Genomic DNA, 72,089 nt, shown 5'->3' on the forward strand with positions numbered 1-72,089 from the left:
TGGCTTCTGCAAACACAAAGAATAACTCCCCAGCAACAGGGGCGCACATACCTAATGGGGTATTGTTTCTGTCACTAGGGTAATGGGGCTCTGTTTCTGTAACTGGGATGACTAGGCTACCCCAACCTGGGGGACTCTCCGATCTCTGGTTGGCCCCTGCCTTTGCCCCCCTTTTCTTCTTTCTTCCACTATATAAGTCCGCCCCCTCTGCAATAAAGTGCAGTTGCTGCGCTATCTCGGCTGACTCAACTCCTGATCGGTGTGATTTTTGCCAGGCTGGGTGGCGGGCCGGGTGGCGACACTTACCTTCTCGCTCAGCCCTGAGACACTAGCCGGTCTAGTGATTCTCCCCAACCCCTGTCGGAGGGCGGTTCCCACAGCTGGTGCCCTGTGTGAGGAAGGGAACTTCGCTGACGAGCAATCGCGCAATGGGTGCGTGTACCCCCACCAACATGGGGCAGGCTTCTTCAAAAGAGGATCCCTCCCTTCATTCCCTCCGGGTCCTCCTGAAAAGTAGAGGTCTTGAAATTTCTGACACTCAGGCATGCAAGACCTGGGAGACTCTAATTAAAGCCGCTCCCTGGTTACCCGAAAGTAATTTATTTGACTGGGAGACCTGGGACAGAGTTGAACAACTGATCCTAAAAGCCCAGGTTAATGGAGTGAAATTCCTCCTCTTAGAGTTTAACCCATTCTGTCTGCTCTCAAGGGCTGTTTCCCTCCACGGTCCATTAGACCACATCCCTAACTGGAGGCAAAGAGCCCAAAACTAGGGCAGGCACCCAGAACAACATCTCCTCCCCTTGAGGAGATGTGCATACCTTCAGCTGAAGCCAGTCTGGAAAGGAAAATAAGGAGCCCAAAGGGAGCCAAAACACAGGGGCCCTGGACCCCTTTGATGCCGATCCATGGCTCCCTAGACAGAAAAATCCTCTTTATCCTCCATTGCCTAGTTCTGAGTTTTCTCAGAATCCCTTCAAGTCATCCACCCATACCCCTGACTCGGGGAGGGCAGAAGGAATGCACCACTTGGCCTAGAGCCATGTCAGTTATTTTCTGTTAACTTTAACCGGGGAGGCAATTGCCCTGTGGCCTGGTACCCATGGGAACCAGGGGATCTTAAGGAGTTAAAAAGGCTTTCCTTGAGGATGGCCCCAATGCCCCATGGACAGAGACTATATTACAAGGCCTTGCACATCACCCTTGCACTGCACTGCCGCTGACTGGAGGGCCTTGGCCCAAGCAGTTCTTCCAGGAACTCTTTACATTAAATGATGTGCTTATTATAAAGAGGAATGTCAACAACAGGCTGAAAGAAACCAACATGCCAATCCTGCTATGCCCATTACTATGTGGATGCTTGCTGGGACAGCAGAACAAAACCATCTGGGCTCCAACAAGCTGCCATCCCCCCTCCTTACCAGGATCAGATCCGAGCCCTTGGCTTGGCAGCCTGGAGAAAGCTTGAAGATGGTCCCTCTGAATCCACTCTCGCTGGGGTTAATCAAAAACCTGGCAAGGACCTCTCATCCTTCATTAGTAGGGTAGAGGGAAATATTAAAAGAAAACTCCCACCAGGGCAAATTAGAGATCACTTTATAAAAATGATGGTATGGGAAGGAATGAACCAGGAACATAAACTAGCTTGTGCAGGGTTGAAGGACCGATCTATGGAAAGGTGAGTCATAGCCACCCGGGATATAGGGACCCACTCTCACCAAACCAAAACTATGGCAGCTATGTTACAGGCCTCCTGTAAGGAGGACACAGAGGTTCTAGTCTGCGCCCTTCAGCAAGCTTTTCCTGGAAAAGGCCGCACCTGTTTTGGGTGTGGCCAAGAGGAACATTTTAAGCAAGAATGCCCAAATAAGACCAGGAGACCTACACAATCCACCAGGCCTCCGCCCTCCTCTACCCCCACCACTCCTTGCCCCAGATGCTGAAAGGGCCTTCACTGGTCTAAAGATTGTAAATCTAAAACAGACATTCAAGGTAGACCTTTAAACTCCAAATGGGGTGCCCCTCAGCCCCATTAAACAAGGGGAAACGCCCCACACAAGCTCATTGGACTGTCCCTCTTGTCCCTGGGGTACGACCAAAAATGATACTTACTATTGGAGGAAAAACCTTTAAATGCCTTATTGACACTGGGGCAGATAGAATGGTCCTTAGGAAAGAGGAAGTTCCCCACAATGGAAACTTGTTGCTGGCCCGCCTTTACTGGGCTTGGCGGAACTTCCCACTCCCAGCAAACTGCTGGCTGGGTCCCATGGGTGGACTTGGAAGGAAATACTGGTGAAGTCCGCCCCCTTGTTGCTCCAGGATTAACTGTCAATCTTTTGGGCCAAGACGTCCTAGGAGAAGCAGAAGCCTATATTACTACTGATCATAAGGCTTTTTATGATGATGTGTTGCAGGAAGAGGAATATCAGCAGCAGTTCCAGCAAGGTCAAAATTGCCATCCTAATTATAGGGATTGTTGAGAAAACATATAACAGTAGCAGCACCCCAGAGAAAAACCCCAGCATGGCGTCTAACAACCCTCTTTCTCCTCTTTGTTTCTTTCACTAGCGCAAAACGTTCCCACTGGCGCCAATGTTCAAACCCTGCTGGTGGGAAGCCTTAGCCCCAATTAGAATTAACTTCTTGGGCTCCAGAACTGACATATGGAAGAGCTTGCCAACAAATGGGCGACCTGTTATCTACCTCAGCCCTGCTACCTCTCCTTAGACCTATATAAACACACAGCCTTTTGTAATAAAGTGGAAAACCCTTTGGTGATCTGTGTCTTACAGGGATGACCCAACTTTTGAGAGGATTAGACAGGGTCTACCAAATGTTTGACCCTACCCCCAATCCTAAAGGCCACTGCTCATCCTTGGGCCCTTAAGATAAATTGGATTCAGGGGCACCCTGTATGGGTTGAGCAGTGGCCACTTCCCTCTCTAAAACTCCAACAGTTACATCATCTAGTTGAACAGCAACTTCAATTAGGATAACTCCAGTGGTCGGTGAGCCCATGGAACTCTCCTGTATTTGTGATAAAAAAGGCTAATGGTAAATGGAGGTTTCTTCACGATTTCAGGAAAATCAATGAGAGGATGCTACCCTTTGGGACCCCTCAACGGGGAATGCCCTGGGTCCCTGCTATCCCGAATAACTACCATTTGATAATCATAGATATTAAAGATTGTTTCTTTTCTATACCCTTACATCCTGGGGACACTGAAAAATTCGCCTTCTCCATTCCCTCCCTTAACTATAAGGGACCTGACTTACACTATGAGTGGACTGTATTGCCTCAAGGTTTGACCAACAGCCCCCCCATTTGTCAAGACTACATTTCCAGAGTTCTATCCCCCCTTACAAAAGAAGTTGATTCCCTTCTATACATATATATGGATGACATTATACTTGGAAATACTAATACCCAACAACTGGAGCACCTTTATCAAAAGTGCATACACCTCTTAAAGGATCACAACTTTCAAATTGCCCCTGATAAGGTACAAAAGGTAGCCCCTTTAAAAATTTTAGGCACATGCCTGACCCTTGATGTTGCATCTCTTACAAAACCACAACTATGTATCCAAGATACCTATTCCCTTCCCCAACTACAAAAATTACTTGGAGAAATCAACTGGATGAGACCTTGGATCCCTATTACTACCACTACACTTTCACCCCTCTTTGACCTGTTAAAAGGCCTTGATATGTCCACAGTGGTGACCTTGACCTCTAAACATAAGGAAGTTCTTGCCAAAATCCAACTAGCTATTGATGAGGCTGTTTTAAAAAGGTATGACCCCTCCATACCCCTGGTCCTCTATATTCTTGGAGGAGAAACACCTCTCACTGCTCTTTTAGCCCAGAAGGGAGATCCTATTCATTGGATCCATCTTTGGGTGGGAGGGGCACTCCAAGTATATTCTATGATAGATCAAATGGCCGGTTGTGTAATCAAGGAGTGAGATCTCTCTGTCTGGCTCTTTGGATGTGAACCCCATTCTCTCATTGTTCCCTTTAGAATCAATGATTTCTTTTGGCTACAAAAACAACACTAGGTTAGCGTTAGCCATGGAAGGTTTCCCTGGGATGGTAGACTGTCACTATGGCCCCAACAAATGGATGAGTTCCTTTTGCCAAATAGCATGGCAACCACCAAAGATTTTCCTTTCTGAGGCCGATCCTACCATCTGTTCCCCGCTATAATTGCTACGCTACTCTGAAGACATGTTCAAATGGAAAAACAGCAGTTACCCTCATACAGGGAAAACAGGCAGGATGTCCCCTACAGGTCTTATTCAATGTTTGCTGGCAGGCCCCAAAGGTTACCTCTGTTACTCCAGCTGTTACTCCCCCAAATTGCCCACAGGATTGCTCACCCTCAGGGGTCTTCAAGGCCTATACCTATGTCTCTGCCTCTTGCTATGATCAGGCAAGCTTATGCCAATGAAACTCAACCAGATACTGGTCAGGCTGGTCAAACTCCAACACAAGAGCCATTCCATGTCCCTGGCTAATGGATTCCCCTTCCAAAACCTATTGTTGGACTTTCCAAATGCACATAGGAATGTCAGATGGCAGTGGGGTACAAGACCTAGCCCGAGATTACCTGGTGAAGAAAATTATGGAAAAAATAATTGAACTCCAGGGTCCCCTCGTTTACCACCCTCTAGTTCTCCCAGCAATTCAGGGAGAGTTACTTCTTGACCCTGAAACACAATCTATCCTACAAGCCACCCTCTTTCTGCTTAACACAACAAATCCCAATTAAGCAGAGGATTGCCGTCTTTGCTTAAAACCAGGTCCATTACAGGTCAATGCTATTCTTATTAACTCCTCACAGACTGAGACCTATTACCTACTCCTGCCCCCGAGGTCTGGAGTCTATTTGTCTCCTTTTTCTCCTCCGGTCTCATGTTTTAGATCTGATCCTTTTCCTGATAATTCCAGTAACATAGATGTTGGCCAGATACATTACTCCTTCTGCCAACACAATAATACCATCAATGATACCCAACTCTGCCCTCCTAATGGTACCGTTTTCATGTGTGGTGGAGAAGCTCTAAGCTTTCTCCCACAAAATTGGACTGGACTCTGCACTTCCGCCATCGTGTTGCCTGACGTTACAATTGTTCCTGATAATCAGAGTCTTCCTGTCCCTACATTAGAACACATTGGGGGAAAAACTAAGAGAGCTATCCAAGCTTTTCCGCTAATCTTGAGCCCCGGAGTAGCTGCTGGGGCTATAACCCGCATAGCAGAGTTAGGGACCTCTTTCCACTTTTATAAGATTTTATCCCAACAACTGATTGATGACTTACAAGCTGTAGCAAGTACTATCTTGGACCTCCAAGCACAATTAGACTCCCTAGCTGCAGTGGTTTTACAAAATCGTAGGGGACTGAACCTCTTAACTGCTGAAAAGGGAGGATTATGTCTTTTCTTACAGGAAGAATGCTGCTTTTATGCCAACCGATTGGGAATAGTCCAAGATAAAGTAAAACGGCTAAAAGAAGACCTCGAGAAGCGGAGAAAAGAATTACAAGCCAACTTCCTCTGGACGGGGCTACATGGGTGGTTGCCCTACCTCTTACCTTTCCTTGGGCCCATTCTCTTGCTGCTTCTACTCTTTACCTTTGGGCCCTGCATTGCTAATAAGGCCATTCAATTTATTCAAAGTAGGATAGAATCAATTCAGCTTATGACTGTTCAGATACAATAGCAGAGACTCACAGAGACAGAAGACCCATACAGTGAGTCCTCTGTGGTTCTAACCCCCCCCCCCCTCAACCTTAGAGGCCACCAAAGTCCAGATGAGCTATAAGGTACCCAATGACAGGTAAGATCCTCCTAAGGGAGGACAACCTAAGACAGAGGCCGTACCCACTGGCATGTTAAAACAAATAAAAAGGGGGAATTGTTCCGACACCTACTGTTTGATCTTTTCCCTGCCCCTCCTATTTTTTCCATGACAGGGTCTTTTACTGAAGACACTTTTCTACACATTAAATTTCTTCTTTTTAAATTATTATTTTTTATTTATATATGACAGCAGAATGCATTACAATTCTTATTACTCATACAGAGCACAATTTTTCATATCTCTGTATACAAAGTATATTCATACCAATTCGTGTCTTCATACATGTACTTTATTTTTTATTTTTTTAATATTTTTTTTAGTTCTAGGTGGACATAATATCTTTATTTTGTTTTTATGTGGTGCTGAGGTTTGAACCCAGTGCCCCGCACATACTAGGTGAGCACACTACCACTTGAGCCACATCCCCAGCCCATACATATACTTTAGATAAAAATATCCATCACATCCCACCATCATTTCTAACCCTATGTCCCTCCCTCCCCTTCCTACCCCTCTGCCCTATCTAGATATTAAATTTCCAACTACATAAACATGTTAAATAGTCTAGCAATAAAAGAACATGGAAGCTCAGTGGATATGCATAAATTACAAGTATACAGGCATTTAGGAAATATACAATTTTAAAATATTTGAAGCTAAAATTTTTGTAATACAACAGATTTTACTCTATTGTAACTTTTTCTTCTTTGGTACCATCTCTTTCACCCATTTCGCTCTGAAGACTATAATAACTATTTGATTCCTTTCCTCTTATAGTATGTCCTGTGAATGTAATATGCATAATATCAAAACATAATATAAGGATCTTGCCTTGAAATAGAATGCAAATTACACTAGAATTATTTCAAATTTTCTAAAAAATTAAAGGGAAAACATGCAATCAATTTAAGCCTTTTCATTACAATCATGCATCATAATGACAAGGATACATTCTGAGCAATATGTCATTAGGTGATTGTGTTATTGTGCAAACACCATAGAGTGTACTCACACAAACCTAGAAGGCACAGCCTATATACACTAGGAGCACACTGTGTGCTCTACTTTAATATAATGGTTAGTGCAGTATGTTTGTTTACACCATAACCACAAAGGCATAATGCTTTCTGCTGTGACCTTATGACAACTTTGATGTTACTAAATGACAGGAATATTCCAGATCATTAAAAACTTAAGGGGTCACTGTCATGACTGCATCTGATATTCATTCATTATTCAACAAATGTTTAATAAGAACAGCAATTTGGAGAACATAAAATAGAAGAAACCCATTTTATCTGTTATCCAGAAACTTACCACACAAACATTTAGCAAAATGTGAGGGTTGAAAAACACTAAAACCAGATATGAAACAGAAATGCCTAAATAAGGAAGTGGGTGCTGAGAAGTAAGGTTGATTGGAGAAGGCTTGAAGAGATTTTTAAAAAATAGAGCACAAATACTATTTGGAGAATTATAAAATAAATAGTAACAACAGCAAAAAATTAAAACAACACTCTACCAAACCCAAATAATCCCTCAGAATTTAAATATTAAAAGTCATAATAATGACTCACCCCTTCATTTTCTAATTCCCGATCAGCTCCTTTCAAACCCTGGAGAAAAAAGAGCCTTCTGCTTTTCTTTCTTCCCTGCATTGGAAGCAACTCATTTTCATTTTGTAGTGTATCTATTTTTTACTAAAATGTAAAAATTTTCATTGAAAATGTGTCATTTTTATATCTTGGGTAATGATTTCAATGATGTCAACAGCATTTTCATGACACTTATCTAATATCTTCATCAGCATATTAAAATGTAATCATATCTACCCAAAAAGAGAAGATTCCATATTTTTTGGTAGGTTCCAGACATAACTTTTCTATGTTCATATATGACTACACAACCAGTGAAACTCCACATCATGTATAACCACAATGATGAGATCCTAATTAGAATAAGGTAAACTTCTTGTATGTATAATATGTCAAAAAAAAAAACTCTACTGTCAAGAAGAAAGAGCATTTAAAGAATCATTTCATAAAGACTCAGTTGGATGTTTAGGGAATTTCAATAATTTGAAATCTTAGGAGATTTTTCAGTGAAAAATTTATACCATGAATGAACCAAACCTATCCTAGAACTTTCTTAGGAAATACCTGTAATATGATCTGTATGTTTAAGTTATTAAAAAAAACATCATAGCAAGATACATATTCCATGTCAGGTACATTGTCATATTTCATTTATGAAATTTAAATCGCTTGGTTATATATTCTTCACTTTTGCCTTACCTTCTTTTCCATTCCCTCTTCCACTTTCTCTCACCAAATCCAATTTGATTTCTAAATCACGTTGATTCTGTCTTTAAGATATGTTCCTTTCCTTTCTATATCATTATTTAAGCCAATTATCTGCTCCAGTGAGTTAAGAACTACAAAGAATGCATTTCATATTGCGATCTCCAGCCACACATGACCAAAGACAAGTCATCAAATATTACTCCTCTTTATGAAATGTGACATCCCTAACACTGCTTTTGGGCTGGGATTGTGGTTCATTGGTAGTGTGCTTGCCTGCCATGTGTAAAGCACTAGGTTCATTCTCAGCACCATATGTAAATAAATAAGATAAAGGTCCACTGACAATTAAAAATATATTTTAAAAAAACACTGCTTTTTCTTTCACAACTGAATTAATGATACTTCCTCTACCTTCTCAATAATTAGTTGCATTTTATACATAAATACTAGTGTATGTTTTTTCAAATCCCAGAATTGTAATGTGGATTTACTTTTATTTTTTTTTTATTTTTTTTTAATTTTTATTTATTTTTTTACATGAGCTCTATTATTATTATTATTATTAACATTATAATTCTTATAAACCTTTATACCACAATTTATCATATCTCTGTATACAAGATATGTTGACACCAAATTCACATCTTTATACATGTATTTTGTATAACGATGAGGGTCTCCTTCCACCATCCATGCAATTCTCCTTCTCCCTCCCTTTCCCTCCCACCCCTCTTCCCTATCTAGAGATAATCTCTTCCCATGCTCTTCCTCCCTACCCCATTTTGAGTCATCCCCCTTATATCAGAGAAGACATTCAGCATTTTTTTTTGAATTGGCTAACTTCACTTAGCATAATCTGTTCTAATGCCATCCATTTCCCTGCAAATGCCATGATCTTATTATTTTTTAGTGCTGAGTAATATTCCATTGTGTATAAATGCCACATTTTTTTTTATCCATTCATCCATTGAAGGGCTCCACAGTTTAGCTATTGTGAATTGTGCTGCTATAAACATTGATGTGGCTGTGTCCCTATAGTATGCTTTTTTAGGTCCTTTAGGTTTAGTCCGAGAAGAGGAATAGCTGGGACAAATGGTCCTTGGGATGCAAGGTTGGTTCAACATATGGAAATCAAGAAATGTAATTCATCACGTCAATAGACTTAAAGATAAGAACCATATGATCATCTCCATAGTTGCAGAAGAAGCATTTGACAAAATACAGCTCCCCTTTATGTTCAAAACATTAGAAAAACTAGGGATAACAAGAACTTACCTCAACATTGTAAAGGCTATCTACACTAAGCCTCAGGCCAGCATCATTCTAAACAGAGAAAAACTGAAGGCATTCCCTCTAAAATCTGGAACAAGACAGGGATACCCTCTCTCACCACTTCTATTCAACATAGTTCTTGAAATACTGGCCAGGGCAATTAGATAGACAAAAGAAATTAAAGAAATAACTATTTGAAAAGAGCAACTTAAACTAGCACTATTTGCTGATGATATGATTCTATAAAGACCCAAAAAACTCTACCAAGAAACTTCTAGAACTAGTAAATGAATTCAGCAAAGTGGCAGGATACAAAATCAACACCCATGAATCAAAGGCACTCCTGTATATCAGTGACAAATTCTCTGAAAAGGAAATGAGGAAGACTACCCCATTCACAATATCCTCAAAAAAAAAAAAATAAAATAAAATAAAATACTTGGGAATCAACAAAAGAGATGAAAGATCTATACGATGAAAACTATAGAACCCTAAAGAGAGAAATAGAAGAAGACCTTAGAAGATGGAAAGATCTACCTTGCTCATGTACAGGCAGAATTAATATTATTAAAATGACCATATAACCAAAAGCACTATACAGGTTCAATGCAATTCCGATCAAAATCCCAATGGCATTCCCCATAGAAATAGAAAAAGCAATTATGAAATTCATCTGGAAAAATAAGAGACCCAGAATAGCTAAAGCAATTCTAAGCAGGAAGAGTAAAACAGGTGGTATCATACCAGACCTTAAACAGAGCAATAGTAACAACAACACATGGTACTGGCACCAAAACAGGCTGGTAGACCAATGGTACAGAATAGAGGACACAGAAACTAACCCACAAAATTGCAACTACCTTATATTAGACAAAGGTGCCAAAAGCATACAGTGGAGAATGGATAGCATCAACAAATGGTGCTGGGAAAACTAGAAATCCATATGCAACAAAATGAAATTGAATCCCTATCTCTCACCACGCACAAAAGTTAACTCAAAATGGATCAAGGATCTAGGAATCACACCAGAGACTCTGTCTAATAGAAGAAAAAGTAGGCCCTAATCTCCATCACGTGGGGCTAGGCCCCAACTTCCTTAATAAGACTCCTATAGTGTAAGAATTAAAACCAAGAATCAACAAATGGGATGGAGTCAAAATAAAAAGCTTTTTCTCAGCAAGAGAAATAATACTTGAGGTGAATAGGGAGCCTACATCCTGGGAACAAATTTTTACCCCTCACACATCAGATAGAGCTCTAATCTCTAGGGTATATAAAGAGCTCAACACAAATACTATTCTTAAGTATGTACATTATACTTGATGTCTCAGAAAACAAAATAAATGATCCTTATAAAAGGAAAAAAAATGGATAAAACTATAAATGCTCTATAATTTCTTTTTATATGAACGGTACAGCTTAATACAAATTGTTTATGCTACGCCCTTATTTTGTAGAGCTGAGGAGCAAACCTTGTGCATGCTAAACACTCTATTGAGCTATAACCCCACATCCACATCTCTATTTGTTTTAAAGAGAGAAAACTTTGTCTTAAAGGGAAAGCAAATCTTACTTAGAGATGGGAAAAAAAGCAAAATCTTAATAGGCTGATTCTCAACAACAACAAAAAGGGCTACTTTGGGGTATAACAAAATGAAAACACATAAAGAAAAATCAAAATTACCTCTCAAACCATGTTTTTATACTGTGTGCAAATGACTCCCCAGGATATAGCTGATTAGTTCTTAAATACAAAAGAATGTCAAGTAGTTTGCTGGAATAGTGATCATCCTTTATACCTTTTCCAAAATCAAAGAAGGCTTTTAAAGTTTCCAACATAGGAATAAGATCATGACCTAGCAATTCCTGATACAAATTCCAGGCTGTGTTCACATCTTGATGAAGGAGAGCCCCTTGGATACAGTCATTATAGTTCTTTATTGAAGGGGTCATGACTTTTTTAATATCTTCTAATAGCATCAAGGCCTCTCTCCATCTGTCTGAATGCATCAATCCCCGAATGAGAAGACTGTAACCCCCAGATTCTAACCTCTTGTATCTGGCTCTCATGATTTCATAGACATCAATAACTTCTGAAGTCTGTTTATGAAAGACACAGAGATACAAATACCTGACCAGTAAATTATAGCCTACAATACCATTGTTTTTTGCTGCTACCCATGCCAGCAGAGATTTAGCCACATCTATAGGGCTATGGCAGTGAGCCATCTGTGAACTTATCCAATTTTCAAAATTGACCTTTCCTTTAAAGTCTTCCTTAAGTTTATCCCACTCCTTGGAATTCAAAGGTTTTGTTGGGAGTTGAATAGAAATATTCTTCACAGGTGACAAGTCTTGATGGTTACTCCGAGGATTCATCTGTGATCTCTTTTTAGCTGCTCCGGCTGCAAAAAGATGAGGAGAATCAGAAGAAACTTGCTTATTACTGCCCTCATCTCCTTTCCTGAGATATCTGGCCTTGGCAATTGATGCGTTCCCAGCTTTGGTACTTTGTAGAGACATGCTTTTGAGAGAAAACCATCTCTGTTGGTTCCTGATGCCACAGTAGTCTGAGAGGAAGAAGCAGCAAGAGTGCCCTGGGCTTAGCCCAAAGTGTGGGCTGCACTTCCAAAGCTTAGAAAAGCTTTGAATACCTGACAACAAAAAAGTCATTATGCAGTGAGATCAGCACCTGTGATCAAGATGTTCCCGAAAAACGCCTACTTCCACAACAAAATTAAGGAATTGGGGTTTAGAGTAGTGGGTCAAAGCGCCACTTTTTAAAAAAGGAGACTCCGTTTCTATTACAGTCAAACCAAGGTTCTGCTTTGGAGGCTACCAACAGCAAAAAAGCAATGATCAGGCGATATCCAACATCAGTCCTAAGTCCTATGCCAGGAGACAAAGAAGGGATTTTCTGGTGTCTGTTACATTCCTGTCCGAGAACCACAGTACTCAGGCTTAACCCAACTTTAGACGCGGCGGAAACTACGGTGTCCACAAGGCACCGCGCTACCGAGGGCACGCAGGGGAGTGGCACGCGTTGGCCAAGGCCTGGCGGCGAGAAAAAAGGCAATTTTGAAACGTGTAGTGCTGGAGGCGGGGTGGGATGGAAATAGCCCTACTGAAGCGTCTGCACATTCTAGAGACCGTTAGCGCCTCCAGAAGAATGAAAAAAAAAAAATTGTGTAGAAGGCGCGTCTCTCAAGCCGGAAGCACCCGGGAACTCCTGAATCACGTGGTGCACACGCTCCAAAGGCTCACCCTTAAGAAATACGCGGTCTTCCTTATTCTAGCCTTCAAAATCGGTTTTGCATTTTGCATCTCTGCTTCTCCCCAGATAGCATAATTGCTGTATCCTCCGTTACACCTACAGTAGCCGTTTTTTCCTTTAGCCAAGACTTCCGCCCACATCAAAGATGGCGGTTGGGCGGCCTTCCTAATCTCTACGGAGTTTGGCAGGGTCTGACGTTCGGGCTGGTGGGGTGGAGCGGTTAATAAACAGCAAATGCCGGAGCTACTGCGCGGAATTCTGCCATGGACTGGAAAGAAGTGCTTCGCAGGCGGTTAGCGACGCCCAACACCGATCCAAACAGTGAGTTTGGGAGCCGCCTGCTGGGATAGCCCTGCCCTAAACTCTGGATTTACTTTTAAGAAAACAAAAGTCTCTGTCAAAATACTTTCACATTGAAAAGAAACTCTTCTGTTCAGTGTGGATACAGGCATGAATTACTTTTCTGGTGAATATGCTTTATTATTTCTCAAACTTTGTTTCTAATTATTTGTTCAATTAGACCTTCTGTCTCAGTGAAGTAAATTTAATAAAAATCATTTTCATACATATGGTAAGCACCAGCTAATAGCCTTTATAAGTTCCCAGTATGTCTTTTCTCTCAAAAAATATTTTAAAATCACCTTTATGCTCAAGGACTTACCGCTTTATGTCATTCCCAAACAATTCTTCCTTGGTTTAGAGTGGCTCTTTCTGAGAACACTGAATTGCTGCTATAAAATTTTGTAAATTATATATTTCCTATTCAGAAACTGCATTAGGTTCTTCCATGGCCAAGATTAGAATTGTATTTTTTATTTATTTCCTCCTTTGCTAGAAAGAAACAAAATAAATATAGGCTCAATAATTGTCTATTTACTATTAACTGACCTGAGATATTATTTCTGAGTTTCTTCTTTAATGTGTATGTTTATCTTTGACCTTAAGAATGTCATAAGACATTCTGAATTTAGTTGTACAATGTTTCTGATTTCATACACCAAAGGCATGTCCTAATCTTTGTAGATATATATTAAAAATTTTATGATGTTCTGAAAAGAATCAATATAAATTATTATAGCTTTTATTTAATTATTTTATTCTCCAATTATTATTCTCCAATTTCTCTTCATAGGAATTATTTGATAATAGCTAATTCTTGCATCAAATATAGTATAGGTAGTGTATTGTTCACATTGGTTATATTCTCATCATTTTTGATATTTAAGGGTCTTCTAAAAATAATTCTTCCACAGTTCCATTTCATTTGAAAGTTTCATATCAAGAGTATGAAACATATAAAATTACATGATTTCTATCACAGAAAATAAAAGAATTGCCTCTGATAGTGTTCACAAACAAACATTTATAGGAAGAGATGTTGGCAAGGAGTAAGGATAGCCATAAATTTTGAATATGTTGAACATTTTTAATATGTTGAGCAAACCAAAGCAAGTAAAGTTCATGTCACAGAAAGAGAGAGAGAGAGACAGAGAGAGAGAGAGAGAGAGAGAGAGAATATGTCACAAGAAAATATGCAGATGCTATTGGCAACCAATGTGAAAGGCAGTTCACAAATATTATGTTTGAAGTATATGTTGTTCTGTTGCCCAAACATCACTGTTCTTGTTCTTCAACAGGATTCTTTTGACTAGGAGTTTCTTTAAAAGTTTATCAACTTTGCCTAATTTTTATTCAGTGTTGAAACTCATGGAGAAGCCTCTAGATAGAAAAGATGGTTGTTTGGGGACAATAGCAGGGTTATTTATTTATTTATTTATTTTTATGTGGTGCTGAGGATCGAACCCAGGGCCTTACACATGTGAGGTGAGCGCTCTACCACTGAGCCATAACCCCAGCCCCAATAGCAGGGTTTTTAACTACAGTGTTTGATTTGCTCCAGTTAGGAGCTAGGAAAATCAGACTCCAAGCCCAAAGTCTTATTTTATTTTTCAATATAATATTAAGTTTCAATATAATGTCCATATGTGCTTTATTCATAGTTCTTCATTTATAAAACTCCCTGGATTTTTTCCTTTCCTTTGTGGGACACTTTTGGAAGCCTGAGCTTAAAGATGATGCACTAGTTTATCTGGTGAAGGAAATTTCAAGACAACACAGCATTTAGATCATAGCATTGGTGTTATTGACTGATTTTAATGCATGCGATTGAAAAGCAAAAAGGAAGAGAGCACAGGGATTTGGAAAATTTTTAGCTTGACCAAAAAAGAAAGAGTACAGAAAGTTTCAGCTGAAAAGGTTATGGCAATGCTTCACACTTGGACAATAAGAAGGATTTCTCAAGAGCAGCCATCACAGGCTCTGAGATATAAAAATGCAAATTTGTTTCAAAAGTATTGCAGAGAAGAATCATTTGAGAAAAGAACCCTAGGCCACCATGAATGCCCAGGACTACTTAGAGAATCATTTCTCTATGTATAGCCAACTTGGTACTCAGAGGCTGCCACATCTGTAGATCAAGCAAGCCAAGGCACAGCTCATAGCAGATGCAGACTTTGGCATTACACACATGATCTCATTGGGCAAGCAGGCAGAATGCAAGATGTATCATCATTGTAGCTTCCATTGAAATGTCAGAGGAAATCTTCAGGTGATGTCGGGCAATATCCAGGGTCAAAGTTTTGCAAGGAACTCAGTCTTGTGACAGCTAGTCTCTTGGGACATGCCTGTGATTTCCGTGAAGTGTCTTGACACAGTAGGACTATGGCTTCCGTGTATGTGCCTGCCTGAAGGCAGATATGGCTTCTGCATATGCAAACCTAATTCTGCTAAAGCCCTTAGCAACAAGGGTGTGCCTTATCTCTATTGGCTCCTGCTATCTCCTCCATTCTAACCTCTCCTCCTTTCTCTATAAAAAGCCTATGTACACAATAAGAGTTGCTGACTCAACTTTTTGGCCCGGTGGGATGGCAGAGGCTGGGTTGTGACACTCATCTCATTAAGCCCTGGGGATACTAGCTGGTCTAGTGCTCTCTGCTAATCTCTGCCGGAGGGCAGTTCTGACAGCTCTGACAGCTGGTGCCCGTGTGAGGAGGGAACTTCGCTGATGAGCAATCAGTCTACGGGTGAGTGTACCCACGAAAGTTATGGGGCAGTCTTCTTCAAGAAATGATCTCTCCCTTTAATCCCTCGGAGTCCTCCTTAAGAGTAGAGGTCTCGAGATTTCTGACACTCAGGCGTTTAAGACCTGGGAGACTATGGTTAAGGTTGCTTCCTGGCTACCAGAGAGTAATTTATTTGATTGGGAGACCTGGGATAGGATTGAATAGCTGGTCCGAAAAGCCCAGGTTAATCCGGGTGAAATTCCTCCTCTTGGAGTTTATCCCATCCTGTCAGCCCTTAAGAGTTGTTTCCCTCCTAGTAGGTCGTGTTTCACACCAGAGGTCAAGGGCCCGGAGCTAAGGGAGGCACTCGGGACAAGATCTATTCCCCTAGGAGACCCTGACCACACACCTTCAACTGAAGCCAGTCCTAAAAGGGAAAGGGGCAATGAGGAGTCCGGGGAGAGCCAAAATGCAGGACCCTTGGACCCCTTTGATGTTGCTCCATGGCCTCCTAGACAGGAAAATTCTCTCTACCCTCCATTACCTAGGTCTGAATCCTCTCAGAACCCTTTTCTTTTCTTTTTTTTTTTATTATTAGTTGTTCAAAACATTACAAACCTCTTGACATATCATATTTCATACATTTGATTCAAGCAGATTATGAACTCCCATTTTTACCTCGTATACATATTGCAGATTCACATCGGTTCCGCATCCACTTTTTTACATACTGCCATAACTAGTGTCTGTTGTATTCTGCTGCCCTACCTATCCTCTGCTATCCCCACTCCCCTCCCCTCCCTTCTCCTCCCATCTTCTCTCTCTCTACCCCATCTACTGTAATTCATTTCTCTCTCTTGTTTTTTTCCCTTTCCCTTCACTTCCTCTTATATGTAATTTTGTATAACAATGAGGGTCTCCTTCCTTTACCATGCAATTTCCCTTCTCTCTCTCTTTCTCTCCCCCCTCTCGACCCTGTTTAATGGTGATCTTCTTCTCATGCTCTTCCTACCTATTCTGTTCTTAGTTGCTCTCCTTATATCAAAGATGACATTTGGCATTTGTTTTTTAGGGACTGGCTAGCTTCACTTAGCATAATCTGCTCTAGTGCCATCCATTTCCCTGAAAATTCCATGATTTTGTCATTTTTTAGTGTAGGGTAATACTCCATTGTGTATAAATGCCACATTTTTTTTATCCATTCATCTATTGAAGGGCATCTAGGTTGGTTCCACAGTCTAGCTATTGTGAATTATGCTGCTATGAACATCGATGTAGCAGTATCCCTATAGTATGCTCTTTTGAGGTCTTCAGGGAATAGTCCAAGAAGGGCAATAGCAGGGTCAAATGGTGGTTCCATTCCCAGCTTTCCCAGGAATCTCCATACTGCTTTCCAAATTGGCCGCACCAATTTGCAGTCCCTTTAAATCATCCACCAGCAGCCCTGGCAGGTCACCCTCTGCCCTTCCTCCACTGTATCTGAACTCTGGATGAGGCTGTACTCCCTTCTAAGGGCTCAAAGTCTCCTACCGGTTGCTGGCTCCACAGGGAGTCAGAACCCCACCCATAGTTTAGTTCGGGGCCATATCAATTATTTCCTGTTAATGTTAAACCAGGTGGTAATCGCCCTGCAGCCTGGTATCCCTGGGATCCAGGTGATCTCAAGGAGTTACTTCAGGGCTTTGCCCATCAACCATGCACCATGGCAGATTAGAGGGCTTTGGTCCTGGCGGTTCTTCCTGACAATGGGCAGCCAACTCTTTGTTGTTTGCGTCACCATGGTAACCATGCTGGTGCCTGGCAGAAAGAGCAAGTTTCCTGATCCCACCTCCCACACTTTTGTGAGCTTCCAATTGATTCTTCCAGTCACTCAGACAGAACTTCTAGTCCTGCCTTCCAACCGCTAACCTGTATTTTCTGTTTCAGATTACTTCCAGAGCTGCCCAGAGCCCATATTTTTAAGAATGCCTATCTGTAAATGCTAATGAAAGATATTTTTTTTTTCAGACAAAATTTAATTCCACAGGTTTCTATGTTGCAGCCCTAAATTTAAGTTAGTTCTGAGTTAAATAACCTGACTTTTGGGGCTGGGGATGTGGCTCAAGCGGTAGTGCGCTCCCTGGCATGCCTGCGGCCCGGGTTCGATCCTCAGCACCACATACAAACAAAGATGTTGTGTGGGCCAAAAACTAAAAATTAAAACAATAAATATTAAAATTCTCTCTCTCTCTAAAAAAAAAAATTTTAAAAAGATAACCTGGCTTTTCTTATAGTTGTGTTACTAAATAATCTATTAATAAGAGATATCTAACATGCTTGTTTGTATTTAACTTTAATTTTGGAGGTTATGGGGATGCATTTGCTCGCCACAGGAACAAAGCCAGCAATGTTCCTGTAATGACCAAAAAAAAAAAAAAAAAAATCCTTATTCTAATTCCTGACTATAAAAAATAAATATGTATACACAAGGATCTTATTTCAGTTACATCAAGTGACATCACATAAAAGAGTGCACTCCTAAGTAAAAATAAATTGAAATGGATCCAAGTATTTTAAAAACCACGTGGTTACATAAAGTTAATACAATTATAAGTTATGTCCTTATTCTTAATATAATCTGTAAAATAATTAGCACATGTCTAATTGTTTAGTTAATATATATTTGCCTAATTGTTTTTTAACAGAAAACTCGTAATTTATGTTTTATATGTACATTCATCATATACTCTGCCTTTTCAGTTACAGATATTTGAGATAAATGTATTTACTATAAATTTGCTTTTAAGTGAAAATGCAATCTTCAAGTAGTTTCTAATTCTCAAGTTATTGTTCAAACTCATAAGATGATAAACAAATATAATTCTTTTTTATTTATTTATTTTTTATAATTAGTTGTTCAAAACATTACATAGCTCTTGACATATCATATTTCATACATTTGATTCAAGGGGTTATGAACTCCTATTTTTACCCCGTATACAGATTGCAGAATCACATCGGTTGTACATCCACGTTTTAACATACTGCCATACTAGTGTCTGTTGTATTCTGCTACCTTTCCTATCCTCAGCTATCCCTCCTCTCCTCCCCTCCCCTCCCATCTTCTCTCTCTACCCTAACAAATATAATTCTGTCTACAAAATATCTAAGGATTTTAACTACATTTTTATTGATATTTCTTATCAAAGTACAATAATTTGTTTATAGATTCTAAGGTTTCCAGAAATTATTCCAAAGTATAACCAGAAAAAAAAAATTCTAAAAGAAAAAGATGCTTCAACAAAGAGAAAGCACACATTAGATCCCAACAGGCAGAAAGAAATCAACATGCTACTCCTGTAGTTCCCATTACCATGGGGATGCTTGCAGGGACTACAGAACAATATCCTCAGGGATACAACAAGCTGCCATTCCCCCCCACTCACTCCTCTCTTCTCCTGTCAGTGCCCACACTCAGACCCACCAGGTCCTCTTACCAGCTAACTCAAAACTCAAACAAGCTGAGTAGAGCCCTCAGACCCCTATCAGAGACCTGATGAAAATGGCCTTTAAAGTTGCTTTGTCATCACTGAAAACAGGTTACTAAGAATTAAAGTCCCTTACAGGCTTTTTGGGATATTCACTCTGGTCTTCCCCTCTGCTCTACCTGTTCAACTGCTCAAGTTTTCCTTGCTAGGAAAATCCCAAACCCCTTTCCCATTATTCTTTTACATCTCCTTCCTCATTCTCAGATCCACCAGAGCTGCTCTCAGCCCCGCCTTCCTACCCAGGCCCACAGAAAAGTCTTAACTGACCTTCTCCAGAAATCTTCACCAAGGCTGATTTTAGGACTTTCAGCAAAAGAATCCCTATAAAATAGTTCAGTGTAGATAAACTTCCTTTTTTCGTGTTGCCCTGTTTTACTTGGCCACTGGCTGGAAAAATCAGCGCTCCAAAAACTAGACACCCCCTTACTAGTTTTTCACAAAATATGTAAATAAGGCCTCTGGCCTTGAGCTGGGCTTCACAGTGGTGGCTACATTTCTAAGATAAGGGAGTTATCAACTAGGCTCCATGGTAACAGCTGGCAGGAAAGGAAAGGAAAGAAAAAGCTCTCCCCCTCCCAGGTGTCCTTGAAAAGTTAACTTGCCCAGAACAGAAATAAAACAAAAAACAATAAACAAAAACTGCTTTTTGTGAACAGAGTAATATTATTTTGTCTTGATCCATCATGGCCACAGAGTGGCCTTGTCTAATCCTAATGTTATGTAAGATTGATTATGTTTAATAGGAGAACAACCAGACTTTGTCATGAGTAGCAGAAGAGTTTGTCTGATAAAACTGGCCTCATACTCACAACAGGGCCTGGCTGACAGGCCCCAAAGACTAGACAGGATACTGGAAGATAATCCACTTTCTTTAATATGAAGAGAAAAACTGGGCACAACCCCAAGGACCGCACATAGGGCAGGTATTTCCCCAGAAGTAAGTACTACAGTCTTAGCTGATGTTGCTGATGATTCTCAAACTACATCAAGGACACCCAGCACCATGAGTGATAAGGAGAAGTGAAAAATCTCCTTACATAAGAAGATCCAATTGAAAAACTTGAAATGTGAAGGATGAACAGCTTAAAAAGAAACCATGAAACCATGATATGGCATTCCTGCTCCGTTAGATGGCTTTTTGCCACTGTGATAAAATGCTTGACAAGAACAGCTTAGAGGAGAAAAAATTTATTTTAGGCTCATGTCTTCAGAAGTTCAGTCCATAGTCTCTTATTTAGTATGAGAAAACTGGTACAAACTCAAAAAACTGTTGCAAAGGGCAGAGGTTATTTCATAAAATGGGATAGTCCAGTGAATAGGTTATAACTCTCATAATCTAATCATTTCACCTCTGAGCATTCCTGTATTGACTACTGCAATGAGCTTATTGGGAGACACCTTATATCCAAACCGTAATACCGGCCTAGGAATTTTGCTTCAGTTTAAGTAGGATGGAGTGAGGGAGAAAGGAAGTTCCAAGTGTCGTCTATAACATAAAAAGATTGCAAGCTAATCATCATCTTTGTCATAGTTGATGAACCAATATTGATACAGCATTTTTAACTAACGTCCACTGTTTACACATTAGGGCTCATTGTTCATGTTGAATTTGTTTTATAGTCTGGACAAATGCATCATGAGTCCAGCATTCAAAGTTCATACAGAATAGTTTCAGTAACATGTGCTCCACATGTTAACCCCTCTTCCTTAACCCAAAACTTGGAAACCACTAATCTATTCACTATTTCTATTGTTGCCCTTTCCAGAATATGCTATAGTTGGTATTACACAGTATTTAATCTTTTTGGACTGATCTTTTTGCACCTTTTGCATTTAAATCTCCTCCCTGTCTTTTCATGATTTGATAGCACATTACCTTTTTTACTAAATAATATTCACATTATTTATGAACAGAACCAGTTTTATTTCTTTCTTGTCAACAAGTATACATTTCATTTCCTTTACTTGTGTAATTGTATTATCTAGACCATATAGCACAATGTTACATAGGAGTGATAAAGGCACATTCTTACTTTTCTGTTAGGACGAACTAATTTATTTTTTCTACCATTAAGTACAATGCTAGATGTAGGCATTATTTTTTAAAGATATTTATTATAAAATAAAGTCCCACTCCAATATTAAGTTGCTGGAGTTTCTTTTCAAAATGAGGGAGCACGAGATTTTGTGAGATACTTTTTCTATATTTACAGATAAAAGCAAATAATTTGTCTTCATAAAAATAAAATAAAGGTATTACGTCTACCTACAACTAAAAACTAAAAGGTTAAAAAAATTTTGAGACTAAAATCATGTCCTTTTATTTCTATTTACTTATATGGGTATTTCCTTAGAATAATGACATTATCTAAAATAAACATAATACAATTATCAAAAGCAGGAAATGCAACATTGTTGCAGTCCTATTATATAAACCACAAATATATATTTTAAAATGTTCAGTTGTAACAGCAATATCCTATAGATTTTTTTTTCTGTGATAGGATCAAATGCAACATCATGCATATTTATTAATTTATTTATATTGTGGTCTTGGGTATAGAACCCAGGGGCACTGTAACACAGAAGTACACCAGCAGGCTCTTCTATTTTTTATTTTGAGACAGTGTCTGACTATCCTTCCTGACTGCCCTCAATCTTACAATCCTCCTGCCTCTGCCTCCCAAGTCACTGAAATTACAGGTGTACACCATTGTGCCAGACTATGCTTTGTATCTAATTGTCGTGTCTAGCTAGTTTCCTTTAATCTCAAATCATTTCTGTCCTGCTTGCTTACTCCTTTTGGCATTGTTAAAAATAGTATATGGCATAATGGGGGTTAATTTGAGTTTTTCTGATGTTTACTCATGATAGAATAAGGTTGAACTTTTTGACAGGAGTGCCCTGAATTCAATGTGCTCTCAGTGGTCAATAGGAGGAATGTAGGTTGGCTTAATGTCAGTATTAGGGATGCTACTTTTATTGGTTAAAGTGGTGTCTACCTGGGTTTTACCTAGTAAAATGACTCTTCTGCACTTTATTACATAAAAATTAATTATTTGACAGTACATGCTTTGAACACATGTAGATAACCTCTTCCTCATTCAAGCATTCCCTCCCATTATTTCTTCTATATTTACTTCTTGATATTTCAGTCCAAAGAGATATTTTTCCTTCTCACATATTTAATCATGCCTTCATTTTTACCAGTATCCATCAGAGATATTTTATCTACAGATGTGAGGCAATTCCATCCCATCATCTGTTTCTATATAGTCTGTGAAGGAAGAATGATTTTGCATCATGAATGGAAAAGAATTAAAATAATTTTTTTCACATAAACATTATATGAACTCTAAATTTCAGTGTCATTTCATGAAGTTTCATTTCCAAAATGTTATGGTCATTCATTTAATATGACTCTGATCACTTTTGTATTAAATAGTCAGTTTGAGCAATTGTTGCAGAAACTACACCTGGCTGTCTACATGAACATTGCTTTGCACTCTTGCCTATTGCACTAGGAGTCACAGTGATGTCATTGTAACACAACAGTGCTTCATGTGGCAGGTGTTTTGTCATACCCTGGTAGTTAGTTAATGTTTTAAAGTCACCAGTGCATACTCAGTGTGTAAAAGCTAGAAGAGAAAGGTGTATTATGAATATTTTTAAGAAAACACGGAGTGCGGATTACCTCTTATTAAGGAATTTGGCAAAGCATCCATTTGGCTATCAAATGCTGAAGAACATAGTGTATATCAACATTATAAGATTAAGCAGTCATCACAATATTCCCAAGTCACAAGAGAGAAATGTTTAGAAACATTTAGAAGCTTAAAATCCATCAAATTTCAAATTCTTAGTTTTGCAAATATTTCAACCCAGGCCACTAAAGTTATTGAAAGTGTTATATTTTTTGCTCCATTTAAGCTTTTATAGGTGTTCCACATCTGATAGGATGGGACAAAATATTAACCATAGTTTCATAGATTCAACATCAGGAAATAGTCTGCCCTGCTTGACTATCAAATGAATCACTGAGATGTTGACTTTGATTACAGATTCATTTTCATTTTTTTTTTTTAGTAAAAAAAAATTTGATGAGATTTAATGAGTGAGGCCTACTAAAGAGTCTAGTCTTTGGAAAGAGGATATAGTAATACTTTTTAAATGCATTTTTTTTTACAAAAAAAGAAAAGGAAAAATGAAAATGATGCAGTAAACAAACTTCTCAGTATTCATTTGTGAGTCAAGCAAGGCAGGCTGTTTCCTGTTGTTGAATCAAGTAAATGATCTTTGATTAAAGCAGCTGAAGACATGTGCCCAGAGAAAATAAAGTTGCCTAACATCACACTCCCCTTCCAAAATGAGTGCACTCTAATTTCACTACACATGTATTGACAAGAACTGTTATAAATTAGTGTTATCTTTGCATCTGTTAAAAAAATTAGGGACTTTTTTCCTTTTTTGTTGACAACATCTGAATACTATTTTGTTCTTGCCACTTGTCCTGAAAGGCCTAAAACTTTTAATGTCTGTCTCAGCCAGTAAGGTTTGTCTTACCTTTATATAAACTCACATTTCCTTATTGTACTGAAAAGGTTGTGATCTATTCTATGATTATGTATCACAAAATTCGAATTGTTCTTGAAGTGGTTAGATATGATACCTGCAAGCTGGCTCTGGTGTCCTTTTGACTTTGTCATTATTCTTTGTGTAAATCTTTACACTGTGGTACAAGATGTCCCACATCTATCCTTTCCTGCCCCACCTCTGCACTCAGCCATTGCTCTAGATTTCTCTCAGGCCGTCTTACTTGCTAGATGCACATAACATTGTGTGGTTGGGAAGAAGGGAATCAAGATGCTGCCTCTGCTCATGGAAGCAGCTGTCTTATTCACTTGGCTGTTATTACTGACTGGTCTAGATGTCTCACAGCTGATAATTATTGGGAGTCAGGGAGAAAAAGAGGGAAGAGAGGAAGGCAAAAGATTCCAAGAACCTCAAAATACCCCATTATGCATTTGGTTCATTAAAATTTGTATAATAAAAGCAATTCTTATTGAGCCTGTCATAATAATAAATAGAATACTCCTATGGATTTCTACTTTTCATGCTGTATTTATTTTCACAAAATAGACTATTTTAGAAACACTAAGTAGACAAATATCATGAGGAATAAGAGACAAGTTTAATATTTATAAACTGAAATTAGCCTCAGATTACACACTACTTTCTAACCAGAAGGAATTTTATTTTGAAAAGATTCAAGATCTCCCCTAGGTTCAAATTCTGTATTTACTGGGAACTTGAGAATTAATCATTAGATAATCATTATCTAAGAGCAGCTTTTATGAGCCACAAAAGACTGAAGAATGACTCAATTTTCCATGAGAGATGTTAGAAAGACCTGAGATGAATCATAGTTATTTGTGGAAAACAAAAAGCCTACATCTATTATTAAAATGAATAATGGGGCATTGATTAGAAAAGGCAAACTCTATGTGCACTGGAAAACAAATTTATGTTCTTTTTGAGTTTATATAACCTACTTGTAAGTATATATAACCCCTAGAGCCTTCTGTAGCCACTGCCAGTCAAACAACAGAAGAAATTAACTGGGTGAGAATTATGCAAGGAAGGACCTAAAGAATGATCACCAGCCCCTGAGATGAGCTGGAAAGACAGACTTAACCATCATTCAGGTACAAGGAAGCTGTCCTTGAAGTTTTCGAATGCGTCTTTGTGTTTGTTTCATAATTGCTGTAATTCAGTAAATATGCCCTCTCTTCTAAAATTTTTAAAGTATCTCCAAAGGTTTGATCCCTTTAAAAAACCTGGGATAACCTGATATGCTTTCACCAGTGTCAACAAAATCTTACCCAATTTATAAGAGCTGAGTTACTCAGTCAGATTCTAGAACACTACTCTCTGGCCAAAACAAACTCCAAAGGGACTATTTATTCCTTAGTGACAGAGCAGTTCCTGTCAGCCTAAAATTTTTGTGAGAACTGGTTTTCCTTCAGCAGCTGATCTCAACAGTGAGTAATAACAGAATAGATTCAGAGCCACTGTCAATTCTCATCCTGTTTTGCATGAGAGACAAATATCTGTGTTGACCTCCTTTTCTCCCTAATTATCTATGAACACCCCACCCCTTTTCTTTGGGACTTCCATTAAAGAATAAGAAGGAGACACAGAAAGGCTTGCTACTTACACAATTGCCTTCTCCTACATGCATCAAAGACATGCAAACTATACTGAGGAGCCAGTGGGCACCCACCTGAATCCTCCTCACATGCAGCTTTCTCCTTTGCTTCTGTGATACCAGAGCTCTCAAAATTTTCTCTCCCCTCAGACTGACAGTTGAGTGACTAAATAGAAGAATTCGGAATGTTTGTAGACACTGCCTGATGCTCTTTCTCATCACCCAGAGTTTCTGGAACCCTTTATGAATTTTCAAAGGGTGTGTGGATGGTATTACTAGTTGTTAGGAAGGATGTGGTAGGGATCACACTTCACTTTTGGCTTTCTCCTCAACTTATATCTCCTACCATGTTCTTCTCCATTTATCCATGTGATGCAGTATAAATTCTCCCTCACCACAATCTGAAGGCTGAATTCTCCAAGGTTTTTCCTAGGAAATGCAGGATGTCAATATCAAAATAGCTCTCCATCTGCCTGTATTGAAAACAATCTTTTTGATGCATTAGCCCAGCTCTTCTGTCCCCAGGACTCAATATTTCATGTTTCCTAGATGTCAACTTAATGAGGGGAAACCTCTAGCAGCTTAGTAGGGCCTTAATTTTATCTTTCATTTGGTATCCAAGAAACCAATCACAAAGGCATCACCCAGGTGAGTCTAACATTAATCATTTTCTGTTCTTATTCTGGAAAAGACTAAACTCTGAATTCCTCCTATTGATCAGGTAACTTGGATTGTTTGTAAAGAGCTCAATGTTATTTCTTGACATACAATTTAAACAAAGCCATATTTACAGCTTTTTAGCAAATTCAGTTTCTTGGCATGCACAGAATTTAAAAAAAAACCTGAAATCTATATTGATTCTAAATCTACTATGGTTAGAACTTATGGGATTGTCTCAATCATGTAACCTTCAAGGAAAGATTTCTCAGGAAGAGCAAATAGAAATGCTTGGCTGGTCTGAATTTTGTAGGGATTCTGACCATGGAAATATACATGGAAGCATTCCACTTGTGAGCACACTCAGAGAGGGTAACTGACACTCTATTTCCCACCCTTAGAATGCCCTGAAATTTCTCCTAGGAACTAGTAAGATAATGAATACATGTGCAATGTGTAGCTGCTGTGGCAATGCCCCTAGAGTCTTATCAGCCTAGACCTTGATCTCAGGCACACAGCTCCTGGGACAAACACAATGTTTCACTGAACCTAAACCTCTCCACATAACATTAACTTTATACAATAGACTTTCTTGAGAGCTACATAAAACACCTAACATTGCACATTGCAATTTAGTATGTAGCTGAGGGATAAGCTGCATAATGTTGCTAAGTCTGTAATACAATGAACAATATGTACTAATGATGCCAATGACCTGAAGTAACCTATGGATATAAATAAAGCTGGCAGCTTGGCCATTCTGCCATCTTTCCTCCCTTTGCATCTTGCCTGTATGTCTCCCTTTTTGTTCTCATTACAAAATTTTAATAATATTTGTCTTTACATTGTTTGCTTTCCATTTTTGTTTTAGTTTATTATTGAGATTCATATGATTTCTGATTTTAAAATCTCCTACTGTAAACTATGATAAGTTTCATGAAGTAACTTGTAACTACTAGGGCAGCATTTCTGAATTAACAGCAATTTTAAAGAGCAAAGAATTTTCATTTTTCACTTTCAACAGCATCTCAGATTCCTAATTCAGAAGTTTCTTTCAGACACAATGAGTTATGCATACTCTAGAAAAACATTAGAAATAAAAGAATATCCATTGAAGAATATCTTATTTCTACAACAATCAAAAAATATAAGCAATTAAAATGTAAAACACTAAGAATTTCTGGATAAAAAGTATGAATTCTCTGCCCAATTATCCCTTCTCCAATCTTTTCAGTTTAGCTAGCTGGACAAGTTTAAATAATTTGGTTGACTTTTCTGAGTTGATTCCTCTTCTCTATTTTGAGGATCATGATATCTGTTCCTCATGGACCTTTAAGAAGAGTTGTCTCACTTTTCAGCATTTCTGCTGCCTCATCTTTAAAACACTGATGCTAGCAATACAGCAATGTTGGCATTTTGTGAAGTTTTAAATCATTCATATATGTGCTGTGGTTAGTGTCATTAATATGTTCATACACATCAGACATTGCAATAGTGCTAGGCATATATTGACCACTCAATGACTATTATTCACTTCTAAAATAACTTGATATTATATGTTTGCACTTGTAGGTGAAAAAATTATGGAAAAAACAGAGGAATACTTATTTGAATTTAAAGGCTACAATTTTGAAAGGTCTTTAGTTAAAATGCATATAGTAGGAAGTGCAGATGATTTTGAAATTAGAGATGATGATGTCTTCATAGTCACCTATCCAAAATCTGGTAAGTGTAAAGAGTGGCCTCATGATAGTAGATTTTTCCTAAGTTTGGTATATATGTGTGTGTATGTGTGTGTGTGTGTGTGTGTGTGTGTGTGTGTGTGTGTGATTGTGTCTCTGTGTATGTAAATGTGCTCTTTTTCAGACATCACAGCAGCCTGACCTACATTTATATATCCATTAGGAATCAGAAAAAAAGTTAGCTAAATCTCAAATCTATACTACCAAAGCTCATTTGCAATGAATATATTGTCAATTCTGTTAAATATATATATATATATAAAGAAACCAAATACTGATCCATGAGCAGGTACTGGGTAAAGGCTGACCTGTTGGCTTGGTCTGCTGGACAGACCTGAGATAGTCCAAACTCATCTTTTCTCTAATTTGTAAATGCTTCCTGAGTTGGAAGATTTATCTTCCATAATTATTCATGTTCCAAGATGTTTCATTTTCTTGAGAAGTATTCCATGTCAGCTGAGTTCCACTGAAGATTCTCAAAAATGTTTTCAACCAGTAAGTTCTACTAGAAAATGAATTAAGAATGATTTTGAGATTTGTGAAGATAATTATTACAAAGAAGTGGTAAAACACAATCCTGTTGGGCTAAACAAGTACTAATAATAGTAATAGTGACTTCTACTTCAGCAGTGCAGGATACTTGGCTTGGTTTGAGTTTTTATACTTGCCCAGCAGACTAAGGAGTAAAGCTGTAGTTATTAAGATTCTACATACAATGTTTTGCTTATTTATAGTGTGGTTTCCCCAGAACACCACAAAGAAGTTGGTCATACATGGTTAGGCCATTCAAGTAAAAAAAAATGTTTTATATATATATATATATATATATATATATATATATATATCTTTGCTCATGTCAAGTTCTGCTATTTCCTGACATCCTTGGTAGCTTAAATAGTTTACAAAACCACCTTACATGGTAAAGAGAAAAGGAGGGGAAAGTGAACTCGCTATAATTTTGTTAATTTGTCTATAATTCTAAAGGGTAAAGTTCTGAAAAAGGAATTTCATGAAAGAAAAACAGGTACCAAAATATAGTCAAAAGGGACTCAGTAACCAATAACATATTGTAAGAAAATACAGAAGGAATAAGCTCGAAGACTCCAATCAGAAAGAAATGACACAAAGAGGGAAATGATGTGATCAGTACAGGGTGTATGCATGTGTGGAAATACCACACTCTACCCCGTCAATATGTAAAATTATTATAAGTTAAGGAAAAAGTTAAAAACACGAAAAAGGACCTAACATGGAGCAGGAAACCGAGAAGGAGAGGCAGAATTAATCTAAATCATTACTATCATGGAATCAGAACAAACACAACTCTTCAAGTGACAAAGGAATTTAGAGTATTTGATTTTATATTTATTAACTTTAAAGTTTCATAGAGACAAAAATGAAAGTTGGACAAAGTTGTTAGCATACTTAGAGTGTTTAAGAGAAAAGAAAGCTCAAATGATTATGGTGAATGACAATATTGTTGAGTTAATTTTTAATGACTAATTGAGTTTGAAAACAAGATGATTTATTTTTTCAGGTACTGTCTGGACTCAGCAGATACTAAGCTTGGTTTATTTTGAGGGGCATCGTAATGGAACCGAAGACATCAAAACAATAGATAGAGCTCCCTTCTTTGAATACAATAATCATAATTTGGACTTTACCAAAATACCATCCCCTCGCCTCTTCAGTTCTCATCTTCCGTATTATTTAGTTCCAAAAGGTCTGAGGAACAAAAAAGCTAAAGTATGTCATAGAGCTTAGTCTCTCTCTCTCTCTCTCTCTCTCTCTTTTTTTGCAAAAGCAAAATAACCTGCTTTAAGTAGATTCCCCAAAAGTTATGTTTAAAATATTGCCTTCCACAGTAAAAATATATGAATGTCCTAAAAGCTATGCCTGAAATAAGCAATTGTGGATATAATTTGCAATGTACTTCTATAGCATATAACAAAAATTCTTTCACATTGGCCATAAATGCCATTCTTTTTTATGATTTCATAGAATTTTGTTGTGTGGCTTTGCAATAATTAATGTGTATTTGATGGACAGGTAAGTTGCAGCCAATGGATGTCTTGTGTTGTCTTAAACATTCCTATACAGACTTACACTTTAATTCTCATGCCATGTTTCAATTAATGTGAAGTTTTCAAATTAAAATGTCTAATATTTTAAGTGTTGACAGGGATTACCTACCTGCTTTTTATAATATATGAATCATACTTCATCAAATACCATGTAGGAATGCCTCTGTCCTCACATGCTTACTAATAATGGGAATTATCAAATTTGCCTAATATGCTAAGTAAGAAAGTAATCTCATTTTTTAGCGAATTTAACTTTCAATTTTAATAAGATTATCTTCTTATATATTTTATAGGCCTTTAAATATCCTTTTTATTTTTTGCCCCTGTGTCTTTAGGTTGTCTTATTTACTGTTTTGTGGAATATTTACTTGGGGCAGTCTTCCCCCTTAAAAAGAAAAGACTTTTCTGAAAAACGGTTTAAAACTTTTAACCTTATGTAACCCAACTCTTAATACTTCTTTCATGACTTCTGGTTCTGATGCTTTACTAAGAAAACACAACACCAACAACAAAGATTATGTAAATACCCTCCAGCTTTTTCCTAGCTAACATTATTTTTAACCTTTTTTGGGGAGTACATGGGCTTGAACTCAGGATCACTCAACCACTGAGCCACATCCCCAGCCCTATTTTGTATTTTATTGAGAGACAGGGTTTCATTCTTTCATTTCATTTCTGTGGTTATATATTTTCAGCACCTCTCTTTTTGAGGCTGGCTCTGAACTTGTGATCCTCCTGTCTCAGCCTCCCAAGTAGCTGGGACTACAGACTTGAGTCACCAAGCCTGGCTATATTAAAACCTTCTTAGGATTATAAATTAAATCTTATACTACTTATTATATGAGGCACGAATATTGCATTATACTTGTCCCAAGAGATACTAATTGACACAGAATATTTTCTTAAAACTTTGACTTGAGTATCTCCACTATTTTGAAGTCTATATATTGATATGCTAAATTTTCATTGTCTCTCTCTTCAGTGTGCATTCTTTATTCCAAAAATAGGCACTTCTGCTGATTATGTAGCAGTTCTTCCCTGTTTTTTACATTTTAACTGATAAGGCAAAGTTTTCTAAAAACTTTTTACAATATAGTGTAGTTCCGCAATGTTTATCAAATGTGGATTTTAATTTAAGAGAGATTTTTTTCTGGGAAAACAAACATTGCAATATACCAACATTCTTGGAGCTTCATTCTATGTCTCTATTTTATCAGGTCTACTTTAATACCATCAATATGTACCACTTATTATTCTTTTTACCCACTTGTAGATATTTAACATTGAAAAAAGTATAACTTTTTAATAATCTCGTCAATTTACTCCAATTTTGTGGTTATATATTTGCATTCATGCTGCAAAGATAAAAATTTCATATTCTCTTATTTTTAGAGTTTTCAGGATATAATTAGTTTTCTATTTTACTGGGTTTTCACCCTCTGAGGAACTAGCTTTTTTTCTGGATGTATACTTTCATTTTATTTATTGTCTCATTTTAGTATATATCTTTCTATCTTCTTTAATTAAATGTTCAGTTTACCTATTTCCAGTGTTTATATTTGTCAATATTAACATTTTAAAATGAATATCACTTTTAGTATAACTATGGATATGATTTTGTTAATGTTTAAAACTCTGTTATTTCAGTTTTACTTTTATAATTGGTTTCAGCTCTCTTGAGACTTTTTTAGTTTAAAAGTGTTTGTATAGTTTTCTATCATGGGCAATGGTATTTACGTATTCTAATTTTTGGAATTTATTTAAAAGCTAATTGTCAATTGCATGATCAGTTTTCAAACATGTAATATGTTTCATACATGAGAAAAGGAGATAAACTTCCTGTGTTGGGTACTTATACAAATTTTAAAAACTAAATAAAATAAAATTTTAATAATCAATTTTATAAATTTATTTTTGCTTTTATTGTTATGTTAAAGACAGTTCTCTGTAAGTGTTCTACTATGATTGTGGCTAAATCAAAATACTTACATATTTACTGGAACTTTTCCATTGAAGTTTTTCTATTATGATCATCAGTGTACAAATGTTCCTTTTCTGTTGGTCTTTTGAAAACAAATTATGGGCCATCATGTTAAATCATTTGGCCTACAATTTTACTTAATTTCATTTTGTTCCTTATTCTCTAATTCTCTGGGATTTTGCCACATGCTCTTGTGTGTTATTGATTTGAAATGCCATTTTCACTGCTGCATAATATAACTTTTGAAAGTAGCTCTATCAGATCTGTACTTTCTCTTCATAGAAAAATTAGAATATTCCAGCATTTGCATATCACTACATGCTGCTATGAATGCTCTTGAGAATGGCCTTTGGGCACATATGCAGGAATTTTCCTATAATATACATCCAAGAAGGGAACTGCAAAGTCAAAAGTACAAGGATTTTCAGTTTTATGGGATGGGGACTATATTTTCTTAAGAAAGCAGGTGTATCAGTGCCTGCTAAATTGGTAATGGACATGTTTTGACTTCCTCCTGGTAATGATACATATCAGACTTTTAAATTTTTTCAATGTGTTATTTATGAAGAGGTATGTTAAAGTAATCTTAACCTACATGTCCATACTCAGTAATGAGATTAAGCCTGTTTTGATAGGTTATTGACAATAATTATTGTGTATTCTGTGAAAGGACTTTTTTTGGTTCAACTTTTCATTAGTGGTATTTTCATATTAATTTTCTTTGTACAGTTTCTGTCCTATAAGTAAAAGAATTTATTTCAACACTTTTTGTAATAGAGAAAAATTGGGGGAACACCTAATTTTCCATGACTAGAAGAATGGATTAAAATAATTTTGATTCATTCAGCTAATAAATGTGATGCAATTGTTAAAAACTTGAAATAATATGTTGGAATTGTTAATACTATTTCTAATTCTTCCTGCAGATTCTTTATATCTACAGAAATCCTAAAGATGTTTTGGTCTCCTTTTTTCATTATTCAAATTGGGTGGCTATATTAAAGAATTCCGATACTTTTGAGAATTATATGAAAATGTTTCTAGATGGACAAGGTAACTATGAGTTTATTTATCAAGAAACTTAGGGAAGATATGTAGAGAGATGGAAAAGGGCAATTGTACAATGGATGCTCTTGAGTAGTTACTATGACACATCAACTTAGTCTGCCACCCAGTGGCCTTTCCTTCCTTGCCAGGACCATGTGGGTCTTGTCAAGTTTTCAAAGGCATGTTGTTTAGGAAACATTTTGACCAGTCCATAAGAGGCTTACACGTATTCTATCAATTTAAACTATCTACAAATATAATTAAAACAATACATTCCAGAATCACTAATGATCAGGGTGTTTGTGTACTCTCTCAAGGACCTGTGGTAAGCCTTCTAGGGCCATGGTGGAGTTTATCACTCCACTATTGACAAGGATTGACTGTTGCAAGGGACTTGTAGTGAGAAGTATCAGGATCTCACTCACTTAAAGATTACATTCAGGTTCTGTCTCATTGTAAACAGGTAGCTTTGCTATCCAGAGATCTTAGAGAATGAGAAGAAGAATGGACATGTGTGTATACTGGTGGATATAGGAAAGTGGAGGAAATTGCTTTAAAGAAATCTGATTTAAACTGAGACCCAGGGGCTTTCTCATTTCTTCATTGCTGCCTTCCTGCATCCATAAGGTCGCTTTTCATGGTCACTTCTCTATGAAAACCATGATTGTTCCCCTAAGCAGTAATCATTTCAAAACTGTAATATAGATGTTCAGTGGTTGGGGCCTTTATTTTTGTTTTTGTGACTATAAGGAGGAAAAGACAGAATACTTTGCTATTCAAAAGTGCAACATCTTCACCTTCTTACTAATTATTTTTTGCACAGTGGTGGGAAGTCGTTGGTTTGATCACATAAAAGGCTGGTATGAACACAGACATGACTTCAATATTCTGTTCATGAGCTATGAAGATATGAAAAAGGTAAAATAAGAAGTATTTTTAAAAATTCTATTTTTAAACCTTTTTTCTCCTGGTTTCAGGAAAACTCATTCTCTTAGTCATTTTCATACATATTTCATAGGTTTTTGGGGGGTAAGGGGGGGTTCTAATTTCCTGCTTATCCATTAATTGTTACTGGTTTTCCTCAAGGGTTTGTTCTCACTACACATAGTCCCATGGTTATCATTTAAAAACTGTAGCAATAAAGGCAACCTCAAATATCTAGGATACCAATATTGTAAATCATTTTTATTAATATTAATTACATATTAATGGGTTTTAGTATCTGATTTCTATAGGACCATGCAACATGGACTGATCATATCCAATCTCCCTTCTTCCACTCTTACCTCCTCTTCCCCCTGGACCCTTCACAGGCCCTAGTATTCATGATTCTACTTTCAGTCCATATTTGTTGTTGTTCTCACGTGTGCCTCTTGCACTACTTGTCTTTGTATGTCTGGCTTATTTTATTTAATATGATCTCCTCCAGTTCATAAATTTTGCTGGAAGATTTCATTTTTTATATCTGAATAATAGTCCAGTGTGTGTGTGTGTGTGTGTGTGTGTGTGTGCACCATATTTTTTTATGTGTTCATCTTTGATAGACATCTATGCTGAATCCTTATCTATTGTGAATAGTGATATAATAAACATGAACATGTGAGTTGTCTCTTCTATGGTGACTCTATTTCTTTTTGATATATACGCAGGAGTGTAACAGTTGGATTATATAGTAGTTCTGTTTTTAGTTTAGTGTTGTTTTTTTTTTTTTTTTTTTTTGAGGATACACCATAGAACAAACTTTTTTCCATGGTAGTTGTACTTAAGAAAGTTCATCAAGGAACACCATGACACTGGGGGAAGAAGCCACTTCAAAGACAGGATAATTGTTGCTATAGATGAGGGTGAGCCCTGTGAGGCATGTTCTTCCTGTTTTTTAAAGAGAATCTTCATGTGAAGTCATAGGATGCTTATATGGTGGTGAAAGTTTCAAAACTGTCTGAAAACTTTGTGTAATTCAAACACAAGATAGTTGAAGTTTATTGTTCTGTGAACTCTGGTTGGTACGTGGATTTATTAATACATCATATATTCAGTTACTTAAACAATCACTGAATGATTGCTCTGTGACTGGCACTGAATTGTGAGTAATAGATGACTGAATCTTTTATAGACAGAATTCATAATCTATCAGGGAAAACAGGTACTTACCAAGCTAGTATATGTAGTTCAAAAGTAATAAGTGAAATTATTAAGGAAAAGTCTAACTACAATGTCAATGTGCATATGTACTGAGAGTATCTAGTATAGTTGAAAGTGATGGCCTTTTTTTTCCTGAAATAAATAAATAAGAGCTAACAGAAAGAAAAAAAATGGGAGAGACTTATAAGAAAAAAAGGAGACCTTTGAAGACCTAAGGGAAGAACTTGAACAATGTGGGAGAGATGAAATATTAATATAGAGGGGTTTTGTAGGAGCCAGATTTTATAAGATCTGTAGGCTATGTTAATGAGAGTGATTTCTTTAAAGTTAAAAGTAGTCAAGAGCCTCTTAAAGAATTATTAAGAGGGGTAGCCATAGAATACAATTTATATTTTTGAATGTTATTTCCATTCATGAATTAAAAAGAAAAAATAGTGAGTATAAGGAATCCAGTCCAGACACAGACCAGTGTGCTAATCCACTGAACATCAGTGCTTCCTTGGATTGGAGTAATGTCATTATGAATGAAGAGAATACAGAGTTTTGAGGCACAGTTAAGATGTAAAAAGAAATGGGATTGGACAAAGGACAAATGACAAAGAGAGAGGTATCAAGGATGCTTCCTTTATTTCCAGTTGGTACATCTTTGTAGATAGTGGTCTCATTCGTGAAGGTGTTTAGGGCATTCTGAGGCAGGGTCGGGTTAGAGGGGGATCAGAGGAGCTTGAACATAATGTTGTTTTTGACCTATGAAGATTAAAGTGATTTAGAAGAAATCAAATGAATAGACTGAGAAACAAATGAAAAATACAAATCAAAAGCTCAAAAAAGATTTCTGCCTTTAGATATTAATGCCATTAATTTGAACATCATCACTATAAAGAATATAATGGCAGTAGCTTGGGAGGCTGAAGCAGGAGGGTTGAGAGTTCAAAAGTAGCTTCAGCAATTTAGTGAGGCTCTAAGCAACTCAATGAGACCCTATCTCAAAACAGAATATAAAAAGTAATAGGGATGTGGTTCAGTGGTTAAGTGGCCCTGGTTTCAATTCCCAATACCAAAAAGAAAAAAGAATGTATGAGAAGAATGAATGTGGATAAAATTGATTGGGGGTAGGATGGAGTAAGGAAGTAAAGGAGAGAAGGAATATAGACCTTGGTCAACTCAAATTTTCAGCTTTAGAGCTCTTTCTAGAGAAACCTCACAATGTTGTCAAAAATTAGATATTCAGGGCTGGGGTTGTGGCTCAGTGGTAGAGTGCTTGCCTAGCATGTGTCAGGCAGTGGGTTCTATTCTCAGCACTGTATTTAAATAAATGAATAAAATAAGGGTCCATCAACATGCAAACAATATTTTTTTAAAAAAATTAGGTATTCATCAAAGTTGGAATACATTTTGGAGTCTTCCTTTTTCTGCTGCTTCCCTTGGAAATGTCTTGGTAGTTTTATGAAACACTGCCCATGCCTGCTTCTCCAGTGATAAACCCAGCAAGACGTATAAACTCAGGGCAGTTTCTCTCAGAGGATTTTTCACATTTCTCACTTAATTAGTAGTGGTAGCCCTAGAACCTTAATGACTATGCAGGATTATTTTCTACTTTCCTGTCACAAGTAGAGTCGAGTGGTATATAATTGAACTAGAAGCAATTATAACTATAATGTTTAAAGATTCATATTTAGGTGGCAAAAGTCAAGTTAAAAGACCAATAATTCATTATCATATAATGAGGATGGAGTTACCATTGGGAGAAGGACAAGGTTTAAAATGAGGAAAGGGTGCTTATTGTGGGGTTCTGGAATGCGTGTCATTTTCATATGTGTATTTTATTTTAAAATGTAAAAGTTCTGGAAATACTTTAATTTATCTTAAGAGAAATGATACTCCTCTTTGTGGGAGTCTGATATAAGAGATTTAATCTTTCCCATCCTGTTATCTTTTCCTTCAATATATTGGAACTGGCTGATGCCTCTAGGAAAGAAACGCATACATACCTGAAGGGTGTTGTGCCGTTGTCTTTGGAGACCCCACAAATACAGTGGTAAAGAAGAGAGCTGCCCATTGTGTTACATGAAAAACCACTTTGTGAAATATGGCTAGAATTTTGAACAGTATTTGGTAGTAGAATTAGGGAACAGCTCTTGTGCTGAAGAACTGGCGAAAGTACAAGACTCTAGCAAGACCTAGAAAATAATCTCTGAATCTATGTTATAGTTTAGATATGATCTGTCCCCCAAAAGATCATATGTGAGACTATGAAAGAAAAGTTTAGGGATGATATATGATAGGATGATAAAAGGCCTGACCTAATCAGGGCATTAATCTCCTGATAGGGGGATTAACTGAGTGGTAATTGTAGGAGGTAGGTAGGGTATAGCTGGAGGAGGTACGTCATCAGGGATATTCCTTTGAGGATAATGTCATGAGTTGATTGGAGCTCTCTCTGCTTCCTGGTGTGATGTCTTGAATCACTTTTCTCCACCACATTCTTCCACCATGATGTTGTCACTCATTTCAGGCCCTGTGGAATGGTGCTGGCTGTCTATGGGCTGAGACCTCTGAAACTGTGAGCCCCCAAACAAACTTTGCCTCCTCTAAGTATATTCTTGTCAGGTCTTTTGGTCACAGCAATGAAAAATCTGACTAAAACAATCTGTGTTTTATCTTCCATTAAAATTATTCACCAAAGTCTACATTTCAATTAACAAGCTGGGGGTGTATCTGATATTTTGGTTAATAAAAGGTAGCTTTCATTATACAGAATACATGTATGATGTTGTGAGGAGAAAAAGAAAAAAAATGTGTCACATTAGATTGGATAGAGAGAAATGATGGGATGGGAGGGAAGGGGAAGAGGGGATAGGAATGGCAGCAGAACAGAATAGACATTATGATTGCTGTATGTATATAGGTGACTCTATGACCAGTGTGATTCTTCAATCTGTACAATCAGAAAAATGAGAATTTATACCCCAGTTGATTCAAATGTATGAATTGCCAAGATCATTGTAATGTCATGTGTAGCTAATAAAAAAATAATAGGTAGCTTTGGGGGAAAGATTTTAATTTTGTCTCCAATTTTCTTGTATGTGACAAGTATAGATGTTTTGAAATTCTTTCAGATAATTTCTACATTTGCAACATCTATAGTTCTATTTTTATTGTCTTTTTTATGCTAGAGCTTGTTCATATTTTCTTATCCCTTTGTATTCATTCATATCCTGATTTTTCTGCTCCCAAGTTTGGTGTAGAAATAAGTTAATAACTGTGGTGTGGGAAACCAACCTTGCACATGACTGGGTCACACTCCCCAGCTGGGTGCTGAGGCGCTCAGTCACAGAAATGTGGCAGAGCTTTCCCCACCCTTCTTGGGCTCAAGGGTTGGTGTCTCCTGCATGGGTGTGTCTTGCTACAGCCCCATGGGTGGAGCTGTGCTCACCAGTTCTTTTGTAATATAACCCCTTGCCCTGTTTAGGATAGAATCTTCCATGGAAGTGCCTTGTGTGTCCCCTTTTCTTACTGTGCTTTTGGGTGTGGCGTACCCAGATGTCAGTCAACCTGCTGACAGTGGACATCATGAAGATAGATCAGCCCCCTGAAACCTGACCCCTTGCCTCATTTGAATAGCTTCTCCTCAGTAAAAGGGGTCAGGGCATGTGTGCTCTCTCTCCTCCTGCAGACCCTTAAGGTCAGAGGAGCCATCACAGTGACCCCAAAGAAAAAGGTATTTGTGTCCCTTGTGTGGTTATTTTGCACAGCCCGATTAGCCCAGTTCAACTGGAGTAACCCCTGAGCCTTTTCTATGGACCTGTTATTTTTATTCATCCTCTCACACTAAATTTTTTCCCCTACAAGAATACAACTAACATATTCAGGAAGTTAGCAAGGCCCTGTATCCTCTGTCCCCAACCTGCCAACCCATCTCCATTTCTTGTGAGCACATAGTGTATCAAGCACTTTGAAGTTCACATTTCATAGGGGTAGGGGTTTCAGGTTTCTTTAGTTGAGGGCTCATTTTTTTTTTTTATTTTATCCAGAAAAGAAATCCTTGCTTCTTGAATTGAAAAAAAGTTCCTTTCTCATGAAAATTGTTATAATCTCTTTAAGATACAGTTTTTCCAGTTAAGTACTCTTGCCTATAGTAATTCTGTTTAGGTTTTATCCTCCCACTGAAATTTTTACCTGTGATAAAATATCCATGACATAAAGTATAATTTTTACTTGTGATAAAATATCCATGACATAAAATATACCACTTTAACCACTTTGAGGCGGGTACCAGGGATTGAACTCAGGGACACTCGACCACTGAGCCACATTCCTAGCACTATATTGCATTTTATTAGAGACAGGGTCTCACAGAGTTGCTTAGCCCTTGCTAAATTGCTGAGGCTGGCTTTGAATTCGCCATCCTTCTGCCTCTGCCTCCTGAGTCCCTGGGATTACAGGCATGAGCCTCGGATCCCAGCCTGCTTTAACCATTTTTTTTTAAGGGAACAGTTGTGTGGCATGGAGTATGTTCATATTCTTGTGCCAACATCACCACTATCCTACTCTAAAATGAATTCATATTGCAAAACTGAAACTCTATATTCACAAGGCTGTAATCCCTCATTCTCCACTCTCAGCCCCTTGTAGGTCTTGTAAAAAAACATTCTACTTTCTTTGTTTATGAAGTTGATTAGTCTTAGTATATCATATCAGTGGAATCATACAGTATTTGTCATTTTGACTGGCTCATTTAACTTAACTTACTATAATGTCTTCAGGGTTCATGCATTTGTAGCATAATTCCTTCCTTCTAAGGCTGAATAATATTCCAATGTACATATGTACTACATTGTATTTGTGTATCTCATACATATACATACATATAGATCACTTTTATATTCTGCATTGTGAATAATGATGTATGAACATGTTGTTCAAATCTCTCTCTGAGACTTTAACTTTCAATTTTGGGGGTACATACACAGAAGTGGATTTGTTGGGTCATGTTCTAATGCTGTTTTTAGGTTCATACTATTTCCATTGCATTTGCAGCATTTTTACATTTCTACCAACATGCATAAATCTTAATTTTTCTGTGTCATTGGTCTTATTCTTTTCTGTTGAGGTTTATTTTTAATAATAAAAATATTGAAATAAAAATAAATAAAATATTTAAAAATCTCAAATAATAATAGCCTTCCTAATAGGTGTGAAAGTGGTACCTTACTGTAGTTGATTTGCATTTCCCTAATGATTAGTGATGCTGAGCACCTTTTCATGTACTTATTGGACATGTGTACATCTACTTTGAAGAAATCTCTATTTAAATCCTTTGCCAATTTTTAATTGGACTGATTTTGTTGTTCTTGTTGATTTGTAAGAATTCTTTATGTATTTTGGGTAGTAGAACTTTTCAGATATTTGGTTTCTTATTCTACAACTTAAATTTTTTTGTTCTAATGTCTTTTTTTTTGTTTGTTTTGGTGTGTGTGTGTGTGTGTGTGTGTGTGTGTGTGTGTGTGTACTTGGGGTTTTCAATGTATAAGATAATCTTATGGACTAACAGGGATCACTTCATTTGCTTTATTTTGTATTTCAGTACCTTTTTTGTTTTTATTGCTTAGTTGCTCCAGCTAGTATTTTTAGTATCATAATAAATAAAAGTGGAAAAATGGAGTTGAACTTACTCCACATCTCAGATGAAAATCTTTCTCTCTTAGTTGAGTTTGCTGTTAGCTGTTCCATATAAGACTTTTTCATGTTGAGGTAGTTTCCTTCCATTGCAGATTTATTGAGCGTTTCATCATAAAAAGATGTTGGGTTTTGTTAAATGTTTTTTGTGCATCAATTGAGATAATCATGTCAGTTTGTTTCCCCATTCTCTTCTCATAACAAACTGCATGGTTCATATGATGACACTTCTTTGCATTCCAGGAATCAATTTCACTAGAATATGAAAATGTTGTGTGTTTAGCTGTAACTGATGCATACTCATGACTCTTTCAGGACCTCAGAAGTGCAGTGCTGAAAATTTGTAGATTTCTTGAGAAAGAACTTAGTGAAGAAGTTGTGGATACTGTGGTGAAACAGGCTTCATTTCAGAACATGAAGACTAATCCACAAGCAAATTATAATGATATTGTAAAACAGGAAATGGGAGTGAGAAACAATGAAGGAAATTTTCTGCGCAAAGGTACTATTCAGTAGTTCATAGTAGCAAGATGTAAGCTGTCATTCAAGTCCTTGGTACCTAGGAGAAATAATAAGTGCTTCCATTATGTCTCTCCAAGTAACAGTGACATTTGGAACCTAGAGAAATTAAGCATCTAATTGAGAGTAGGTCTGAAGAGGTTTTCAAGAAACCTAAGTGTTTTAGTATACAAATTGACACATTAACTTGCTTAATTAATATTGCTTTATTTCTAAGTCACATGAGCCTGGTCAGGTATATTAAATGAGAAGAACAATAATCCTCATTTTCCCTTTTTTCTTCTAGAATAATCTAAGGAGTAAACTTAATGTGTGTTTTGCTGTGCTGGGAGGAGGTTTGGATTACTGTGTTCCCATGTGTCATCACTAAGAGTGATATCTTATTAGTGCTATCTGCTATGAATTCAGTTACTTCAAAAAGTTATTGAAATTGTTTTTCCTGTGATTTTATTACATGCTTGAAGTAGTTGTCAAGAATGAATATTATTTCCCTTGTAACTGATACCCTTTAAATTCAAATTATTATTATTATTATTATTATTAGTAGTAGTAGTAGTAGTAGTAGTAGTATAGTAGTACCAGGGATTAAACTCAGGGGCACTCAAGCACTAAGCCACATCCCCAGCTGCTATTTGGTATTTTATTTAGAGACAGGGTCTCACACTGAGATGCTTAGAGCCTCACCCTTGCTGAGGCTGGCTTTGAACTCAACATTCTCCTGCCTCAGCCTCCTGAGCTGCTGGGATTACAAGCATACACCACCACACATGGCTTCAAATTGTTAATTTTTAATTTAATCATTTAGTGTATAAACATTCTAAACACTTCACTTCTACTTTATTCACATTTTATGTCATAATTGGCTCATAATTTACCAATAGAATGATGGATATTAATTTATGAATAATTATATAAACATCTTATGGAAATTGCCCTAGATATTGATATATTTTAAAATTAATTTTTTGATGACATTTATTATCAATTCTCCGTTTTCATTCCTCAGCTACAGTAGATAAAAGCAATTCTCATATTCCTAAGGGCTTGTTATCTTTTTCAAAGGCCAATAATAATGTCTACACAAGTGATCCTGATAGCTGGAAATGCCAAGTTATTTTTCACTTAAGAAGAATGGCATAATGTAATCCCTGCGGCTCAGGAGGCTGAGGCAGAGGAATGCAAGTTCAAAGCTAGCCTCAGCAAAAACAAGGTGCTAAGCAACTCAGTGAGACCCTGGCTCTAAATAAAGTACAAAATAGGGGTGGGGAGTGGCTCAGTGGTCGAGTACCCCTGAGTTCAATCTCCGGTACTCACCCCCACAAAAAAGAATGGCATAATGATGGTTTAATCTTGTATTTAAAAAAAGATGCAGAAAGAGAAGCTCTGGTGCTCTATATGACTTTGATTTTATTAGTTGAAAATACTTGAGTCTCGTTTTTTTTTTTTTTTTTTTTTCAAATTGAAAAAGAAAGAAATACTTATCTTGGAGGGTTTTAGTAAGAATTATATTACGGTTGATAAATGTGGTTCACTTAGTATGAGGTTCACTTAGAATATATACAGGAGTATATATATTAAAAATACTTTTTAAATTCTAATATGTTCATATCTTTATTGTTTTTTATTCCTAAGGATCACAGAGTGGGAAAGGCTAACATATGGGGAAGTAAATTTTCAATCTATTTACTGCATTATTTTGTTCCTAGATTCTTTAGTCAATCATTCCTGTGTAAGAAAAGATGAGGTCTCCAATCCTGTGGACACGAACAAATATTTAGCTTGGCTGAAAAGAGATTAATCCATTAATTTCCAATTTTTAAATTCTGTGAACACAATAATATTCACATATTATTAGAAAGTTACCACAAGAGGTATATTGGTTGCTCCATTTAAATTTGATAGGTATTTCACATCTGGGACAATGGGACAAATGGGTTCAATGGTTGAGGCAGTATTTTAACATGTCATTCATGTTCTTATCCCATTAGGTACCATTGGAGATTGGAAACATCATTTTACTGTGGAGCAGAATGAAAGATTTGACCAGATATTCCAAAGGGAAATGAAAGACTTTCCCCTCAAGTTCATCTGGGATATAAATGAGGAATAGAATTCTAATCAAACTATAAAAGAATCATATAAACTCCAATCATATAAACTCCAAATCATATAAACTCCAACTCCAATTATGCTATACCTTAACATACGTAATAATAATAACATACATAATGCCTATTACTAATTATAAAACTTCATTAACAAAATAAATAAACTATGCTTAGATCAGTTGCCATGAATTCTTTAAAATTTAAAAAAATTAGTTTTACTTTAATAATTAAAATTACAAATCAGAAATTAAATTGTTTTTACAGCTTTGGTACCCTGCATGAAAATGGCAAAACAGAAAGCATAAAACATGACTTGCAAATATCTTCAGAGACTATTCTGTATTGTGTATTTTCCTTTGCCCACAATTAAACTCAGGATCAATTAAACATTAAAAATCATTTTATTCTTGTACTTAAATTTTAATTCTTTGGTTTCAAAATCAAAGGGATATTCAAATGTCATATAGAATAAATGGAGAAATCCTACATAAACAGGTACTTCTTTTTAATAATTTAACAGATCACAGTTTGCACTAGATGAAAAAATAATTTTTTCAGGCTGGTCATGATGGCATGCACTTGTAATGTCACGACCTAGGAAGCTGAGGTAAGAGGATAGCAAGTTCTAGCCAGCCTCACCTACATACAGAGACCCTGTCTCAAAAGTTTTAGAAAAGGAAAGGAGGCTTGGGGATATAGTTCAGTAGTAGAACTCCCCTGTGGTTATTCCCCAGTACTGTAACACCACCGCCACTACAACAAAAGTTCTATCCACTTGTCTCAGTGGTTTATGGGCTATAGTGAAACATTATTTCATGATGGGCAGTGTGTAGTGGAGTAAAGCTGCTCCCTTCAAGGCATCTGGGAAGGAAAAAGAAAGAAGAAAAGTCCAGGGCCCTAATTTTCCACAATGAAATGGCCCTGATGACCTAACTTCCTCCATCTAGACCCTACAGGTTGCTCTGCTTCCCAAGAGCCCTAAGGAGTAGGGATGGAGCTTTCAACACAGGGGTCTTTTGGAGGACACTTACCCAAACCATAGCATAAACCAATATCCATGTACATCCAAATAAATAAGTAAATTGTGACACTTCACATTATGAAACAAATTATCGATAAAGAAGCATGAATTACAATTCTCTGAAAAACATACACAAGTCTAGAAATATAATATTCAGTGGAAAAAAGCCAGACACTTATTGCATGTTTTCTTATATGATTCAAAAACAGGTGCAACTAATGATGGTTTTAGAAGGTGGGTGTCCACCTTCAAGGAATAATGCAGTAACTTAACAAGTAAATGAGAGTTCTTCTGGGATGTTAGGATTATTTTTTCCTTTGATCTTAGTACTGTTCATTTTGGAATATTTGTGTGACAGTTTACATAGTATTTGTACATTTTTCTGATTTTTACCATATATTTATGAGATTTATAAAATAAATAAGAAAACATTTCCAAAGAGCAGAAAAAAATCTTGCAGTAACTAAATGGACAAAACATTAATTCATAGTTAGCAAAAGTTTAAAAACTAGGGAATACTCAATGATGTGCTCAGATGCAAAAAGTCCCAGAGGAAAAAAGAAAGAGAACAAAGCATTGGGCCTTTAGAAAACCACTGACAATAAGGACAGATTAGATTTTAAATGTTAATTTTAATGTTTCCTCCTTTGAAATGTGCAGAAGTCTCCTAACCTTGAGAATCTTGAGAAGGGTAGGATCAAGTATGACCCCTATAGACTGAATTTGATGGACGTCATTACAAGGATTAAAGAATATCTTCCCTGTAACTGTTTGGGGAACAAGGTAGATAATGTTTCTTAAGCCAAACATCTCTATAGAACCTGAAATACACAGGACCCTTAAAAAGATCTAGAAAAGGAATATGAATTTTCATTTATGTGGATTTTATTTTATCATAAAAATAAGCACACTGGTTTACACTTATCTGGGAAAGTGTGAAACTCTCAGGTCACCCCTTAATAAGGTCAAGGGTCTGGGCTGGGGTTGTATACAGCTCAATGGAACAGCACATACCTAGCATGGGTGAGGCACTGGGTTCGATTCTTTAAAAAGATTAAAAGTCCATTGACAAGTAAAAAAAAAATTAAAAGAAAGTAAAGTCAAGGGTCTATTTATTTCTCTCCTTTCAGTGGAGTTGAAGGAGAAAATAAGGAATCCCTTACCTCTAGAATCTTGGATAAATGGGGAAGAAGATGAAGTTTAAACTCAATACAACTGTAACCTGGAAAAATCAGGAATTCTGGGAAAATAAGGAATTCAAGGAAACACAGGTTCCAAGGAAAAACTACAGATGCCAGTTGTGGGAGGGGGGAAATGTACCATACAGGAGAGAAACCCACCTAAGAGACCAGGATTTTTTTCTCAAATAAATCCAGCTTACATGAGGTTAAAACTCCGCGTGGTTATTCAAAGATTCATAAAACCCTACAATGAAAACCATACCATTCAATTTTCCATACCATTATGGCAACTTAACACCCTTTGAGACCATCTGTCAAACATCTGTAAACTCTAGGCGAATAACATAAATACACATAGCTGAAGATACAAAAAGGTAAGCAAAGGCAGGAAGATTGTGGTGGGGAAACAAAACTCAAAGAAGAACTGGAAAGGGGAGGGTAAAGTTTTCCTTTTTTGTTTTTTATTTTTGTGTCCCGTTGCTCTCAGGAGCCAGTCACAGATAATAGTACTGGCAGCTGGAACACAATAAAAACTTCAACCAGTAAGTGGTGCTCATGAACACTGCCCATTCCAGACAATTTACTCTATTTAAAATAGTGTCTTTTATATGATCAAAAGAGGCATTTAAATTTACCATTAATTATATATTCACAGTACAGTTATTATGAGTACATTTTATACTTAGAAAAATGTACAAAAAGATTTCTTATTTAATGATAATGTATTGGCCTCATATGATAATTTAGAGTGAAAGTCACATTAGTCTCATTTCTCTCATTCACAACCATGTCAGAGAAACTGAAGATGTGCTTATTTTTTCATCATAAACAATATCAAAAAATAAATTCATTGCATTTACTTCAACACAGTTCCTGTCTTTGATAAATAATGAATATTGTTGAAGTGTAACTGCAGGACCTACAAGATTTCAATTTTCACGGGACTCTTCAACAGTGCTGTGCTCTGCTCACTCACTAGCTGAATGATTTGATCCCTAGGAGGCACCTTCCAGCACTGAAACAAATTTAAGTCCAGGGCTTTAATTATTCTCTCAATCTCCTACAACTTGGGAAGGATTATAGCTCTATGACTCAGCAATGGGATAGGGGTAGGGGGTGTTATTTTCTACCCATTTTATCCTTAAATCTCAATTATCATCATTTAAAAAAAATAAATTCAACCTACAGACTGAATCTCGCAAATCACCATCAGTGTTAAACAGTGACTTCAAGTAAATATCCAGGCAATTTAAACACCCTGTCAGGGTTGTTGTCCTGTCAGTGAATTTCCCCTTTCTATTTCTCTTTTCGTAAGTGGCACAGGACATGGAAGCTTAGTGTCCACATTTTGTGTTCTGTCTCCTTGATCCTTGCTGACCTTCACTAAATGTGTCTTCTTCCACCTAGGCGTCCAGCAAAGGTATCTCTCAATTGAAATTGGCAACTACAATTGGGTGCAGTGGACCTGCCTTGTCTAAGGTCTCAAAAGTCTTCACTCAGTCACCTCCTTACCCTTCCCCAGGCCCTTCTTCATCCTTTGACAGGAGCTTGGTAGAAATTCTTTATGTCCTAGAACAATGATTCCCACCCTGTTAAGACCTTATCTCTTGTATTCCCCATTTTATTTTCCCCACAATACTCTGTTTTAATGGAAGTATAATAGACATACTACAAAATACATATATTAACACATGGATTATGGATTTTTATAAAATACATTTCCATCAACTCAAATCTTTTCCAGTCAGTTTCCATATCTGAGACAAGCATTATTTCAGTTTTCTTAACATAGGTTTTGCTTCCTGAAACTTCATATAAAGAATAAAAATCATCTTTTGCTAAAAAAAAATTGAGACTCATCTGTTTTCTAATGTATACCAGGAGGTGTTCTTTTGTAAATGCTGAGTAGAATTTTGTATAAAAATCACATAAATTGTTCATTTATCCATTGATAGCTTAGGTTGTTTCTAGTTCAGGATTTTCATGAATAAAATTGCTATGAATAGTCTTGAACAAGATCTTGTTTTTGGACAGACATTAAGTCTCTTGCATAAATACCTAAGAATAAAATCACCAAGTCATAGAGCAAATGAATTGTTTACTTATAGGAAATTCCTGTTTTCCAAAATGATTATACAATTTTACACTTCTAGAATCATTTGTGAGAGTTTCAATTGCTCCACATTCCCACCCTATTGAGATTATTTGTCTTTAAATTGTAATCATTCTAGTGAGCCTGAAGTATTTTATTGTGGTTTCATTTACACTTTTCAAAAAGTTCTAATTCCTTTACTCTCCTGAGATAAAATCCACAGATAGCATGACCTAAATATATATATATATATATGTATATATACACAATTTGGAAAAAACTCAATACCATAACTAAAAAGCAGAAACAGGAGTGTAATAAAATTGATTTACATATATTTATATGTGAAATATGCAAGTACTACTAACTATAACATAGTAAGGTACAAATTATTACATCTATACGTAGAATCACTATAATTCAAGAACTACAAATGTATAAAATATATACATTGTCTTGGCAATTCATGTATAATATAAAGCCTTGGAATCAATAATGCTATTTTGTTAAATGTTGATAAGCTCTTGATAAATTTCTGAACACAACGAAGTGTAATCTTTCCTCAATTTGTATGGCAATTACATTCTTAAAACACTCAATGGATATTAAAAGTTTACAAAACAAACTTTGAGTTTATATGTAAAATAAAATGAAGTTCTGCACTCAATTTTATATATGTTTTTCCACAGTCATAAATGTCTAGAGAAACATTAGAAATTTGTGCAGCATTTGGAACAGATTTTTGTCTTGTTGGACTATTCATATCAGAAAATGTATAGTATCAGCTACCACATATTCTACTACCCACCCAAAACCTCTCTTATTAGCACAACCTGGAGTCAGTGGGAGTTAGCTTAGGCACTAGCTCAAGACCCTTCTGACCAAATTCTGCTCTCAGCCAGGTCTGATCTACTACCATCTGCCATTGGGTCACCATGATTTTTTAATTTAAATCATTGTATAAGATGCCTTAGTTTGAGTTCTCCCAGGGAAGAGATGGAGGTGTATATAGGCTGGGAAGAACTCCAAGGAACCATATCTTTGTGGGAGTGGAGCAAGTATGACCTAGCAAGGGAGAAGCTGAACTGAAAAGCAGTTGCAATAGAGACCACAGCTGATCAAATAGGGGGATAAGGAGCTCCCTATTCTACTCTTCAGAATTATTCTAAGTTGAGGCAGGTTGGCTGCCATAGGTGGGAATGCAGAGCAACATTTGTGCAAACTAAAGGAGATACACACTGCTAAATAAACTTTTGACTTTTTCTGGGTTTAGATATTTTGAAGATATAGTAACAAAGGAAGATGGAAAAGTATACAGCAATGGAATTCAATTGTATAGGGCTTGGGGAATAAGATGCATCAGGAAACATTTATAGGCAAAGCCCAGTAAAAAGCTTTACTGTAACTAACCAATAACTCAACAATTTTCCATTTCTAAAGATGAATCCTTAAATATTATCATCCCACCCTTACAGATGAGACAAGGATCAGACAGGTTCAGTGAATTTTCTTGAAGATCACACTACTTGTGCATGACTATTTCAATCCTCACCATTCTATACAACTGTACCATTCGCTTGCATACTAACAAATGTGCCAACATAACTGGTGAAGTAACATATTAATTTTTAAATACTAAATCTTTACTCTTATTTCTTGTTTTCTCTTGTGCTAAAGCCCCTCAGCACTGGCTCAAAGTATGCAAGTTCATTACCAATTGATTTCCAATGAAGATAGACAGAAAAACACCAACCTTTCCACATAATAAACAAATGTGCAGACTTCCTATCCCAAACAAAATCCCATAAAATTAATTAATAATAGCAAGGAAAGAGAATAGTGGCAAATATGATTTTATTTAAAATGCAAACTTCATCAAAGCTATTGTTTCCCATTTTCTAATCATTGATTTTGTTATTGCTATAAAAATTTATTTTAGTATTGTCATATAAGTGCATCATGAGATAGTTTATGGCCCAACCCTGCCTCCTGCTTTTGGTGGGTTAAATAATTCATCATTAAAAAAGGGGAGAACTAAAGATACTTTGTTTCCAACTTATTTTCAATGAATCCCATGATGCATCTTTCAGATAAAAAATGGTTCAACAGTAAAAAAATTTCCAAAAGTAAATACTCTTCATCTCTGTGCAAGTAAAGAAAGTCAGAAAAACTAGCAGAGTGTTCTTTCAAAGAAAAATTGTTGCAAATGTAGAGATGAGGTGGAACTAGAAGAAGAAATTCTTAAGTATGTTTAGGATGAGCAAATGCCTAACAGAAAAAGCCAACAGGCAGGAAAATGCAAAAATTTTTTAAAAACATTAATTAAATGTAAAAGGAAATGAAAAGATTTGATTAACTATGGGAAACAATTCTCTTAGTTTTTTGAAAACAACCCTTTTTCTCAAAACAACCATTTGAAAACAACCATTTTCCTCTTTCAGAGACTACATTTTCCAAGAGTATGAATGAGTGTGTCTCTCTTACTCTTCCTATCTCCTCTTCCATCCAGTGCTCTCTTCTCAGTTGGCTTAATATACCTAAAATATTTAGCTGCAACCACAGAATTGAGAAACAATGAAATGCCACTTAACTTGGTAGTTCAGGACTGCAAACAACACCATTTGTGTTGGTGTGCTTGCTTGTGGCATACTGGGGAGTGTCTTTAAAAGTGGTTATTACAGAACCTAACCTATATTTTGGTGTGGCTACAAGTGGATAAAGTGATGGTCAGAAAACATGGGGCCAAACTGCATTATTTTACTTCTTTTCACAGTGAGGAGGGAAAGAACATTCACATTACCACAAAGGACAGCTGGCACACAGTAGCACTCAAATGTTAACTGAATCAGTTGCTCACCTTACTGGCTCAATAAGTCAGCTTAGTAAACAGAACTTTCAAAGTGAGCATTCCCAATAAGAAACAACAAAGTAAATTTGTGTGTATCTTTCTTACTTTCCATAGTGATTGTGAAAATGAAATTTTTAAAAGTTGGACCAAAAAATGAAAACTGGGTTGAGGTTCAGTCACTTAGAAAGGATAATGCAAAATAAGTTTAGATGTAAGATTAAATCATCATAGACCATTTTTTAAGTCTTTTGATGAGTTTAACCAACAATTATGAGTTTAACCAACAGAATGACCCATCAGCCACCTTCTGACACAAGTAACTTCATCAAAGTTCACATAAATCCATGTAAAATGAAACCTGAAAACCAAATAATATACCTTTTTGACAGTATTTTTAAATGTCACTTTGACACAGTTCTTAATACAGCTAATTGTTGTTGTTCACATATATACAGTTATACAAATTCTTACTTTTCATGTCATTTCTTTTGGAAAAGTTAATCTACCATTCAACGTTCTCAAAAAACACTCGCTACAGTTATTAAAGTGTGTGATTCATTTTGACACCAAATCACATAATGTCTCCTACTTTTACCATCTGACATGTGTATTCTTCAAAAGACAAACACCATATATTGAGGCAGTTCCCCTGCTTTTCATTTGTACTTCAACACACCTAACAAAGTGCAAGCACACAAATACTGAAAACCCACAATAATTTTCTTTGTCTGGAATCCAACAATGCAGCTCTTTCCTTCTTGGCACATGTATCTTGAGTTTGTGACAATACCATCAATAAACTCATTCTTCCCATTGAGATGTGACTGATCACTCCCCTTGGTTCTATCCCAAGCAGGCAATGTCCACATAACTATTTAATGTGCTGCCTTAGATCACAACCTCTTCAGCCTTATACCCAAGAGAGCCCAACTGGCAAAAGTACATCAAGTAATATGGAATCTATTACTGTCCAAAGATGTAGTTGGCAAAAATGAAATTTCTTTGAATTCTCATGTTTTATCTATTGAAGTACATCATTTTGCATTCTATTCCATAATTCATTCATTCCACAATACTAGCTGCTTACTCCATGACAGGCATTACTAGAGTAAACTGTAATGAATATAGTTTTTATTTTTAACCTAGTAAAATTTTTTTTAATTAATTTTTATTGTAGGTTATTCAAAACATTACATAGTTCTTGATATATCATATTTCACACTTTGATTCAAGTGGGATATGCGCTCCCATTTTTACCCCACATACAGATTGCAGAATCACATCAGTTGCACAACCATTGATTTACATATTGCCATTCTGGTGTCTGTTGTATTCTGCTGCCTTTCCTATCCTCTACTATCCCCCCTCCCCCCTCCCCTCCCCTCTTCTCTCTCTACCCCCTCTACTGTAATTCATTTCTCCCCCTTATATTTTTCCTCCTTTCCCCTCACTTCCTCTTGTATGTAATTTTGTATACCCCTGAGGGTCTCCTTCCATTTACATGCAATTTCCCTTCTCTCTCCCTTTCCCTCCCACCTCTCATCCCTGTTTAATGTTAATCTTTTTCTCATGCTCTTTGTCCCTACTCTGTTCTTAGCTACTCTCCTTATATCAAAGGAGACATTTGGCATTTGTTTTTAAGGGATTGGCTAGCTTCACTTAGCATAATCTGCTCTAATACCATCCATTTCCCTCCAAATTCTATGATTTTGTCATTTCTTAATGCAGAGTAATACTCCATTGTGTATAAATGCCACATTTTTTTTATCCATTCGTCTATTGAAGGGCATCTAGGTTGGTTCCACAGTCTTGCTATTGTGAATTGTGCTGCTATGAACATGGATGTAGCAGTGTCCCTATAGTGTGCTCTTTTTAGGTCTTTAGGGAATAGACCGAGTAGGGGAATAGCTGGATCAAATGGTGGTTCCATTCCGAGCTTTCCAAGAAATCTCCATACTGCTTTCCAAATTGGCCGCACCAATTTGCATTCCCACCAGCAATGTACAAGAGTACCCTTTTCCCCACATCCTCGCCAGCACTTGTTGCTGTTTGACTTCCTAATGGCTGCCAATCTTACTGGAGTGAGATGGTATCTTAGGGTGGTTTTGATTTGCATTTCTCTGACTGCTAGAGATGGTGAGCATTTTTTCATATACTTGTTGATTGATTGTATGTCCTCCTCTGAGAAATTTCTGTTCAGGTCCTTGGCCCATTTGATGATTGGGTTATTCATTATCTCATTGTCTAATTTTTTTAGTTCTTTGTATATTCTGGATATTAGGGCTCTGTCTGAAGTGTGAGGAGTAAAGATTTGTTCCCAGGACGTAGGCTCCCTATTTACCTCTCTTATTGTTTCTTTTGCTGAGAAAAAACTTTTTAGTTTGAGTAAGTCCCATTTGTTGATTCTAGTTATTAACTGTTGTGCTATGGGTGTCCTATTGAGGAATTTGGAGCCCGACCCCACAGTATGTAGATCATAGCCAACTTTTTCTTCTATCAGACGCCATGTCTCTGATTTGATATCAAGTTCCTTGATCCACTTTGAGTTAACTTTTGTGCATGGCGAGAGAAAGGGATTCAGTTTCATTTTGTTGCAAATGGATTTCCAGTTTTCCCAACACCATTTGTTGAAGATGCTATCCTTCTTCCATTGCATGCTTTTAGCCCCTTTATCGAATATAAGATAGTTGTAGTTTTGTGGATTGGTTTCTGTGTCCTCTATTCTGTACCATTGGTCCACCCGCCTGTTTTGGTACCAGTACCATGCTGTTTTTGTTACTATTGCTCTGTAGTATAGTTTGAAGTCTGGTATAGCTATACCGCCTGATTCACACTTCCTGCTTAGCATTGTTTTTGCTATTCTGGGTCTTTTATTTTTCCATATGAATTTCATGATTGCTTTCTCTATTTCTACAAGAAATGCCGTTGGGATTTTGATTGGCATTGCATTAAACCTATAGAGAACTTTTGGTAATATCGCCATTTTGATGATGTTACTTCTACCTATCCATGAACAGGGTATATTTTTCCATCTTCTAAGATCTTCTTCTATTTCTCTCTTTAGGGTTCTGTAGTTTTCATTGTATAAGTCTTTCACCTCTTTTGTTAGGTTGATTCCCAAGTATTTTATTTTTTTTGAGGATATTGAGAATGGGGTGGTTGTCCTCATTTCCATTTCAGAGGATTTGTCACTGATATACAGGAATGCCTTTGATTTATGCGCGTTGATTTTATAGCCTGCCAGTTTGCTGAATTCATTTATTAGCTCTAATAGTTTCTTTGTAGACCCTTTTGGGTCTGCTAGGTATAGAATCATGTCATCTGCAAATAGTGATAATTTGAGTTCTTCTTTTCATATTTTTATGCCTTTAATTTCTTTCGTCTGTCTAATTGCTCTGGCCAGTGATTCGAGAACTATGTTGAACAGAAGTGGTGAGAGAGGGCATCCCTGTCTTGTTCCAGATTTTAGAGGGAATGCCTTCAGTTTTTCTCCATTCAGAATGATGCTAGCCTGAGGCTTGGCATAGATTGCTTTTACAATATTGAGGTATGTTCCTGTTATCCCTATTTTTTCTAGAGTTTTGAACATAAAGGGATGCTGTACTTTGTCGAATGCTTTTTCCGCATCTATCGAGATGATCATATGGTTCTTATTTTTAAGCCTATTGATGTGCTGAATAACATTTATTGATTTCCGTATATTGAACCAGCCTTGCATCCCAGGGATAAATCCTACCTGATCATGGTGCACAATTTTTTTGATATGTTTTTGTATCCGGTTCGCCAGAAGTTTATTGAGGATTTTTGCATCTAGGTTCATTAGAGATATTGGTCTGTAGTTTTCTTTCTTTGAAGTGTCTTTGTCTGGTTTAGGAATCAGGGTGATGTTGGCCTCATAGAATGAATTTGGAAGTTCTCCCTCTTTTTCTATTTCCTGAAATAGCTTGAAAAGTATTGGTATTAGTTCCTCTTTAAAGGTTTTGTAAAACTCTGCTGTATACCCATCCGGTCCTGGGCTTTTCTTAGTTGGTAATCTTTTGATGGTATCTTCTATTTCCTCAATTGATATTGGTCTGTTTAGGTTGTCAATATCCTCCTGACTCAATCTGGGCAAATCATATGACTTAAGAAATTTATCGATGCCTTCACTATCTTCTATTTTATTGGAGTATAAGGATTCAAAATAGTTTCTGATAATCTTCTGTATTTCTGAAGTGTCTGTTGTGATATTGCCTTTTTCATCCCGTATGCTGGTAATTTGAGTTCTCTCTCTTCTTCTCTTCGTTAGCGTGGCTAAGGGTCTGTCGATTTTATTTATTTTTTCAAAGAACCAACTTTTAGTTTTGTCAATTTTTTCAATTGTTTCTTTCGTTTCGATTTCATTAATTTCAGCTCTGATTTTAATTATTTCTTGTCTTCTACTTCTTTTGCTGTTGTTTTGCTCTTCTTTTTCTAGGATTTTGAGTTGAAGTATTAGATCATTTATTTGTTGGTTTTTTCTTTTTCTAAGGAATGAACTCCAAGCAATAAATTTTCCTCTTAGAACTGCTTTCAATGTGTCCCATAGATTCCGATATGTTGTGTCTGTGTTTTCATTTATCTCTAAGAATTTTTTAATTTCCTCCTTGATGTCTTCTATAACCCATTGATCATTCAGTAACCTATTGTTCATTCTCCAAGTGATGCATGATTTTTCCTTACTTCTTTTATCGTTAATTTTCAATTGCATTCCATTATGGTCAGATAAGATACATGGTATTATCTCTACTCCTTTGTATTGTCTAAGAGTTGCCCTGTGACATAATATATGATCTATTTTTGAGAAGGATCCATGTGCTGCTGAGAAAAAAGTGTAACTGCTTGATGTTGGGTGGTATATTCTTTATATGTCAATTAAGTCTAGGTTATTAATTGTGTTATTGAGCTCTATAGTTTCCTTATTCAACTTTTGTTTGGAAGATCTGTCCAGTGGTGAGAGAGGTGTGTTGAAGTCTCCCATGATTATTGTATGGTGGTCTATTAGACTCTTGAACTTGAGAAGAGTTTGTTTGATGAACATAGCTGCACCATTGTTTGGGGCATATATATTTATAATTGTTATGTCTTGTTGGTGTATGGTTCCCTTGAGAAGTATGTAGTGTCCCTCTTCATCCCTTTTGATTAACTTTGGCTTGAAATCTATTTTATTTGATATGAGTGTGGACACTCCTGCTTGTTTCCGAAGTCCATATGAGTGATATGATTTTTCCCAACCTTTCACCTTCAGTCTATGTATGTCTTTTCCTATCAAATGCGTCTCCTGAAGGCAGCATATTGTTGGGTCTTGTTTTGTGATCCATTCTACTAGCCTGTGTCTCTTAATTGGTGAGTTTAAGCCATTAACATTTAGGGTTATTATTGAGATATGGGTTGTTCTTCCAGCCATATTTGTTTATTTATGTTACTAAACATGGTTTGTTTTCCTCTTTGATTATTCCCCCCCCTTTACTGTACTACCTCCCGCTGTTGGTTTTCATTGATATTTTCCATTTCCTCTTCCTGTAATATTTTGCCGAGGATGTTTTGAAGAGATGGTTTTCTAGCTGCAAATTCTTTTAACTTTTGTTTATCATGGAAGGTTTTAATTTCATCTTCCATCCTGAAGCTTAATTTCGCGGGATACACGATTCTTGGTTGGAACCCATTTTCTTTCAGTGTTTGAAATATGTTATTCCAGGATCTTCTAGCTTTGAGAGTCTGTGTTGAAAGATCAGCTGTTATCCTGATTGGTTTACCCCTAAATGTAATCTGCTTCCTTTCTCTTGTAGCTTTTAAAATTCTCTCCTTATTCTGTATGTTGGGCATCTTCATTATAATGTGTCTAGGTGTGGATCTCTTATGATTTTGCACATTCGGCGTCCTGTAGGCTTCTAGGATTTGGGATTCTGTCTCATTCTTCAAGTCTGGGAAGTTTTCTCGTATTATTTCGTTGAATAGATTGCTCATTCCTTTGGTTTGGACCTCAGTACCTTCCTGTATCCCAATGACTCTTAAGTTTGGTCTCTTTATGTTATCCCATATTTCTTGAATGTTCTGCTCATGGTTTCTTAACAGCTTTGCTGAGCTGTCTATGTTCTTCTCCAGTTGAAATACTTTGTCTTCATTGTCTGATGTTCTATCTTCTAAGTGTTCTACTCTGCTGGTAGTATTCTCAATTGAGTTTTTAAGTTGGTTTATTGTTTCCTGCATTTCCAGGATTTCTGTTTGTTTGTTTTTTATAACCTCTATCTCCCTGTATAATTGATCTTTTGCTTCTTGGATTTGTTTATGTAATTTATTGTCAAAGTGGTCGAAGTGGTCTTTCATTGTCTGATTTTGCTGTCTAATGTCTTCCTTGAGACTCCAGATCATCTGAAGCATGTATATCCTGAATTCTTTATCTGACATTCCATCTGCTGCAGATATTACCTCTTCTAAAGTTGAGTTGACCTGCATTGCTTGTGGTCCTTTCTTTCCTTGTCTTTTCATATTGATCGCGTTTCTTTCTGCTTGGTGAAACTGTTGTGTTATTGATTTTTCCCCCTATATATTTATATTGCTCTTGTATAGCTGCAAAGTCTCCCTCGCAGGCTTTGGCGGTGGTTCTGCCCCTCCTCCAATTGAGGCAATGTGTCTACCACGCCGGGAGGCCGCTGTGCCTGTACTTTCGATGGGCCTGTTCTTTCAGTGGTCACAGGTCCGCCTATCTTGCAGGCGTGAGCAGCGGCTTTGTCCCTCCGCTGGCCACTAGGCCTGTTCTGTCTGTCGGTTGCAGGTCTGTCTACCTAAAAGGCGCTGGTAGCGGCTCTGCCCCTCCCCCAACCGGGGCGATGTATCTGGCGGGCCACTGGGCCTGTTTTGTCAGTGGTCACGGTTCCGCCTACCTTGCACGTGCGTGGAGCAGCTGTGTCCCTCCGAGAGTTGCTGGGCCTAACCTGCCGGTGAGTGGCAAGTGCGCCTGCCTTGCAGGCCCGGGGGTGACTCTGCTGCTCCGCGGGTTGCTGGGCCTGATATGCTGGTGAGACGCAGGTTTGCCTACCTTGCAGGCGCCTGGCGGCTCTGCCCCTCCCCCAACCGGGGCGGGCGATGTGTCTGGCTGTCCTCTGAGCCTGTTCTGTTGGTGGTCAGGGTACTGCCTACCTAGCAGGATCGTGGGGCAGCTGTGCCCCTCCGCAGTTTGTTGGGCCTGACCTGCTGGTGTGTGGCAAGTGCGACTACCTTGCAGGCCCGGGGTGGCTCTGCCGCTCCGCGGTTGCTGGGCCTGATCTGCTGGTGATTCGCAGGTCTGTGTAACTTGCAGGAGCCCCGCGGCTCTGCCCCTCCCCCAATCTGAGCGATGTGTCTGGCAGTCCACTGGGCCTGTTTTGTCGGTGGTCACAGTTCCGCCTACCTTGCACACGCGTGGAGCAGCTGTTTCATTAGTGCCTGGGCACACTCTCCTTGTTTGCCTCCCTCAGACCCTAAGTTTGTAGAGCTTGGGGCTGAGAACCCCCAGCAAATTTGCTTACCTTCTGGTAGCCACGCCCCCGTATCTGATGCAAGAGACCTCAGTTGTCAGCACTGGTTGGAGCGGTAGCCGTGAGTCCCACGCCAAGGCGAGTCGGTGCAAGAGACCTCAGTTGTCAGCACTGGTGGGAGCGGTAGCTGGGAGTCCCGCGGCCGCTCGGTTCCTGCCGGCTCCTGTGCCAGCGCCGCCGCGGCTCCCACCGGCTCCCGCGCCGCTGCTGCGGCTCCCGCCGGTTCCGGCCGGCTCCCGTGCCGCTGCCCCGGCTGCTGCCGGCTCCCTCGCCACAGCCGCGGCTGCCATCGGCTCCCGTGCCGCCCTCGGTCTGGCTATTGCGCTCACAGGAGAGCTGGGAGGGGCCCTTAAGTTTTCCCCGCTGATCTATAGCTGAAAGAGCTGTGATCAGTCAAAAAAAAAAAAAAAAAAACAGAGATGATGACGTCAGCTCTCCAAGATGGTGGCCGCTGGCTTCCTCTGTGGTCTGACCGATGTGGAGAACCAAATTGGATGGCTTCCTTCCCCGTCTCAAGCCCAGAATTCAGCTCTGAGTACAGTATTTGCACAGCTGGCGGGAGCCTGCAGAATCCGTAGCGCTGTATCTTTGCATTGTTATCTTAGCAGAGCCAGAGGGGAATGGCGGGAGCTGTCTGCCGGCCGGGCGGGGACCCTTCTCGCCAAGCGGGGCCGCCGGGGGCCGCTTGTAAAGCCGGGTGGCTGCAGCCGCGTGGCTAAGAACCAGGCGGGCGGGGTGGCTGTTTGCAGAGCCAGAGGGGAATGGCGGAAGCTGTCTGTCGGCCGGGCAGGGACCCTTCTCGCCGAGTAGGGCCGCCGGCGGCGCTTGTAAAGCCGGGCGGCTGCAGCCTCGTGGCTAAGAACCAGGTGGGCGGGGTGGCTGTTTGCAGAGCAAGAGCGTAATGGCGGGAGCTGTCTGCCGGCCGGGCGGGGACCCTTCTCGCCAAGCAGGGCCGCCGGTGGCCGCTTGTAAAGCCGGGTGGCTGCAGCCGCGTGGCTAAGAACCAGGCGGGCGGGGTGGCTGTTTGCAGGGCAAGAGCGGGGCCGCCAGGGCAGCCGGGATGGCGGAAGCTGTCTGCTGGCTGGGCGGGGACCCTTCTGCCGCACTGCTCTGGGCCGCCTGCCGCTTGCAGAAGCGGCCGGTGGCCGCGGGATTGGACTCTGCGCCCGCCGGTCAAGTTTCACTTGTCTGGGGCAAACTGTCACGTCTAATAAACTTACTAATTCTCGGCAGGTCTTCTTTCAACGGAATTTTGCTAGATGATCCTCAGTAGGTAGAATGTAGCTGTTTTAATGAGTGTTTCTGATCCCGTTAATGTGGAGATATTGAGAGTGCTGTTTCCTCGCCGGCCGCCATGTTGGATCTCTCCCAAATGATCTTATTAGACCTTCTACAGCTTTTATTCTCTTTCTTTATTTTAGATCATGACAGTGATTCTTTTCAATTTTGTGTCACTCAATTGATTTACAGTCAAGTTTTTCTTTGTTTTTCTTTGACCAGATTCATCAGAGATTGGAAGAATTCCTGGTGCTGAGTACCAGCGCTGGCAGGAGAGGCAGCAAGTAGTGCGCAGGGCTGAATTTCATGTTCTAACCTAGTAAAATTTAACTTGGCTCAAGTAGAAAAACTAAACAACGATTTGTCCAAATCCAAGAAAAAAACAGATAATTCAAGACATGCTAATTATTGCTTCATATACCATTAGCCATGCTATGCTCATCCTGGAAGTCTGTGTACTCTATTTTGAAAAGCTGAATCTTGATTTAATTCCCAAAATAACACCAAGAGCAAACTGAATACCTACATGAAAAGACTTGGAAATGATATTAGAACTAACCAGGTAATATTTATTTCATCACTAGATTTTTCGTAAAGTCTGAAATGACAAAAGTAGAAACCCATTTCAATACCTGGAGGAAATATATAAAACTGATCCTTAAAAACAACATGAAGGGGAGAGAGGAATCTTTTTTAATTTTTGGCAGTGCTAGGGATTGAATTCAGAACCTTACACGTACTAGGTAAGCACTTTACCACTGAGCTACATCCCCAGGCCCGGGAATCATTCTTGATACTGCGAGGTCAAGTCTTCACTGAACTCAGTACCACATGGCTCCTCACTGCTATTTTAGCCTCAGACTGCTTCTTTTACGTGCTTATGCATCTTTTATTTTATTTTTTTTTTATTTTCGCATTTTAAACTTTATTTTTAGTTGTTACATAAAAACATGAAAGTTTTACATATTAACGGGTTAGCACATTATTTTGGGGGGCAAGGTTGTAAAAGTCTTTTTTTTCCTTATTATTCATTTTCTAATTTCTAATTAGCATTCTGTTTTTATTATTACTTGTTCAAAACATTACAAAGCTTTTGACATATCATATTTTGTACATTTGATTCAAGTGGATTATGAACTCCCATTTTCACCCCTATACAGATTGCAGAATCACATCGGTTACACATCCACGTTTTTACTTACTGCCATACTAGTGTCTGTTGTATTCTGCTACCCTTCCTATCCTCTACTCTCCCCCCTCCTCCTCTCCCCTTCCATCTTCTCTCTCTACCCCATCTACTGTAATTCATTTCTCTCTCTTGTTTTTTTTTCCTTTCCCCTCACTTTCTCTTATATGTAATTTTGTATAACAATGAGGGTCTCCTTCCATTTCCATGCAATTTCCCTTCTCTCCCCCTTTCCCTCCCACCTCTCGTCCCTGTTTAATGGTAATCTTCTTCTCATGCTCTTCCTCCCTGCTCTGTTCTTAGTTGCCCTCCTTATATCAAAGAAGACATTTGGCATTTGTTTTTTAGGAATTGGCTAGCTTCACTTAGCATAATCTGCTCTAATGCCATCCATTTCCCTGCAAATGTCATGATTTTGTCATTTTTTAGTGCTGAGTAATACTCCATTGTGTATAAATGCCACCTTTTTTTTTTTTATCCATTCATCTATTGAAGGGCATCTAGGTTGGTTCCACAGGCTAGCTATTGTGAATTGTGCTACTATGAACATCGATGTAGCTGTATGATGTTCATAGCAGCACAATAGTACACTCTTTTAAGGTCTTTGAGGAATAGTCCAAGAAGGGGAATAGCTGGGTCAAATGGTGGTTCCATTCCCAGCTTTCCGAGGAATCTTCACACTGCTTTCCAAATTGGCCGCACCAATTTGCATTCCCACCAGCAATGTACAAGTGTAACCTTTTCCCCACATCCTCGCCAGCACTTGTTGTTGTTTGACTTCATAATGGCTGTCATTCTTACTGGAGTGAGATGATATCTTAGGGTGGTTTTGATTTGCATTTCTCTGACTGCTAGAGATGGTGAGCATTTTTTTGTGTACTTGTTGATTGATTGTATGTCCTCCTCTGAGAAGTGTCTGTTCAGGTCCTTGGCCCATTTGTTGATTTGGTTATTTGTTATCTTATTGTTCAATTTTTTGAGTTCTTTGTATACTCTGGATATTAGGGCTCTATCTGAAGTGTGAGGAGTAAAGATTTGTTCCCAGAATGTAGGCTCCCTATTTACCTCTCTTATTGTTTCTCTTGCTGAGAAAAAACTTTTTAGTTTAAGTAAGTCCCATTTGTTGATTCTTGTTTTTAACTCTTGTGCTATGGGCATCCTATTAAGGAATTTGGAGCCCGACCCCACAATATGTAGATCGGAGCCAACTTTTTCTTCTATCAGATGCAGAGTCTCTGTTTTGATATCAAGACCTTGATCCATTTTGAGTTAACTTTTGTGCATGGTGAGAGAAAGGTATTCAATTTCATTTTGTTGCATATGGATTTCCAGTTCTCCCAGCACCATTTGTTGAAGATGCTATCCTTTCTCCATTGCATGCTTTTAGCACCTTTGTCTAATAAAAGGTAGTTGCAATTTTGTGGATTGGTCTCTGTGTCCTCTATTCTGTACCATTGGTCTACCCGCCTGTTTTGGTACCAGTACCATGCTGTTTTTGTTACTATTGCTCTGTAATATAGTTTGCAGTCTGGTATCACTATACCGCCTGTTTCACTCTTCCTGCTTAGAATTGCTTTTGCTATTCTTGGTATTTTATTTTTCCAGATGAATTTCATGATTGCTTTATCTACTTCTACAAGAAATGCCTTTGGGATTTTGATTGGCATTGCATTAAAACAATAGAGAACTTTTGGTAATATCGCCATTTTGATGATGTTACTTCTGCCTATCCATGAACAGGGTGTATTTTTCCATCTTCTAAGATCTTCTTCTATTTCTCTCTTTAGGGTTCTGTAGTTTTCATTGTATAAATCTTTCACCTCTTTTGTTAGGTTGATTCCCAAGTATTTTATTTATTTATTTATTTATTTTTGGAGGATATTGTGAATGGGGTGGTTGACCTCATTTCCATTTCAGAAGATTTGTCACTGATAAACAGGAATGCCTTTGATTTACGCATGTTGATTTTATATCCTGCCACTTTGCTGAATTCATTTTTTAGCTCTAGCAGTTTCTTTGTAGATCCTTTTGGGTCTGCTAGGTATAGGATCATGTCATACGCAAATAGTGATAATTTAAGTTTTTCTTTTCCTATCTTTATGCCTTTAATTTCTTTTGTCTGTCTAATTGCTCTGGCCAGTATTTTGAGAACAATATTGAATAGAAGTGGTGAGAGAGGGCATCCCTGTCTTGTTCCAGATTTTAGAGGTAATGCCTTCAGCTTTTCTCCATTTAGAATGATGCTAGCCTGAGGCTTAGCATAGATAGCTTTAACAATGTTGAGGTAAGTTCCTGTTATCCCTAGTTTTTCTAGTGTTTTGAACATAAAGGGATGCTGTACTTTGTCAAATGCTTTTTCTGCATCTACTGAGATAATCATATGGTTCTTATCTTTAAGTCTATTGATGTGGTGAATAATATTTATTGATTTCTGTATATTGAACCAGCCTTACATCCCAGGGATAAGTCCTACTTGATCATGGTGCACAATTTTTTTGATATGTTTTTGTATCCGATTCACCAGAATTTTATTGAGGATTTTTGCATCTAGGTTCATTAGAGATATTGGTCTGTAGTTTTCTTTCCTTGAAGTGTCTTTGTCTGGTGTTGGAATCAGGTTGATGTTGGCCTCATACAATGAATTTGGAAGAGTTCCCTCTTTTTCTATTTCCTGAAATAACTTGAAAAGTATTGGTATTAATTCTTCTTTAAAGGTTTTGGAAAACTCTGCTGTATATCTATCCGGTCCTGGGCTTTCCTTGGTTGGTAGTCTTTTGATGGCTTCTTCTATTTCCTCCATTGATATTGGTTGATATTGGTCTGTTTAAATTGTGTGTATCCTACTAACTCAATCTGGGCAAACCATATGACTTAAGAAATTTATCGATGTCTTCACTATCTTCTACTTTATTGGAATATAGGTTTTCAAATTAATTTCTAATTATCTTCTGTATTTCTGTAGCGTCTGTTGTGATATCGCCTTTTTCATCCCGTATGTTAGTAATTTGAATTCTCTCTCTTCTTCTGTTCGTTAGCATGGCTAATGGTCTGTCGATCTTATTTATTTTTTCGAAGAACCAACTTTTAGTTTTGTCAATTTTTTCAATAGTTTCTTTTTTTTTTCAATTTTGTTGATTTCCGCTCTGATTTTAATTATTTCTTGCCTTCTGCTTCATTTGCTATTGTTTTGCTCTTCCTTTTCTAGGGTTTTGAGATGAAGTGTGAGCTTATTTATTTGTTGGTTTTTTCTTTTTTTGAGGAATGAACTCCAGGCAATGAATTTCCCTCTTAAAATTGCTTTCATTGTGTCCCATAGATTTCGATATGTTGTGTCTGTATTTTCATTTATCTCTAAAAATTTTTTGATTTCCCCCTTTATGTCTACTGTAACCCATTGATCATATTGTTCATTTTTCAAGTGATGTAGGATTTTCCTTCCTTCTTTTATCATTGATTTCCAATTTTATTCCATTATGATCAGATAAGATACATGGTATTATCTCCAACCTTTATATTTACTAAGGGTTGCCCTATGGCATAATATATGGTCTATTTTTGAAAAGGATCTATGTGCTGCTGAGAAAAAAGTATATCCACTTGATGATGGTTGATATATTCTATATATGTAGGTTAAGTCTAGGTTATTGATTGTGTTATTGAGTTCTTTAGTTTCTTTATTCAACTTTTGTTTGCAGGATCTGTCTAATGATGAGAGAGGTGTGTTGAAGTCACCCATAATCATTGTGTTGTGTCTATTTGATTCTTGAACTTGAGAAGAGTTTGTTTTATGAACATTGCAGCACCATTATTTGTTTCATAAATATTGATAATTATTATGTCTTGTTGGTGAATGGTTCCTTTTAACCATATATTTTGTCCTTCCTTATCCCTTTTGATTAACTTAGTCTTGAAGTCGATTTTATTCGATATGAATTTGGCCACCCCTGCTTGCTTCTGAGGACCATGTGCGTGCTATGATTTTTCCCAACCTTTCACCTTCAGCCTGTGTATGTCTTTTCCAATCAGATGTGTCTCCTGAAGGTAGCATATTGTTGGATCTGTTTTTTTAAATCCAGATTACCAGCCTATGTCACTTTATTGGTGAGTTTAAGCCATTAACTTTTAGGGTTACTATTGATATATGCTTTGTACTTCCAGTCATGTTTGATTATTCATCTTTTTTTTTTTTTTAATTTGGTTTGTTTCTCCATGATTAGCTTCCCCTCCCCCCACTCTCGCATTACTGAGGTACTTCCCACAGTTGATTTTGATTGTTGTTTTTCATTTCTTCCTTGTGTAGTGTTTTGCTCAAGATGCTTTGTAATGCTGGTTTTCTGGCTGTGAATTCTTTTAACTTTTGTTTATCGTGAAAGATTTTTATTTTGTTTTTGTACCTGAAGCTTTATTTTGCTAGATACAAAATTCTTGGTTGGCATCCATTGTCTTTCAGTGTTTGAAATACGTTGTTTCAGGATCTTCTCGCTTTCAGCATCTGTGATGAAAAATCAGCCGTTAACCTTATTGGTTTACCACTAAATGTAATCTGCCTCCTTTCTCTTATAGCTTTTAGTATTTTCTCTTTGTTTTGTATATTGGCTATCTTCATAACAATGTGTCTTAGCATTGGTCTACTGTAATTTTGTATGCTCGGTGTCCTATATGCATCTAGAATTTGTACTACCGTTTCCTTTTTTATATCTGGAATTTTTTCTAAAATTATTTCATTCAACAGATTGCTAATTCCCTTGGTTTGGACTCTATACCTTCCTCTATCCCAATGACTCTTAAGGTTTTTGTTTTGTTTTGTTTTGTTTTTTTATGTTATCCCATAGCTCTTGGATGTTTTTCTTGTGGTTTCTTACCAGCCTTTCTGAGTTGGCTAGACTCTTTTCAAGATGATATATTTTGCCTTAATTGTCTGACTTTCTGACTTCTACTTGCTCCACTCTGCTAGTGATACTCTCATTTGAGTTTTAATTTGGTTTATAGTTTCCTTCATTTCTAGGATTATTGATCAATTTTTTTATAATCTCTATCTCCTGGTAAACTTGCTTATTTGCTTCTTGAATCTGTTTATGTAATTAATTTTCAATGTGTTCTTTCATTGTTTGAATTTGCTGTCTCATGGCCTATTTAAGATTCCATTTCATCTGTATAAGGTATTCCTTGAGTTCTTTATTTGACCATTTTTCTGATGCCTCTAGGTTCTCCTGTAGACTTAGGCTGTCCTGCATTGTTTGTACTCCTTTTCTTCCTTGCTTTTTCATGCTGCTCACGTTACTTCTGGTTCTGTTTGATTGCTGAGTTACTGTTTACTCCTATAAATTTATTTTGGTTTTGTGTATCTCCAGAGTCTCTCCTTTGTGATGGGAGACTATGACTAGAGATGATGAATTTTATTGCACTTTAAAGCAGATTCATTCATTTCATAAAATGCATACAGATTCTGATGGCATATAGCAATCTGCAGTTTGGTCTTGGGACTTATGTTTAGGTGGAGTGATGTGATGGTATAGAGTTGGGTATATCTTGGCAACCTTGGAAGATTGCTCTACTGACGAGGGATATTAACAGGAGAATGGTCTGGAGTATTTGGGGGTAGCTAGGGAATTGGTAGCACTATATAACACCCCAGAACATTTACCTATACACATTTAGTAAATTACACATAAACAGCGTCATAATGCTTGGGAGGAAAGGTACTATAAGGGGAGGGAAGAAGTTGCTAAAGAGAATGAGAGTAAACAGGTAGAATTCAAGAAAAGCAGAATAAGGAAATTGAAAAGAAATGAAAAGACAAAAATATAAAAATAAACAATAAAAATAAAACCTTAAAAATGCAGTCTTAGAGTTCAATTAACTTCTCTTAGAGTAGGTGGAGCTGTGAGCACCGGGCCAAGCATCTCCTCTTGATATGCAGGAACCAATCCCTGTGAGGCGGCTCCTCCTCCCCCAGTGGGTGGCTCTCCAATCCTGGGCACCCAGGGCCTTTCCTGTTCTCCAGTCACTTCCCTGCTTTTCCTCCAGCCAGGCCCTACTCATTGGTGGCATTCACCACAAAACTGGCTACACGCAGGGTCTGCCGCTCCTGGGAGCCCTATTTACTTGAATGACTGGGCCCACTCTCTCTGTTTGCCATTCCCCCAGACCCTAATGTTGTGGAGCAGGGGGCTGGGAACCGTCAGCTTATTCTGCCTGCTTCCCTCCAGTAGCCATGCCCCCGGGAGCTGCCGCAAGAGACGTCGGTTGTCAGCGCTGATGGGAGAGGTAGCTGGGGGTCAGGCGCCACTCCTGACTCCCTCGGTCTGACAATGAACTCACAGGAGGCCTGGATGGGGGGCCCTTGAAATTTCCCCCTGTGTGGGGATGATGGGCCTGGGGGTCACACACTTGCAATTGCCGGTTTCAATGAAGCTATCCCCTCCACCGATTTCTGGTGACATCAGTTCTCTGCCAAAGTGGTGTCCAATGCGAAGAGTGGGTCTGCTCCAGCTCTCCCAGGTCCCTTCTCAATTCTGGGCCCGCTGCCTAAGAAGGCTCGGTTGGTATCACCTCAAAAGGTTCACGGAGGAACTTAAGAGTTGTTTCTCTATTCCGCAGGAGCTTCTGTAGCGCTGAGTCACAGCGGTTTGGCGGTGAGACGCAGTCAATCAGCCAGAAACTGCGTATGGGAGCCTGAATTCACCGGTTCCAGGTTCGGTGTGGGTTCTGAGGGGCACAAACTGCTCGCCCCAGGTCCACTTCAGCCCAGCATTGCCAAGTGATCCTGAGCAAACAGCATTCAGTCAGTTTAAGACTCCCTTTGCCCGCACAGCTGAAGAGGGCACAGAATTGATCTCTCAGCGCCCGCCACCATGTTGGATCCCTTATGCATCTTTTAAACAGCTTTCGGCAGGAGCTTTTAGATAAAACAAAACCTCATGTAACAATATTTGGATTTCTCCCTGCTATTCTGTTGTATTGCTCTGGCATCAAGACTGACTAGAAGTTTCCTTCAAAAAGTATTAAATTTCCAATGATAAATTGGCTTTTAATAACAAAAGTCCAAAAGTCAATGTGGGATTGATATAGTTTTGTTTGCAGATATGTGGCATGGGTCTTTTTTGACTAAAGACAGCTCTATACAACAGCACAAGTGATTTCCCACTGGATTTAGATCAATCCTCCATGGCTTCAAAGACTGGAAAATTCACATGAAGCCTGGCTCTCCCATATGGTACACCCAAGTCAATCATTTCAAATTAATAAAAAGACAGTCTTACACATGTATGGAGATTGATGTGTGTTCCTCTTGTACACAGTGTATAACTCTTATAATTCAGAAAACTTCAGATTGGCTAATTAGAAAGCAGTATGGAAACATTAAAACATACAAAATTCACAATTGCAAGACAGTAGTTCAATCAGGAGTGTGCATCAGAATCACCTGTAGAACTGGTATGCAATTTCACTGTTTAGAAATGCAGACTGGGACTTACAAAAGTCTTACCTGAGAAGTGACCTAAGAATAAACATCTCTTAAAAATACCACAAATTCTGACTCCAATACTACTATTATAATGAAATCCATCTTTTTTCTGCCTATAATATAGGCTCTGGTTTTATTAAGACTTAAATTTATTGTGTCAGAAGGATCTAGGATTAATGCTCTATTTGACTCAGTCTTCTGATACAAATGATAACACTTAGAAAACAAAGAAACAACTATCACCAGCAGAGAAATTCTGAGATATTATGTTTCCTCATGTATGAACCCTCACATGCCAAAGCCTACCCTCAAGTCTTGGTGTTATAGGAAGGATCTCTCTTCCACACTAAATACCTTTATATATGTTATCTTCTACTCATCAATTAGAAGACATGAACATTCTATATTTGAAACTTTAAGGTCAGTTTATTAAGTTCATTGATGAAAGTGATCAGAAGAATAGTCTCCTGAAAATTATTATTTTTTTCTTAGAAAAAAAGAAAGGAAGATCAAAACCCTCTCAGCATAGCCACAGATGCTTTGGCAGTCAACTTCTCTGCAGATGGGGACAGTCCATTAGTCTGCCAAGTCACTCCCTGGGTCAGCAGGATTGTAGTCTGGATCATCTTCATCATCCTCCAGCTCCAAGTCATTCACTTCCTGGAATAAAGACTCATCTACTCCACATTGTTTCCAGCTGCAAAAAGCAAAACAAAATTCCCTCTCAGCTTTACACTCAAAAATCAAACATAGAACTCACTGGAGTGCCAGACAGAAGCTTCTCAGTGTATACAGGATGTGTCACTTATGAAATCCCAAACTACTAGTGCAAAATGACATCTTTCTTCATCGGTAGAGACTCTTAACACTTTAAGAGGAATTTCATTGCTCCAGGTCACAGTTCAAAAATCTGTTGTTATTGTTGTTTTTAAGGGATTATCATAGAATACATATTTATAATGTGGCATGTTATATACTGAAGATATGTTGCTCTGGTTATAGTAAGTTAACTATCAATAAGACTTATACCAGAAGTCTCTCATAATTGCTATAATTGACAGATGGAACTTGTTTCTCTCCATCAGTACTCCTTGTAATCAATAGACTTCTCAAGATTCCACGTGTCTGAGTCCTACAGTAAGCAATAGCCAGGCTCCCCATTAAACATCTCACTCTTCACTTTGTCTGAAGTAGATAAATAAAGGATAGCATAGCTCTATTGAATCCCCACACATTGTAAACTTCCTTCCCTCTCAGATTTACTTACTGACCTTCACTGTAATGAGAATATAAAGAAAACAAGTGAGGGCTGGGGATGTGGCTCAAGTGGTAGCGCACTCACCTGGCATGTGTGCAGCCCGGGTTCGATTCTCAGCACCACGTACAAAGATGTTGTGTCTGCCGATAACTAAAAAATAAATATTAAAAAATTCTCTCTCTCTCTCTCTTTAAAAAAAAAGAAAACAAATGTTGTTTCATGCCTATGAGTAGATCAGAAAGAAAAATATGAAATGCTAAGCCCTAGTCAAAGAATAACTGTCTCTGTAGGGTTTCACAGAGCAAATGAAATCTAAAATATCTTTGTGATATATTTGAATTCACCAAGAAGAAAAGGTCAGGTGAAAGTAATTGTTGGTAGAAATGTATACAAAAGCACGAATAAGAGTAAGACCTTGAATATGTCGAACTGGAAGGCAAGATTTTTAGGAAAAATACCAACAGATAAAGCATGGATAAGGGTCAGACTGAGGACAGCATAAGTCAACTTTTTTTTCAAACTAATAGAAACCAAGAAAGAATTTCAAAAGAGAGGTTTATGATTAAATATAGGTTTTAGAAATGCCATCTCAAAGGCAGCAACAATAAAACAGATAAGGACATTAGAAGGAGGAACAGATTTGGGGATAGAGTTTCAGAGGCTACTACAAAAGTCCAAGTGAAAATGATAAAATCTTCAAGTAAGGGAAGGAAATTGATCAGGAGACATTTCAGAGGCAAAATCAATAGGTATGTTTTGGTAACTTACTGGATATGAAGAGACAGCGAGAGAGGAAATACTAGGAGTTCTATATCTGAGGTTTTACCAAGCTCCATGAGAGACTATGGAAAATCATTCCCATAGACTTGTGATACTAGAAATTTTGGGGAAACAAGTCATCTGAGTCACCTGTTTTCTTGTCACCATAGATGTCTATCTGTTCCTATCTAAGATTGCTTAAGTTATCAAAAAACGTTCAAATAGTACATTGTTGTAGAATTAAATATTCAGTTCAAATATATTAACTGATCAACTGTTAGAGTTCTTGCTTCAAAATGAATTTTTTTTTAATCAGTCTTGGGAGGAAAAATTTACATTGAATTATCACTCTGATCTTTATGGTTTAAAATTAAAGATAAGATTATACACATATGGAATTCTGATATTATCTCACCATCCTCCAAGAACTGGATATCAGATGTGTCAAGATTATGATCTGTTTCAAATAGCTGTTTCCCTAAAAGATATAAGTATGATTAACTCAAATGGCGTAGTGTTCATTCACCTTCCATAAAAACATTGAAAAAAATATAAAAATTCAGGAAAACAAGTCTGAAAATCTATCTTCCTACAAATTTCAATAAATTTATGAACTCAATTAGTAGCTAGGATGTATATGAAATATATTCACATTAAAAATGAACTAGTGATAAACCTAGTCTATATAGAGTACTAGAAAAGTGAGATTGCTTTTATATAAAATGTAAATATTCCTGTATTTCAAAATCTATTTGCCGCAGTCCGGCTGCAGCAAAATAACCGGGGGGTGACGAACAACTTGTGTACATTTGTACAGCAGGAGTGAGAGCCGTTTATTGTAGGAGAGGAGCGGTATTTATACATTCCACACAGCTTATCTTAATTAACATAAACTAGATACAGCAGTCAACCAATAAGGAATCTTCACACTTAATGGCTCACTGGCCTTACTTCACAAACCACTCCCTCTGGCAAAATGCCAGGCACCATCCAGGCTTGTTTACAGACCTTAACATCTATTAGTTGTAATATTTGTACCAGAAATCAGACATAAAAATTCCTCATAACCAGGCACAGTGAAACATGCCTGCAATCCCAACTACTTTGGAGAATGAGGCAGAAGGATTGCAATCAAGACAGGCCTTGTCATCTTAGTGAGACCCCCATGTCAAAATAAAAAATGAAAAAAAGGCTGGGGACATGGCTCAGTGATAGAAGGTCACTGGAATAAATCCTTAGTACTGGAGAAAAAATAATTATAAATTATAGTGTAAAAAAATAACATCATGTTGATATAGTTTCTCTTTTTGTCCTAGATGCCTACAAATATTATTGTCTTATAAAAATCTGTTCAAATGATCCTCTTGCTGCACAAGAAATGATACCAAAATATTTGAGGGTAACAGAAAAAAATACGGGGTAGGGGAGTATCATACCACTTAATTTATTTTTTCCTGCTTGCTCTTCTTCTTTTATCTGTTTTTTTTATTTGCAGAAGTTCTAGATCAAACTTGGCCTCCCAACTTAAGAAATTCTCTATTTTAACAGGAGTGCCATGGAATAATTGCTTAGAAAATAAAAATTAGTCCACCAAAAACTGAAAAATAAATATTCAAAAAATTGTCTCTCTCTCTAAAAAAATAAAAATAAAAATTATATAACTCACCAGATTCACATGACAGTTTCACAAATAAAGCCTAACAATATCTTCTAGATAAATAAGTATAACAGCTTAAAAGAGAAACCACTTATAAGAAAAATTAATGTTTGAAATTTTGAAACATTTAATCTGATTTCTTCCTGCCCTGGCTGCTTTCATTGGTTTTGGCAACTTGCTCTGGAAAAGCCCATTTTTTATCTTATTATAAAAAACAAAATAATATACAATGTAGTTACTATATTTACCATTGATATTTACCATTAAGGAGAATTTTGTCAGTTTTATTCATTTATTTATTTCTTTAAAATTTATTTTTAGTTATAACTGGA

General features: G+C 37.5%; 1 protein-coding gene, 1 long non-coding RNA gene and 1 pseudogene across 4 annotated transcripts; 1 reads left to right on the plus strand and 2 right to left on the minus strand.

The window, feature by feature from the left end:
- Positions 1 to 10,966: 10,966 nt before the first annotated feature.
- Positions 10,967 to 12,415, minus strand: LOC143402369 (mitochondrial ribonuclease P catalytic subunit pseudogene; annotated as a pseudogene).
- Positions 12,416 to 12,904: 489 nt separating this feature from the next.
- Positions 12,905 to 43,652, plus strand: LOC143401182 (amine sulfotransferase-like). Of its 3 annotated transcripts, none has more exons than XM_076858320.2 (7): positions 12,905 to 13,039; positions 27,745 to 27,897; positions 29,452 to 29,660; positions 32,906 to 33,032; positions 33,850 to 33,944; positions 41,163 to 41,349; positions 43,355 to 43,652. In XM_076858320.2, the coding sequence occupies exons 1-7, from the start codon at positions 12,982 to 12,984 to the stop codon at positions 43,474 to 43,476; spliced, it is 951 nt and encodes a 316-aa protein (XP_076714435.1). In that variant the 5' UTR covers positions 12,905 to 12,981; the 3' UTR covers positions 43,477 to 43,652. The 3 variants fall into 3 exon arrangements, with proteins under 3 accessions (XP_076714435.1, XP_076714437.1, XP_076714436.1); XM_076858322.2 differs by lacking the exon at positions 12,905 to 13,039 and adding an exon at positions 13,055 to 13,184; XM_076858321.2 differs by lacking the exon at positions 12,905 to 13,039 and adding an exon at positions 15,635 to 15,801.
- Positions 43,653 to 68,762: 25,110 nt separating this feature from the next.
- On the minus strand, positions 68,763 to 71,574 carry LOC143401183 (uncharacterized). The gene is made up of 3 exons (XR_013091617.1): positions 71,537 to 71,574; positions 70,516 to 70,578; positions 68,763 to 68,780 (listed from the first exon to the last, which is right to left on the minus strand). It is a non-coding gene; the product is annotated as an uncharacterized LOC143401183 (long non-coding RNA).
- Positions 71,575 to 72,089: the final 515 nt, after the last annotated feature.

Source organism: Callospermophilus lateralis, chromosome 6 (assembly GCF_048772815.1).
Source record: "Callospermophilus lateralis isolate mCalLat2 chromosome 6, mCalLat2.hap1, whole genome shotgun sequence".
Lineage (NCBI taxonomy): Eukaryota > Metazoa > Chordata > Mammalia > Rodentia > Sciuridae > Callospermophilus > Callospermophilus lateralis.

Excerpts from the sequence above, each read along its gene's own strand:
- LOC143401182 (XM_076858320.2), top strand. The coding sequence starts at position 12,982 with ATGGACTGGAAAGAAGTGCTTCGCAGGCGGTTAGCGACGCCCAACACC. Across the intron at positions 27,898-29,451 it reads AGTCACCTATCCAAAATCTG|GTACTGTCTGGACTCAGCAG; the intron begins GTAAGTGTAAAG and ends TTATTTTTTCAG. Across the intron at positions 41,350-43,354 it reads AGGAAATTTTCTGCGCAAAG|GTACCATTGGAGATTGGAAA; the intron begins GTACTATTCAGT and ends TTATCCCATTAG.